A 72,089-nucleotide genomic window follows, 5' to 3' on the forward strand; every position below is an offset into this window, starting at 1 on the left:
GGGTAAGAGAGCTTGTCTGTATGATGAGTCCACTTGCTTAGTGATGTTCAGGTCCAGGGTTTTATTGAAAAAGCCCCAGGCTGTGGAGCTGTAACAGGTAGATTAAGTGAAGAAACCTCTGCTTGATTTCTGGTGCCTACTTAGTTTACAGTCAGCAATAAATATTAAAGATCATGCTGGCAGGTCACACAAATAGCCCGAGGCCATATCTACAGTGGGGATTTGTTCTTTTTGCCGTCATTGGTAACCATCCCGCGGAGCTGCTGCACCAACACTGTCCTCAGGCTCGACAGACAGGGCTGGAACATGAACAAAGGTAACTCCCACTGGCTGCGGGCAGAAAGAGCAAATCACTGCTTGTGTATAATGGGTCTGTCTGGGTCCGTGTGCTTAGAGACACAGAGGCAAATGACAATCCCCCCATACAAACAGGGACAGAGACCCAAACTGGATCTCTCTTCCTGTTGACATGGATTTACCTCTTGATTCACAATTTTCCTGGCAATTCCTCTGTACGCCTTTGAAACACTGAAAGCGCCTAATTCTGAAAGCAGGCTTGGTCCTGCTCCTAGTGAAATCATTAGAAATGTTGCCGCTAACATTGATAGGCGCAGGACCGGGCCTGTAGCTCACATGCATCACGTTTCCTGAAACATTAGCTAGACCATGAGTTGCAGAATGCCACGTGGTGTCCCTGCCAATCCCTGTCCCTCCAGGAGCTGTTTATGTGGAAAAGAAATCGGCCTTGCACTCCTGATGTGCTTTAGGTTACCAGTGGTTAAGGGACTTCACAGACTTTAATTGAATGGTCTATAAATAGTTATTATTTCTTGCACGTGGAATCAAAGGGTGATTTGGAAAGGATTTCGCTTTTGTTTTCAAGTTATACTTGCCTTCTTCCTGGCTTCTTTAAGAACATCACAGTGAAAAAGCTGAAGTTTTTATTGTGTTTTTAGATGATGATATTTGACAGCTCTTTGCCTTTTTTTATGCACAGGGGAGAATCTCCTGACCGTCTCACAGAATAAGCATTAGCTCCCACAATTTAACAGCTAAAGGCTCAACAGACCCACTGACTTCCTTCCTCCAAAGTACTACTGAAATAAAATAGATTTGAACAAGGGCACCAAAAGGTGAGGAAGCGAGAAATCTGCCTGCTACCCTGTCCGTTCCTAATCACGTTTGAAAGCACACCTCCCTTAAACAGTCTTTTCTTCTATCCCGTGTGAGCAAGTTAGGTGGAGTAAACATGTCTGTGCAGTGATAATACAAAGAGAGCCATGTATCATTTCATCCCGAGGGAAGGAGCATCTGGTGCATCACAGATTTCTCAGGAATTAGGTTGGGAGTCACAGCACTATGTTTTTTAATCTTATTTGACTTAAAACTGTGTTTTGTAATCAGTGTAATAGAAAGGCACCGCCAAGACACAGGGATTAGCTGTAGAGAAGAAAAACAACAGTACACATGGCTCTTTGATGTATTTCTATTTGAATGAGAAAGTGCCACTTTAACAGCTCAGGGAGCTGCATATAAAATCTCAGTTTAGCAATCACACTGTCCAGCACTTGAGCTTCTTGCAAAGCGTTGTGGAAGTGAGACAGAAGCAAATTCTGAGCAATTTAGAAGTGCAATATAGGATTCAGTATGTAATAAATCACAAAAAACATGGATCATATTGGGTGGCTACAGCTGTCGGTAATGTCAAGCATGTGAGTAGGAAGGAGCATTTAGTAATGAAAATGAAATGTTTAATAGAAGAGAGTTAATGAAAGAATGCCTGTTCTTTAATTAGAGAGAGTGGAAGGGAATCAGAGCAAATACTGCATATGACTTTAAACTTTCCTTTTGTGGGTTTTTTTGAATCCTGGCTTACGAACACAGGCAGAATGATCACGGAGACCTTCCGTCTGTGGAACATAAACTGGGATTTATCACCCTAGAGGAACTGCCACTGTAGAAATGCCTGTTTCAACATTGTTAAAAGCTGAACATATTTGGCAGTGGAGTAAAGCATTAGGAATTCTTTAAAACCCATCTTTTGATCCAAACTTGTGTTGTAAATAACACAGCAGCAGCTGCACAGGATTCTCCTCTTCCACCATCAACTTGGTAGACAGAGACTTTTCCTTCCGTAAGTATGTTTAAAACTTGCTGAGTTGATTCCACAAGGCTTATACACATCCATAAGAGCAAATAAAAGCATATATGATTTTTATCATTATTATTTTAGTGGATCTGCTCCTACACATAGTACACTAGCAAATCCTTCTTAAATAATACAAGTTTTTCAAGAAATTGAGTTACAGAATCAGGGCTACACAGAATGGTTCCTTTCTGCTGATAGTCAAGTTGCATGCCATCAGCATTCAGTGGAAAAAAGAAAGTGTTTAATTTGGAATTTTACAATTTAAGTTTTAAGGAAAGAACATGGCCCCAAACTCTCCATTTCGTGCCACATAAGCTCTGAGAAATCAGATGGTCTGTCTGAGAAAAGGGCTAATGAGGCTAATTTTGGAAAGCTGCTTTAGGCTACATCAGAAAGAAAGATCCAGAAGTTTAACTTAGGTGGAAAAACTAAGACTGTACTCCCTGTGGTATGAGCCAGTGAGCAGTTCAGCAGTTTTGTTTCTATCCACGCTCAGCCGCATCCCTTTCTTCCAGTGCTGAGCAACTCAATACCTGGCTCGTGACTCAGCCTACAAAGGTACACCACCGAGACGAACTCTTTGCTATGTCCTAAGGGATTGCCTTTTCCTTCCAGCAAAGGCAGAGCCTTCACTTTCCCCCACTATCTTAGCCTTCAATGGATAAAGCAGAGTTTCTTTGCTCACAAGAAGGAATTAAAACCCACATCATTGCTTACTAGGAGAGGACACTCACCACCCAGCTGTAGACTGCAATAGTGTGGGTGCATAGCAAACACCTCTCTCCTCATCACTTTCATACTCCAGTGGGCCTGTATCCATTAAAGATAATTGAGTAAAGTTACTTGCCAGTGTGAAGACAAGAACTTAGCTCTTATTCCAAAAATATGAAATAAACTGTTATTGGAGGAAGGAGCACAACCCAGGCTGGCCCCATTTTCTCAGGATCCCAGACTATTGACCATGCACTTGGAGAAGCTGCCTCCACTGAACATGAGAAGATAATTTTTTTTTCACCTAAGCTGTCTTCCACCTTTTCTTTCCCATGGTCGGGCAATGATCAAGTTACTTCATGGTCTGTTGAAACCTCTAGGAATGGACCGTTTCAGACATTAAACTTGCCCCCTCCCCTTTTCACAAGTGAACAGTTTTGCTTATAACTCAAATCTTTTTAACTATCAGGAACATCAAATTACCTCATAAAGCACGAGGGTTTGGGTGGAACTCCTGCAGGCACTCTCCTGGCAAGGCTGACTGCTTCCCATGCCCAGTAATAAGGACAGCCAGGTACAATAATATGCTGAAACCATACAGGAAATGTAATTGCTGCTAAGAAAGGTTTACCCTACGCCTGGCAGCAATCAGAGGTGAAATAGACCCTTTTTATTTCCGCAGAAATTCAAAGACTGCCTACACGGAGGGAATGCTGGGTCTCAGCAGAGAATTGATGGGAACTGTGAATCTAGAAAGATACATAAGGAGGAGGTTGGTTTTCTTCTTTTCTGAGACTCAGAGAACAGACTAATCGGCAAATATTTGGTATATTTAAGACAAAAAATAACAAGATGTCTTCTTTTTCCTTTGATCTGTCACAAAAACCTTGCCCTTCTTAAAGTTTGCCAACACACACACCATATTCTAATTCCGGCTTCTGTGATTTTACTCTGAACTCTCACTACTCAATAAAACCAACTTTCACCTGTTACATGACTGGGTTTTAGCACATGTACCTTGCTAGCTGCATCCAGAGTAACATTAAGGTAGTTGGGGTGGATGGCTTCATTAGTAGAAAAGGACTAAATATATATATATACATACACATACACATACACATACACATATATATATCTAAGCTGCTTCAGGTCCAGTCTGAGCATTTGAAAACTTACGTGGATCAAATGGGTATGTAACATCTAAATCTCAATAAACAAGCTCCATGTAAAAAAAAAAACCTTTTTTGTCAGGAGCAAAGGCTAGACATGGTGCATCTCCCATTCTGGCTGCCATCAGTGGACAGAGCTGAGGCACATGTTAAAGACGACCGGTCGATCCAGTCAGAGAAGCTAGTATTATTCTTCCAACAACATTGTTGTTGACAGACTGCCATTCAAGAGCACTATATGCAGCTGGACAGAAACATAAATGCAAGGAATATCCTACAACCTACTTAAAGGTGAGATCCCACAACACTTATCCCCTGACCTTTCTGATTCTCAGCTGGAGATCAGAGAGGTCACCCTTCCCATTTCCCTTTCTTTCAAGGTAAATTCAATGAAGCTATGACAGTTTTCACCTGATGGGGATTTGGCTGACTGAATATGAGACTAATGGCTTCAGAAAACACTTCAGCCTTGGCAGCGGTAGTAAATACTGTTTCATGTTAGTTATGTATACCTCACACACTTAGCTCTAACTTACTGTAAATAGAATGAAGAGTGCCTTGTTGCTGAATAATTTATTACACATTAAATATGGCCCAAGGCAATAGAGTTTTCAAGTTCCACAAAGGTCTTATATATTTCCTGCTGTTATAATTATGTAAAGGAAATACTGACAGTCTGAATTATGAAATATAGATTATCCATTCAGCAACAGTTCAAAGATATATTGTGTGAGAGGGTACTGAGCAAAGACAGGGGATTTCAAACAGTATGTGTACTCCTATGGCAGGTAGAGGATCCGTTTAAATACCTCCTTGTTGCGTAGCAAAGTTGCAGAACATGAAGAGACCTTCAGTTTCCCAAACAAGTGGGCATGGCTGACACTACTGACTCATATCCCCTTTAGAGCCACATTTTTTTTCTCTTTGCTTTGTTTCCTAGTCTCACTTTATCCTTCTTTTCATGTTTAATGAGACATAAAAATACCTTTACTTCACTAAGCGTCTTTCATGCAAGCAGCTCAAAGAATACCACATTAAGGCTCACAACACCTCTGTGAGGAAGGCAAGAGGTACCCAGACATTTTTTTCACCTACCTTAAGGTGTATGTGTCTCTGAAGTGGAGGCTAGTAACTCTTCTGAGAAGAAACGTACCTCAGGATTAGTCTTAAACAGCATATTACATTGGTCTAGTCCTGCGAGGTGCTGCACGACAGATCCTTAGTCAAGAAAAATATTCAATACTTGTGCTTAAATTAGAAGTGTAGATTTGCTGGAGCTAATAATTCTTAAAATGTCAGGTGATTAAAATTGTCGCTTCTACCCCTCAAAGAACCAAACATTTTAGGAAATCCGGATCAATGGATTTGGAAGACTCAGAGACACCTGAAGAAAATATCAGTTAATGTGTCCAGCTATGGACAAATTTTAAGAAGGATACTTTGCAATTCTCCAATGACTTCCATCAGAGTTCAATATGCATTATAAAATTCATGAAGCACATTATCTCTGTTTTACAAATGAGGAAGCTACGCACAAAGAGATGATGTGATTTCCAAAGGCTGACAGCAAGCTAGCATGGTACAAACAGGAACACCCTGCTGCCTTCCTGGCCCCTGAGTACACTGGGTTGTACCTCCTCTCATATTCTTTCTAGAGAGACTTATATACTCCTTTTTGGATCTAGGCAAAGATATCCATTGATCTTAATGTTGGAAACTCTGATCTGGGATTATTTTTTTTTTTTTAAAGAGCCATCAGGTGGGAGACAAAGATATTTTGAAAATTGAAAACATGCAGATTCAAACATGTATTTCTCTTGATTATTCAAGAGTGATTTTTTGCGCGTTCGTGTTTCTTTGCTTTTTAAAACAGATATTTAATGGAAGGCTTTCAGAAAAACCACACCTGTGGTAGGAAGTTTGCTAACTTTTCCAGATGCTCCCAAAACATTCCTGGCCAAGTGGAATTATGAAACTTTCCTATGATACTTTTGACTGATGTATCATGATATCTATAGAGACAATGCATCACAAGATTTCTGTATTTCAGAGGATGGAAAAAGAAATGGTTTGACAATCAATGACATGCCGACATTTTAACACGAAAACTACTTGTGCTGAGTGACATTCATTATCTGCATGCCAGATCAAATGCACTTTGTTCTATATATGGCATATATATACCCTTAGTCATGCAGTCATGGAACTTCACCCTCACTGTAACACTGTATAAAAGAAAAACAGGCTGAGAAAGCAATTCCAGCGGTTATACTGAGGGTAGGTTGGATTAAGCTCAACCGAATCAGGAGTTCACTGCAGTCACTGGGAGAGGACAACGAGAGAAGGCATTCTTGGCACCTGCAAAAAATAGCAAAACAAGTGTGATTTGACTAAACGGCAGATTTAGGTAAGGGGGGTTGATTTGCCCATATAGCCTCTCTGCTCTTCCTTGTACTTAAGCATTATGACTGAGTATTTAATTATATTGATCATGTACTATTTTTTTTTAATTTTGTAGAATCACTGCCTGATTTAGTGGGTGGTACTCAGTAAACAAGGCAGCTGTTCAATATTCCTTTTTATCCACTTTATTCACTGTGTGTGGTCTCATGCCTTATTTAGTTCGCACAATCCCAAATCGGCCCTGGGTCTGGAATTATTCACCAAATAGTATGTGATTATGCAATTAAAGACTGTATCAAAACACACAAAAGGGTAGAATTAGGATTGCACACAGTTGAATTTAAGTTAGTTGAATTCTCTGCATTTTGAGTGCTTGATTTTTCCACCTTAATAATCTTTTTTCAGTAGTTTTGTTTTTATTTTTGCTAACCTTCTGAGGAAAAGTCTGCGGTGGACCTTTGTAAGCCTCAGTTACTAGAACTGCAAAGTTGTGGCCTAAGTTGTGAATGGTTGGCTGTGTGGAGCTAAAAAGCCTAAATTCTCAGCGTATCCCCAGAAAAGCCTCAGGACTTTCTCTGCTGGGTCACTGCCTGACACGGCAGTATCATTCTTTTCTGTGCCATTCTCCTAACGGAGAATCCTGAGAAACAACCTCACCTTTGCCAGAGGAGTAAAAAAGGCTCATTGTAGGTCCTACCAAATATAACACTGAGGCTTATGCAAGGAAAGCCACAAGGGTCTGGAGAGAGATGACGCATCCCGTTCAACATGCCACAGCCAGATGGGGATACCTTGAGTATGATCCCTGATCACAAACTACAGACTGTGCTTGTGGGTTTCTTGGGACATCCCTTCTTCCTTGCTCAGCAAACAAAGAGTATAAGCGGGTCCTCTTTAATATTAGGCACAAAAGACCTATCCTGTCACCGATTTCATTTCCCCCGTGGTTTTCACACGTTTTCGCCTTATTCCCACATATAAGGGACCTCACTGTTAGCAAGGCTGTTTTTTCTTGCTGCTTTTTTTTCCCCCTTTATTTAATCCAAGTCTAATTATACCCAAGTATGTCTAATTATATCCCCTAATAGCAGGCTAAATAATTTCCAACCCTTCTTGGCTTTTACCCTGTTCAAATATTTAAAACCAGGGCCAGAATCTCCTCTCATTTCTACCAGGCTATGTCAGAGAGTAAAATTTAGCTGCAACCAATGGAGCTGCAGACTCAGGGTAGTGGCAATGTGGTGTGAGAAGAGGGCAGTGTCTCGTACTCCAGGATAATTCTGGAACACAATCACTTCAGTAATTCAGGTCTAAATTGATTCAATTTGGCAATTTTCCATAACCCAAATTTCTGAGGCCTTGTGGGGTCTGGGAGAGAGGAGGTGGAAGGAAGCAGGAGGATGAAGTCATCAAAGGCTAAACTGATTTTTTTGAATTTCGAGTGCAGAGGCTTTGGTAAATGAATGCACAGAGGGCTCCAAGCGCACACTTAGAAGCACCGAGTTGCGGGCACTACAAAGGGCTAACTGTTAATTAATTATTGTCACATATGTTGTGTGGACTTTTAAACCACAATAACTCTCACACTGGGTACAGCTGGAAACATTGCCCTTGTTCTTGCTTTACGTGACCCGGTGCAAGACACAGATGAACATTCATCTGACTTGTGTGCAGGAGCCTGTGTGCTGGCTGCTGCTCACGTATTTTTTTTTCCTCTTTATGTTGGCTGTCTTCCTACACGTATTGCAAAGTCCAGTGTCCTCCACTTAACCACCACTGCCTCCTCTTCCTCCTGTTCCACCTCAAGCTACGAATAAAGAAAGGCAGCTGGATTTTCTGCCACTTTACGCATTTCACAACTATGTAAATTCACTCCAAACCCACCCACCCGAGACAACACCTCGCCAGTGGCCTGGACCTGTTCCCACAGAAGGAAACCGAAGTAATCCCATTGACCAGTATCTACTACCAAAGATGCCATACCAAAATTGAAAAGGTAAACTAATACCGAAGGAACCTTTCTGTTGAATAGGAGCTGAAGTCCTTGTTTTGAAGTAAACACAGCACAACACCTGAAGTTCCTTTTTTCTTACCATTGCAGGGGAGGGTTATCCCACAAATTGAATAGGAAGTTACATCTTTGGAATAGGGCGTTAAGGAAAAAAATCTATAAAAACAATTTGTCAATATTGAATGATCTCTAGATCTATCATAGGAGTTCCTATGGAGGTTTCATAAAGATTGGTCTTCAAGCATGAACATAACAGACTTGTTGAACAAGATATTATAAAAATATATGAATAATACAGCATTTCCACTTTTGTCTTTGACTCAAACAGAAATGCCCAAGAATATACAGGTAAATTAGTACATGCATAAATTTAAACTAATTTTCAAACACAGCTTTTAAAGAATTGCGGGCCTTGTATCTTTCCTTTTTAAAGTGCTTTTGTAAGAGGGATTTGTAAGAGGCATGTCTTTTTATATATATATATTTGCGTTTCTAAATGACTGTTCTCTGCAAACTTGGAGTTGACTGTTCTCTCACAGAGAGTTCCACAAATAACTTCCTTCTTTGAAATTAGCTGTTCAAATCTCACAGTCTTCTAGGGGAATGAGGCTGCAGACTTGACACTAACAAACTTTATTCTTCAAAAAGGCTTTTTTCTTCATTCTCCTCGCCCCCAGTTTCTGAAAACAATGCACTTTTGGAAAATACGGTAACGTAAATATGTAAATATATAGAAATACACAACTATGTTATCTGCATGTCATGGAATTCGCCACACAAGGAAAAAAATCCAATGCATTTTTTAAAATCAGTTGCATTTACTTTAAGACTATAAAGAAAGACTGCATTCTCACCCTAAGCATGTTGTTATTTCTTTACATCATGACAACTCAAAGCCCACTGACACACTGACAGTCCTAACATGGTTAGATGTCTTTTATGTTAACCTCACCTCTGATTTTCAAATGCTGTAAGCATTGGTTTTGCAGTACTTGTTATTTGCTTGCATTTGTGTTTCTCCATGTATACTGAAGTTTCATCCAGCATTATGGAGATCTTATCTAGGAATTTCTATACAATCCCATTATTCTCTTTCACTACTTAACATGCACCTAACATATACTTTTCAAGCATGAAGTCTGGAGTGATTCTTTGCTTGAAGGTTTGCTCATGGTTCTACAACAATTCCAAAGTCTGCAAATGCTAAAACAGATGCTTTAGTCATTGAGTGAAACCTCTGCAAGTCTGCAAACTAAGTTAGTGACAGCTGATGAACTCCTGATATAACCGGTAGGTTTATATATGGATCATGATAAATCTTCCAACAAAAGAATACAGTGTTCCAAAACTTTGGACCCTGCATTAACTTTGCACTATTTTATTTTCCAAAAAACTTCTTGTATTCGTTCTGCTCATAATTTTTATGGTTGGCATGGTAACTGCCTAAAAATGTGCTAGAGGCATTACAGCTCTAAGCTTTTCTTGTAGCCTATGATGCTTAATCAAAAAGTTTGCAATACATCCCAGTACTGTAAGTGGTAAAGCTAAAAATATTGCTCTCTTCAGAGCATAAACAACTGCAACACGCTTTCAATAAGAGTTTGTGCTTACAATGAAACAGAAAAACACCAACACTTATCCCTTTATCCGTTTCTGCACTTTAGCAGCATGCAGCAATCCTGGAAGTCTTGAATGTCTGGTATCAAGCACGTTGGTCCCTTACGGCACTATATACTTTTAAGATTGAGGTAAGTATGTAGGTTGAAAGAGTTTGCTCTCTTTAATATGTATCAAAGACGCTATTTAAAGCCATGATACTGCAAACGCATACACATGGGAGGATTTGCTCAAAAGGGAATAGTACCACTGGGCTCACGGGGATGACTTACAGTAGTGCTAACCTCTGTGTTCAACTGGCTACAGAATTTAGGCACAGCCTTATAAATAATACAGGTGGCCAAATATTTTCTTAACAAATTACTGGTATTGTAAACATTCAATATTTCTGTGAAGACACAGATGCAGACTTAAAGAGGGAAGATGGAGACTGTGAAACCATCACAACACTTGATGCAGCAACATTTAATGCCAATGAAGGGTTTAACCGCTCATAGCTGTCCTGCAGATAAATCCGCACCTGTCTAAAGAATGGTACTGAAATCGGGGCTAACATAAGAACAAATTGTATGAACACGGAGCATTCCTTGCTAGGGTGCAATTCCTTGTATTGACAAGATGTACCAAGCGGTTCTCGCCTTTGCTCCAACGCACAGGGCAAACATCTCCTCGTAGGGGCAAATGACAGCCCTCGCGTGGCTTGTTTATGCCTGTAACGTGGGTGAGAATTTTACCTATGGGGAATAGGTACTATTTGGTACTACTTTTGGTGCTGTTCTATATAGGTTTGTAAAACCAGGGATCTTCTTTCTAGAAGATTACGATAGTCCGTGTTTATGCACCCTGAACTGGCACTCACGCGCTCAGTGTGAGGCCAGAGGAACCCTGCTGCTTTAGCAAACGGGCGCCTATAGCAGGTGTGTGCCTGGTTTCTAAGGCTATGGCCCAGCTGTGCATTCCCTAGCACGCAGCAAAAGTGATGCAGCTATTTGCAAGGTGTGTTCTCTCTCCTACGATGCTGGTCTTTCTGCTCTCTCTCCTTTTTCTGAAGATATTCAAACAGGGATACTATGCCTGCGCCCATGTACGAGGCATGACTAGCAGCGCGTTTGTAGCCGCAGCGGTAATGGTGGTGACAGCAACCGATGCTGACTCTGAAGCTGTTGCCTAGACTTGCTGGAAAATCCTACGTGTAAAGCCTTACCGTCTTAATATCTGGCAGTCTCAGTATCTTGATGGGAGTCAGAGGTGCTCGGAGCTTCTGGGGATCAGGTTTCTCACTGAGGTGCCATGTATGACTTGGGTCATCTGTATTTTTAAACCTTGCTTTGAAAGGTTTGCCTCATCACTCACTGTTGCACTCTAATGAGAGCAAGAAAGGCTTTTTGACTGTCATGTACAGCTCTAATGAGGGTATATGTAAGCCTGTAATTTTTTTTTCTGGTCTCAAGCAACCAACAATTTAATTGCAACAGAGGAAGGTTGTTTTTATGGTCCCAACTTTTTGGATGCAGTTACAGTTTCCTTCTCTGTACATCACCGACTTCTTGCAATACCTTTGACAAGCCAGCAGTAGAAAAAGGGCCAGATCCACAAGAGTAAACAAGTTCCATCTTCCACAAGCTGAAGTAAAGATACATATATGAGAGTGATGGTCTTGTAGAATATAAACACAGAAGCACTCAAAACCTCCAGTGTGTTTAATATGTTTACTTTTATTAAGGAAACACCAAGTGCTTGTTTTCAAGAGAAACCTTCATTCAAACATATAAGAGGTAGTGATTGTACTGGTGTGAGTACAGTCTGTTTATACAGGATTGTAGGAATAGGCTTTTAACCAGCATCTTTTTCATTTTTTAAAAAATCTAATTTTCTTTTAAGAACAATCTTAAGGTAATACTAAGTATTGCACTTTCATGAAAAAGCATAATTCTGCTCTTCTTAAAGCTATAAAGCTGCTTAAAAATATTATTATTTATTATTTCATAACTTTTTTTACTTTTTAATCTAGTTTTCTAAGGAAGAGGGGCCAAAGTAACCATGATGCACTTACCTGCCCATCAGTCTCACCATCTTTCTCTCTGCCTGGCTTCAAAAATAGGTTTTGAAACTTTTAGATAATTTCAGGGAGCCAGAAGTTTCCAGGTTATGATATTGCTAAAAGTGTTTTGAAAATATGGAACTAGGTAGGACAGAGATATGATGTCAGCTGTCCCCAATGGGTGCGAGGATGCAATGGGAGTTCACTTCTGATTATACACATCAGAGCATCCACACAACAAACACCGTGCTCTTTAATGTTTTTATAAACTATATAGACAAAGGAGTTGAAGCTGGATTGAGTAAGTTTGCCGATGATACTAAACTGAGAGGAGCTGTGGACTCCCTCGAAGGCAGAGAGGCCTTACAGATGGACTGGATAGGCTAGAGAGCTGGGCAATCACCAAACTTATGAAATTTAACAGGAACAAGCGCCAGATTCTCCAGCTGGGACGGGGTAATCCTGGTTATACATACAAACTGGGGGATGAGAGTCTGGAAAGCAGCCCCCCGGAAAGAGATCTGGGGGTTTGGGTTGATGGCAAGTTGAACATGAGTCAACAGTGTGCCCTGGCAGCCAAAAGGGCCAACTGTGCCCTGGGGTGCATCAAGCACTGCATAGCTAGCCGGTCAAGGGAGGTGACTGTCCCACTCAAGTGCAGCCCCAGCTTGACTACTGTGTGCAGTTTTGTGCACCTCAATACTAGAAGGACATCAAACTGTTAAAGTGTCCAGAGCAAAGTGACCAAGATGGTAAAAGCTCTCGAGGGTAAGACTTATGAGGACACTTGGCTTGTTCGGCCTAGAGAAGAGAAGGCTGAGGGGTGACCTCGCAGCAGTCTACACCTTCCTCAAGGAGGGCAGGAGAGGGGCAGGTGCTGGTCTCCTCTCTCTGGTGACCAGTGATAGAACACGAGGAAATGAAATAAAGCTGCATGAGGGTAAGTTCAGATTGAACATTAGGAAATGGTTCTTCACTGAGTGGGTGGTCGGTCACTGGAACAGGTCCCCCGGGGAAGTGATCACAGCACCAACCCTGCCAGAGTTCAAGGAGTGTCTGGAAACCGCTCTTAGTCAAGTGCTTTAGCTCTAGGTAGTCCTGCGAAGAGCAGGGAGTTGGACTAGATGATCCTCATGGGTCCCCTCCAACTCAATATATTCTATGATTCTATGATTTTAAAACAGAAGTGTCCCAACCATTAAAAAAATTTCACGGCAAGTTTGTGCCTTAATTGACACTGGAGAATCTATTTCTCAGTTATGGTGTCTTACCAGTGTGGTTTCACTGAGTTGTTGCAAGGGCTAAGCTGGTGATGCAACTTTAGTAGAACTCAACTAAAAATTTTACCCCCGTTTCCTGTTTATTTTCAGAAAATATTCCATAATTTTGTAAAGATGTTAATTTTAGGTCCGTTTTGATTGTCTGCAACTTTGTCTATGATACATAGACATGTCCTGTGACATTGTTGCAGGGATTTGGGGCTCTCCTGCAACTGCATGTGCTAGCAAATGCCCAATTTTTTCAATATTCGCCCAGCTCTAAGGGGACATAGGCACTGCTTCATCTTTGAGCTCCATCCAGATGAAGGACATGGCTGAACTGAAACTTCATTTGATGGTTCTGTGATCACCATCACTTGTGACACCATTCAGTAGAAACTATAAAAAAGGTGCATAAAACATCCTTTACGAATAGGTTTTCTAAAACCCAAGAGAATATCTATGGAGACATTTCCATGATGCTGAGCTTCTGCTCCTACCTGGAAAGACAGTATTTCAGTTTGGAGAGAAGTGGGGACCAGATAGGAGTTGTGTTTTTCCAGATCTTGTCCAAATCACTTCAAAACCCCGAGTATAAAGTGAGGTACTTTTGACTCTTAAGATGAAGGAAGTTTCACCTTAATTGCTGGTCAAATCTTCCCAGGAAACAATTACAATTATGTCAAGCCAATATTAGAAATAGTAAATGTTACAGAAAAGTAAAGAAACCTAGAAGTGGGAACTTATTCTTAGGCTTTATATTGTTTTTAGATATTTTACCATTCCTCACTCTGTGCAGTTACTATTTCATGAAAATGAGACATACTTTGCAGTTGAATTGCTCTTTAAGCAGAGGAAGTTCCCAGTAGCTGCGTGTCTAACACAGAGGTTGAATTGAAGGTGGTGGCTCCTCCAACTCAAATGATACAAGACAGTGACTCCCAGGACAAAATGAAAGGCAGTGACCTTCTTCCCTGGATTTCCCTCGACTCTAAGGGACTAACCCAGTCCTGAATAACGAGAGTCTTGGGATAACAGCACTTTAAAACCACTGCCTTTCATTTACGTACACTTAAAACACACCTAAAATAAAACAAAAACCTCAGGATTTGCTAAAGATCTAATTATTATGCTAGTGAATACCTATTTTCCATTTTACATATAATTTTATAGAAGTAATATGTGGAATACTTTGTCAAGGAGATTGCAGGGGTTATTTTAACTTCTTCCTTACTTTGCAACTCTTGCGTGGCAATATTCAACTCAGTTTGTTTGGCCTCTTCAACGGTTAAGACTTTGAGGAGCATGACTTTCTGTTAAATGCTACCAGTGCCACATTAGCCAGGAAAACCTCTCTCCTCCGATGGCTCTGGTTTCTGCAAGAGAATCTGAGATACAAACAGCCCCAGACCCTGCAGACACGTAACCAGGTCTACCCTTAACAACATCAATGTGAAGTTACATATGTGAGCAAAATATGTGGATATGGGCCAGGGTAACATCGAGGGACGTCTGCCAGATCCTAATTGAGCAATAAGACAGGGTGTAGACTCTGATCCCATGCTTTGGTATGTTGCTAGGCAAAGGGCAACAGCCCTGCACTATCACTCAACAAGGTGTGCTGTCATTGCACAACAACTCCGTACTGTGTGCCGGGATGATTATAGAGTGCTATTTTCAGTCTATAGAAGATATTTTATTTATGTATATTTTATTCTGCCGACATGCAGAGGAACTAGCTGCTTGGTAAATTGTCGTGTTATAGTAAGTGCACAGTCTATTTTTAGCTACACAATAACGTGAAAGGTGCTGTTGTTTATGGGCCACTATAGGTGTGCATGGTCTTACATACAAAGCGCTGGATGGAAGGCTTAAAAAAACCAAAGCCTTGTTCCTGCAACGAGTCATGGGCATGCAGAATCCTACCTACGTGTGACACAGGAGAAAGGAGTACCTCCAACACTGAAAGTATATCTACAGTAAAAAATTCCCAATCCATTTTGTGAGGAAATCCAGGATATATGAAAAGCTAACACTACTCCTTGAAAAACAATTTCTCATAGGAAGTAGAATGAAATTGTTTTTGCCTTCACAGTTATCTTGTTTGTTTTGCTAATCCTCACAAAGATTAATAAAGGAATGATGAGACAACAGCAAACTGTAAGCACAGGAAGCGACTATTGCCTAAAGCATCTGGATATGATTATGTAAACACGATGTAATAAGAAAGCTGAGACATTTAACTTTCGAAATCTCTTTTATTCTCTCCTAAAAAAAACACCCTCTCAGAATATTTACCTTATTCCCCAAGTATCCTGTGAGTTGTTAAAGCACTGCAATTTTCACTGCAAGTACCTTGCTACTATTGATCAATCTGCCCCAGATCTGATCTTTTATCCAAACTTTTCTTGGCATGTATTCTGGTATCTGACCCTTTAATTTCAGAGAGAGAGGTAATTATAATTTGAAGGGGATGTTTTGTATCTAACTGCTATATGTACTATTTTCTTCCTGCCTGCTGGTAAACACAATCAATAGTTTGAACATTTATTACACAGTATGGTTTCTTTTTCTCTGTCACTGAAACAGTGACCTCTTCTTTAAGAGCAAGAAATTGAACGTTATTCACAGTAAGCCAGGCTAGTCACCCCAGCTGACAACTGTGCTACTCACTAAAATTCCCAAGGCATAAACCTTTTAAGAATACTGTTCTATCATATATAAATGTTAATGATTTTAATATTCATTCTACTAGTTTTTACCTTTTTCCACCCTCAGCAATTCCATTTGGTACCAAGTGTTAGGTGTACAGATTAATTTTTTTAGCCCTTTTGTTAAAAGGACTCTAGTTTTATTAACAAATCACCTTAAATCTGTACTTTGAATAAAATATATACTAAACTCGTCTTGATCTCTTTGTGGTTCTCCCTCCATAGATAATCCCTACAGAGCTTGTCTGCATGAGGCTCCTGGGAGATTCTGTGATACTACTATCTGGCAACTTATGCAAATACACCTGATATAACGTCTAAATTTGATCCTTTTCTCCACTCAAGTGATTGGGGTAAATAGAGGCAATAGGAAGAGTCTTGCATGTCCTAAGATTGGCCCACAAAACCCAACATGCTGAAGGAAGCTGTCCAGAGCAATCCACCAGGAACCCTCACCTGTCCTCACCCTGTGGCATGTAGTCACCGGAGCTAGGGGTACATCAGGCACGTCTGCGTGACTCAGCAAGCCTTACATCTTTCAGGCTTTAATTCAGACGGGTTCTTAGACAGCCATAGAAATGGTGCTACTTGTTATGGTTTCTATAGCAATCTACTGGTTTGGATGCATACTCAGGAAGGGACAGGGACAGGGGGGTGGGGCTGCGTTCAGACTCAAAAGCTTCATAGGTCAGGACAGTGCCATGCCTAGGTCATACACAGCACAGGCTCTCCCTCAACCTTCTCTTGAAGCCAAGACATGGGGAAACCCCAAATGCAAGAGACATTGAGAACGATGCAGAGGAAGACCAACGGCTCAGTAACTTGGGCACTTCATTAAAGCACAAGAAATATGCTCCTGTTCTGTCATTTTATACCCATCTAATAGTGTAGAATGACTGGAGAGTCCAGAAGGGAGAAGGAGCTGGACTGGTTCCTGTCTGGCACTTCTACAGCATCCCCTGTAATGCACAGAAAATCCTGCTTAGCTCTTGGCAGAACACGGTCATTGCAGGGGCCTCTTCAGTGAACTGAACTTAGGTCTCATCTCTACTAAGTATATGGAAAAGGAGAATATTTTGGTGGTAAGAGGCTAATGATTTGGCCAGGTAGGTTTGTTTCACAGGGACACCAAAAACATTTCTCTGGCGGTAGGACAAAAAAAACCCTCTTTCCTCTAGCTTTTGCTGTTTAAGCACAGGGCTGAAAAAGCTTACCAATGACACACATGAGGACAAACATAGACTCCGTTTTCCTTTTTTCTTTTTCCAAAACACCGTTTTAGCTGAAGCTTTCCAAAAGGAAACACATAAAAAGAGGTTGAGACAGATGTCTGGCAGGGCTATTTTCAATTCAGTTGGTCGGAGTTTGATAAGGTTATAAACAACAAAAAACAACGTTCCTCTTGACTAACACAGTTAGTCAACCTTAACAACAGACAGTCAACTAACTTTGCTCATAATTGTAATAAGGTACTACTGAATGCCAGACTATTACAGTTTTGCCCATAATATTAAGTTATAATAGATAATTAGAGGTATCAAGATGGGCAGCTGTTTCTCTGAATTAATATTGTCCTTTCTTTTTTTTTTCCTTTAGATAAGACACCAAAAATGTTAAAAATGAGTAGTCATTCATTATATAAAGCAGCAGCTGAGCAGTAGGTGGAGGAATAGTTGTTTGTTCCTACTCCTAAGCAAACACACATACAGTTTCATTTTTTTAAATTCATTTCATTTTGATTGCAAAAAAGTGATCTCTGATGACACAGAGATTCGACTGGTAAATCTTCTTTGCAGTTTCCCATTTAATCTCTGAAAGTTGATGTAGCTCATTCCAATTGCCCACAGCATCAGCTTTATTCTCTTGAAAGAACTTGCTCTCTTTTTAGTTTTCCCTTAATGTTTTGAGCCCTTACCAGAAATGGTAATCTTCTTAAGGTGTTGGCAGGAGCCGTAACATTCACCAAAAATAAAGCTTGTGTCTAACCAAATATCCTATTATCAGGACCACCCAAGAGATCCAGGTTTTTCACAGACGTAGTATATTCCTTTATATGATTTTCTAGGATTAGAAAGAAAGAATTTGGGGCATTGATTAGTCAGGTTAAAAAAAAGTTATGAAGATCATTCTACCTAAATAAAGGTATGGACTACCTAAATGAAAGGCTGAGGGACGTGGGTCTTTTTAGTCTGGAGAAAAGAAGACTGACGGGGGATCATATCAATGATTACAAATACGTAAAGGGAGGGTGCCAGGGGGATGGGAAGAGTCTTTTTTCAGTGGTCCCTGGTGATAGGACAAGAGGTAACGGGCACAAACTTGAACATAGGAAGTTCCATCTAAACATGAGGAGGGACTTCTTTCCTTTGAGGCTGGCAGAGCACTGGCACAGGCTGCCCAGAGAAGTGGTGGAGTCTCCCACTCTGGAGCCATTCAAAACCCGCCTGGACGTCGTCCTGTGCAACCTGCTGTAGGTGGCCCTGCTCTGGCAGGGGGGTTGGACTAGATGATCTCCAGGGGTCCCTTCCAACCCTGACCATTTTGTGATTCTGTGAAATAACATGGTCTTTTAGTTGTTTTGGAGCAAATACCTTCAGATCTATTTGTTTATTAAAGCCAGTCCGTTCATCGCGGTTATGTGATTTCATGCAGCCATTCTGGTGCTGGGTCCCATAGCTTGTGTTGAAGAACGTCCCTTGGTAATTTATGACCACCCTTTGCCCAAACTCCCCTCTCCTCCATGTTGGCACTAGGCCCTATGTGAGATGGAAACCCCACGGGAGCCGTGAGGTGCTACTGCACCTCTCGATTATCAACTTTCCCCCAACCATGGCTGTGTGGGCTGAAGCCTTGATTACTGCCACACGCTGCCCGGGCTGAGCCACGATGATCCCCGTGATGGGACGGGGAGAGCAGAGCGTTCTCCAGGAACTGGTCCGGGGATGGCTGGTCTGTCCTGTAGCGAGAGCCCAAAAATCAGGTGTGAGCTTCAGCTTTGCTGGTTATTTCTTTTTTTTTTTTTTTCAAGGATGCGAAAGCCCAGAACGGGGATGGCTCTGGAAACTCTGAAGCATTTTGCTTGTTTCAGCACAAGTTGGGAGTTGCCACAGTAGCACCTATTGAAAAAACAGTGGTTTGCATCACAAGAGCAGGATGAGACATAGTGATACTTGAGCTAAGTCACCGCCGCTTCCCAGCACAGTTCAAGGTGATGAGTAGTCCCAGAGCAGCTGGCAACCCGCTATAGGAAAGATCACTTCTTTCACTGTCTCGTACAGTAGTGATTATAATCTGCCAGATCAATCTTTCCTTTCCTGGAGCTGAAATCTCTATGACTGACAGAAGATCATATTTGGAGGCTCCACAGTTCTGAAATTGGCTTATTCTGGAAATCCGCCAGTGTCACAGCCTGGCAAAGTAGAGGGATCGGAATTACACTTGGCTATTCAGTCAGTCTTGCGAACTGTTGCATCACCGCTGCAGGATGTTACAAGCTTTTGGGTTTAAGGGACAGCTCTTTACTTTAGTCTTAGGATCGTTTCCATTAATTTCTACATGCCTAAAACCTGGAAAAAAATATACCCTTCTCAAGACCATTGCACTTGGAAAACAGGAAATTTCCCTGTTCGATATTCCTTTGTCCATCCTAACTGAGGAAGCCAGGAAAATAAGTAATGTGAAATGCCTGTAAGTAGAAGACTGGGGACCCACACTGAAAGAGTAGATGACAACAGTTATTCATTCATGTCTTGTGAGACAGAAATAAAATGACTTTACGTTCATTTCCTCCCCCCACCTCCACCCTTTTCTAAGGTTAACAAAAAGGATTCCTGTAGTACACAAGTTATTTTAAGATCTTGAACAACTTACAGATCTAACATCTTTTTCCATGTGTATAAATAACCCCACCTGTTGCTGTATCATATATATGTGATCATTAAAATAGATGCAAGTAAAAAATAGTAGTATACTACATTTCAATCTAAAAATGATTCTAGGAACAAAGCACAGATACGAGACACAGGCTTTTGCTATTTCAAAAAGATAAAGGGGATCCTCCAGTCTGAGGTGGATTTTCCAGTGTCAAAACCCTATTACACACTTATCAGCATTTTAAAAGTTGCTGAAAATTGAAGAAATAGAAATTTTCCTTGGCCAAGCGGTTGAAGTTCACAGACAAGGTTGTGTCAGTGCGCATAGTAGGGGTTGCCAAAATGGTGCCACAGATGCATCAAGTTTGTCTCAGCTTCACAAATTCACGTGCCTCCTTTTACTGTTGCCTCTGAAACAACTACAGTTCTCCGGGAGTTAATGGCATGCTTTTCCCCCTTTTTCAATAGAGAGCTGAGACACAAACTGAAAAAGCTCGAAGATATTTTGTGATAAAGTAGGCACAAGACACGAGAAGACACAATATCTGCTCCAAACTGTTCGCAGGCTGATCCTAACTATACTCCGAGAGTGTTGCATGGTGGAGCCGCCATACTTCAGACATGAAAGAGATCTGAGACCAAACTTCCTGCAAATTGTTCCCAGTAAACTAAAAAGCCATGGTGCGAAGGTGGTTATTTTTACAGTGATATTTTGGCTTCTTTGTTTGGTGGTCATATCACATTTTCAGCACCTAGAAATCCTCCGCTTATGACTGTCTGAATGAAATGTTGTTACTGACGTAACAATTATCTCCTCACCCTGTAGCTTTCAAGTTATGACTTAACGTTGAGAAAGCTGTGGGCTAAGTGAGTGAAATAACTTCAGTACCTTCAAAGGATGTGGTTAGAATAGTCTGTAGGGGTGGGAAGAGAGTTTTCCTTTGCAGTTGGGAGAGCGGCAACAACTGAGTGGCTTTTCAATTGCTTCTGTACTGCAGCTCAAGGCTTTTAGCCCCTGTTTGCTGCACCCACACACGATCTGGTGCAGTCACTTAAAAAGCATATAGCAACCTCTCAGCTCAAGGAGTCCTTTTAAAGAAAGCTTCACTCACCCAGGGGGCCAGCAATCTGTAGAGGCTGCTTTTTCTATCCTTGAGATAGAGTATCACATTGGCTCTGCTGCACTGGGACCACCCTATGCCCATGGTGGAGAAATAGGATTTGCTTTTCATTAGTTCTGTTACTATAAAAAATTCCTGTAGGATATTCTGCAGCTAGAGCACTGAATCATTTCTGAAACTTCCTATTCAAATATTTGTTTTATATGGCAATGGTATTAGTAATGTGCAAGTTTTATGCACTGCTATTTCCTCCCACACCCATTGAAAACTAACAAGAGCCAGCCTGTCAAAATAAGCATGTGAATTATAGATCAGCTGTAACATGCTTCAAATAGCCAGTGTTCCAGCCTAGGTGATACCATATAACTCTGCTTTCCCTGTGAATGTAAAATTGCACAGTCTACAATTCACCAAAAAAAAAAAAAAGCCTACAAACCGAAGCGTGGATTTACCCCATCTCATTGGAGACACTTAAATTGGGTGCTTAAGAATGGAGAATTTTCTCCTGTGGTTGATGGGAAGAGAGAGAAAACTTCCTTTTAGCTCACCTAGCGTTTAACTTGTCCTTAAGTAGGGCCATTGCTGGCTACTGATGGAGCCCAAGGTGCCTCTGATTTCAACTTAGGTGCCTCAGTTACATACTTCATTTTCAAGGAGAAGAAAAAGAGCCACGGCTATCTCTGAAGCTCCAAAAAGCTTGTAGGAAGGCTGAGCTCTCTCTTTCCAGTCTGTCCCCTTTCCACGGACTGCATCCGCATGTTGCCTTGCAGGTTGCCTCCAGCACTACCCTGCGGTGCCAGCTGCTCCCAGTACCGAACACCTCGTACCTATATTGTCCCGGAGGTTATAGACAAAACCATCGGGAAACGGGAGCAAGTAATGTGTCTGCAATGTTTGCTCATGTGGGGTAATAAAAATGAAAGCTGACTCTGAGGAGCTGCAGAGGGGCCTTATGCTACACAACGAGCGGGTAATAAAATGGCAGAGGAAATCCGATGCTGATAAATGCGAAGCAGTTCAGAAGGGGGAAAAAATAACCTTAAATGCATGACCCGTTGGTCATAATGGGCTCTGATCTGGTCTTAATCACTGAGGGGACAGAAAAATCTTGGAATCATGACACGCAGCCATAGTCACAGGCTATCACATTCAGCATAGCAATTAGTAGTGGTCAGAAAAGCAAGTCAGTATCAACAACGATTAGGAAGAAATACGGAACAAACCAGAAGCCAACAGTGTGTCACTATAAATCCATATTGCTGCTGTATCCTGAATATTGAGTGGGATTCTGGCTTCCCATCCCAAAGGGTATAGCAGAAGCAGAAAAGGAACAGTGAAATGAGATCTTTTATAAAAGGAATTATTAAATAGATTGAGATTCTTCAGCTGGGAAAGGAGATGGAATATAATACAGGGTTTATAAAATCATGAATGGCAGGGAGAAAGTAAGTACAGAATTACTGTTGCTGTCTCCTCTAACGCAGTAACGAGGGGGTATCAAATGAAATTAGGAGGCTTGAATGACACAAGTTCAAACAAAGAGTTACTTTTTCATATATACAATTAAGTTATGGAATGCCTGGCCACAGGATGCTGCGGTTGCTAAGAGCACATGAGGGCTCAAAAGCAAATCAGAAGAATTCACTGAAGGAAAATCCACTGACGGATATCAAATAGACAGACCCTGTTGCTGGTGCAGTGGGAAAATGGGCCGCAAATCACAGGGCGAGGGGCCCGAGAGACTGCTATGAGGCTGTGTCATTATGCGCTTGCACTGTTGTCCTCTCCCCCGAACATTCGCTATTGTCCCGCGTCGGAAAGAAGATGCCGCGCTAAATGGACCACTGGCCTGATTTTGTCTGGCCATTACCATGTTTTCAGCGTACCTACAAAACTCCTATGCTTGAAGATGAGAAAAGATCATTCGAAGTAATATAATATACCTTTTTGTCTGGTTGATGTCATCAGTTAAGCAAATGGAGGGTAAAAAAATGCTCATGGAAATCCAAACAGGAAGCACTTTGCAAACAAAGAGGCACAGGCTGGTGCCTGCAGAGCTGCTTCTCTTCATGCTCCATGGGACCTGAAAGAGACCTCTGCTACCTGCAGCCAGAGCACAGATGCAGAAGGACAATGAAGTGATTCGATCTTTTTTTGCTTTTCTTTTTTTTTTTTTTTTTTGCCTTTCCTCCAGATTACGGCAGATGTGATGCTTATCGTTTGAAAGTTAAATACGCACCTGGGTAGCGGCAGCACAGTGCTGAGCCAGAATCATGACAGACAGTAACTCTCCCTGGCTAATGCGTTCTGATGAAACCCAGGCCAGTACTCAAGGAAAACTTGCCGGTTTTAGTGCTCTCACGGACTTCAGCCTTCAGTGCCAGCAGCGTGGTAACACTTACAGTATAGCATGAAGCAAGGCTTTGTTTCAAACAACCCAGAAGCGGCTCAACTAACCAGCCCTACCTCTGGGTGTAGGGTGACCTTCCCGATTAGCCTTTTAAAAGCCTTTCGCTATATATGGCACTTTCAGTCTTGGCAAGATAAATCTGAAGGGAGAGCAAAGGGATGTCTCATGATGCAAGTACTAAAGCATTCTTGGATTTTCAAGAAAAAATACACAAAACAACTTCCTGACTCAAAAAGAGCTGTATCTGGCATGGGAAACTTCTACATTAGACCTCATCCTGACAGGGAAATATTAATCACAAAATTCAGAGTTTGCTTAGGTGGAAGTGATAATGACTTGGTTTTATGTTTTATGTGCTTTTAAAATGCATTTTACATGTTTTACATGTAAGCAGGATAAAGTCCTGACTGGTAAAATTTATACTTATTGCCTTAAAAGATCCTACTCCACAAAGCTGAAAAAAAATGGAGATATGTATCAGCCAGCCTGGAGGAGAAAATTTAAACCAACAAAAATGTGAGTAATAATTTACAGCAGCTCAAAAAACTTTCATTAGATCTTCAAAATGCCACAATTAAGACAGACGTGAACACTGGCTAAAACCAACACGCTTCTGAGGAAGGACTGGGAAAAAGTTAACATTTTGCCAATACTTCTGCAGACAAAATAGGGCAACCAGGTAATTATAGGCCTGTCAGTTTGACGTCTATTCCAGGCAGAGTGATGGAGTTGCTGATAGGAAAGTCAATTAATAAAGTATTAAAACAGTGCAATTTAATTAATGGCAATCAGCACAGATTAATGGAAGAAAGATCTTATCAAATTAATGTGCTATTTTTATAAGACTACAAATTTGGTGGATAAAAGCAATTGTGGTAATACTGTATACTTTGACTTTGAGTGCATTTGCCATACAGTATCCCAAGAGATTCTGCCAGAAATCAGAAGCAATATGACGAACCCAGCTGGCCAACCGACGTGTTTTAAAACTGGCTAGCACTGGATCTAACAGCCTAATGTAACGTGGCCCTATCAGAGACTGGGTTCTGCAGGACCGCTTATCAGCCCCGTGCTTATTAATAACGCTATTGGCAATTCAGGAGAAAGCAGAGCCGTTGCTAATAATATTTTTCAATGAACCAAAATTTGGAAGAGAGCAGAAGTGGGCAATGCCTTTTCAGCATTGCTTGAGGAGTGACTGCAAAAGAAGTAACAGGTGTTTCACGTGTAATCCAACATAAAGGATCTATTTAAGAACAAACATCTCAGGCCTGACTCAGGTAAGAACCGTTCTCCTCTGGGGAGCTGAGACTGAAAAATGGACTGGGGGTCCTGGCAGACAACCAGCTGAGCACCAGAGCCCTCTGAAAACACGTTGCCAAAAGGGCCAACGCGATCTTTGTCCTGTGTGCGGAGGACAGCGTCAACGGGGAGTAAAGAGTTTGTATTACTTCTGCATTTGGCATTGCTAAAAGCCGTTGGAATAATGTCAGTGCTGATGTCAGCAACTCAAGAAGGATGTTGGCAAATTGGAGGTAGGTCAGAGAAGAACCATGAGAACATGAATGAAAGAAAAGGCTGTAAAATGGAGCGACTCCACAGGGTAAGTCTATCTAGATTTAGTGTGTCAGAGTAAAAGCTAAGGAATAACTTCATTATGGTTTGTAAGTGCTTTCATGTGGAACAGACACTGTGTAATAGGGGAGTTTTCACTCTGGTAGAAAAATATACAAGGAAATCCAATGGAAAGCTGAGATCTGTGATTTCAGTTATATTAAGGATAGGGAACTATTGCAATCATTTACCATTCACTGTGAGAGAGGAGCACCTCTTTTTTGTCCAGCCCTTCTCAAGTCCTGCTCTTGTTCAACAGGAATCAATTCCAGGTAAGCTAATGACCCATATTGAAGAGTTGGAAATGGTCATAAAGGGTTTATGCCCTTAACATCTGTGAATGCAACTGTGTAAACTATATCAACATACATTTTTAAGTAAATAAAATAAAGATGTTTCTAAGTGAAGAACAGAATTCAAATTTAGCTAATGGGAGTTTCTTGTGTACATCAAGAGGTGCTTTGTGAATGATGGGGGTGGTGTTTCTTCCTAGCTCTGCTTTGGGAACCTGCTTATTTTTCAGTGTTAACCAAAAAGCTGGCAACAGAAGACTGCAATGAGGTTTTGGAGAACAACTCCAGGAAGCGCATCCAGTTGTCATGTTTCCATCTCACATTCGCCTCCACCAGCATCATGCTGATGGGTGCAAGTGAGGTAGCAGAACCTGCCTAAGAGGGATCTGGTTCAGGTTATGTACTTGTCTGGAAAATAACTTCCCAAGGCAACTTACTCCTAAAGCGAAAAATGGATGTTACACCTCCCTAAAAGAAAAGAGAACTTAATTGCAACTGGCTTGAGTGTGTTCAATCCCAAAAGGTTAGGAATAACTGGTCATAATATTTCATAGCTTCTCTTGCATATAAGAGTTTTCATGGAATGTGCAAACATAGCACTTCTCTCCCTGATCTTACACCCATGGGTGTGCTCTACTGTCCTGGCCCATTACAAAAGAAATAAGCCCACCCTTTTTCTTCTCTTAGCAATACTAGTGTAACTTAAAACGTAGGAAATATAAAAGACATGCCACTTATATCTGACCAGTGAGGGAGTGCTTTTCTTCAGGTAATTTCATAAAGCTAAAAGATGAGGCTGTTCAGGAGAGAATTCCACCACTAAGATTTATTTCAGTTAGTGAGGGATAACATTGATACAGATATACATAACACAGCCACTTTTTAGCTGCTGGGAATGGTGCCATCTGCAAATAATGAGTTAGTGGTAACAGAGAAATGTAAGTTCTGACTAGGGCAGCCCACGGCCCACAGCCTTGACAGTCTGATTTGGAGGGCAGCGTTGTGATTCGGAAGGTCAGTTTGCTTCGCTCGTACTATCTGAAACCAATCAGCAATGCACCTGACATATAGATGAAGATTTCTAAACAACTAGGAATGGTTAGGCTGGGAATACACCGTGGTCATAGCCACAGCTAAAACTCGGGTATGTGATACCATTGCTTTGAAAAATCTATTACCGGGATTCGGAACCAGAGACAAAGACTCTTGAGCTAAGGACTGCTTTGCTTCCTAGGCAGAACACTCTCCCATACGCAGAGATTTGTCCTGCAGACAACTAAGAGGCTTCTTAGGTCCCAGATGAAAGATAAACCTCACAGCGCTTCAGCTAACAGCTTTTTTTCTTTGCAGTTTTTGTACAATATAACATGAAGGCAGCTTGCAGAAATGTTGGACCTGCTCCTCTCTACCTCATTTACCTGGCTTCTGTACATAAATTACTTTGCGGAGTGAGGTGTTTTTTTTTTTTTTTATTGCACCGTAGTCAGTTATAAATCTTGCACTGAGTTGTTCAATAACACCTTTTTTTTTATTGTTTGAGTGCAGAATGAAGCCTAAGGCTTGATTCTGACTACAGATACGGCACATAGGTATTTATCCTTACATACTTTGTTGTATCCTTATTCCACACACATGTAAGCCCCACACGTGCAGTTCATGCAAATGGGTACACCAAAAGTCAAAATCACACCTTTTTTTAAAGAGCCGATGATTGTCTCCATGTCTTCGAATTGCCCTTTTCGATGCACAGAAAAAAGACTTGTCCCTGTACTGTCCCGTGATTTATCATTTTTCTTAGCCTTCCTTACCAACATCCTAAAATTCTAGTATACATGATTAGGAAAAATAGAAAAACATATCCAAGTTGGCATGGGGATCCAGCCTTGACAACTGGTGGCGAGGTACTTGCAAGCATATTTTGAGCTAGCTACTTGGATTAATTTTGCTGGAGCGAGACTGTCTTCTCAATACGACAGTTCTCAACACTTAATAGTTGTTTAACGTTCCCAGTAGGCTCAGCCCTGCACTTTGTAAATCAGTAAAAAATAAAATGAAGGTCTTTATTTTACCACTTCAAAAATTATTATCCTTTTTGTTCTGGCTTGTGTTTGTATGCCTATAATATATTTTCTGTAAAGGGACAAGGAGCAGACTGACCTGGAAAAGGAAGTCTTTTTTATGTAGAACTGTCTTTGATCACTCACAAGACTTGTGCTCTGATCTAAGCTCATTGACATCAATGGAAGAAAGACTGCTATTGGCCTCGGGGGGGGGGAGGGTTGGCTCCTGTCCACACAGAGTCCATATATGCAAAAGCAGATGCTAAAAGATAAAACAAATTGAAAGTCAGAGCTACAGAAAAGATATTTTTCTTTGCACAAGGTTAGATTTATAACGCACTTTTCACTTAATGTTTTTTTCTTAGTCCCTGACACAGAAAACTCCAATTTCTACATCTATTGTTGCTGTTTACCTGAAGATAAACCTTGGATGCAGAAAAGGGGAGAGCTTGGTGCATACTTTCCATAGGATGAAAATGGAAGGCCTCCTCCATAGACTCTCCTGGGACACTGAAGAATAAGAAAAGGGAAAATAAGGTTCCAGGGAAACCACCCCCCCAGCTGCATTTCCCACACGAAGAGCCATTCCAGAGAGGGAACTCAGCACTATAGTAATGGACGTGGTCATCAAAGAAGTAGATAATTGCAGAGTGTGTTTAAAAGATAAAGAAACTTCTAATGGGATTGTGTCCCTTGGTGACAGTTTCCAGACGAGGTAGATCAGCACAATGAAGCCCAGAGATGAAAAGTCAGTCAGTGAACAGTCCTAAAAGGAATCCTCCCCAGCTCACTTGGGGGAGAGAAGGCAACCTTCGTTCTGACATGTATCAGTAGCTTCAGAAAGGTCATGGGGAGATCATGACAGTTTTGTCGTATGCCATTCTGCTGGCTACTTCTTTGGTACCGCTGATTCAGTAACTGGTTTATGTTACATATTCGGAACATTTCTCTCATTCAATTGAATGGGAAAATGTAATGAAACAATATTTGCCACTACCAAAACAGTTTATTTCAAACAAGAATCTCCAAGTACCATGAACATGACATTTAGGTTTGGACCAGACAACAGCATCACTTTAGCCCAGACATTCTCGCCAGTGCGTTTCAAGTCAAACATCTCTTTCTCTTTTGGTTAATGCCTCCTACATAAGCAGCACAGCTATGCAAGACAGGCAGCAGTTAGACAAAACTTCACTGCTGACTTGGTCTTCAGACTTTGATCTGACTTTTAGGACCTGATTCTCTTACACATCTCACATGCTGTATGCTGGCCTTGCTCTACAATTTCAGCTGACTGACATAGACTTAGACCGATAAAAACAGGCACAGGATTGTGTACGCCTATTGTCTCTATGAGGCATATAAAGATTTGCTCATTCAGAGCTTATTCCTTTAATATTGGACCAAAATGGCAATATTTTCATCGACATATCTGAGAGCAGAAGCAATGTTTACAAAGTGTTAGGTTTGGGGAAAGATGCCATAGAAAAGGAAAGTAAAATTACTAAAATATACTGGAAGAGCAAAATTTATCCCATGGATAGATGTGTCATCCCATGGATTGAACTCTGTCATTGCCACTACATGTATCCTTTTATGCCTCTTAGGGTAGAATTAAATCCAGAAACCAAAATTCATAACCTTTTCCTTCCAAACTTGAGTATTTATGGCAAGTGTATCCCATTCCACCCTGAATCGCTTCTTCAGATTCTATTAAAAATCAGGAGTTTCCAACTAGAGGCTTAGAATGAGCTAGATTTTTCACCCCTTTCTCCTTTCACTCCTTTTTTTCGTTGGGCTTGGAGGCTCTGGGTCACCTCTCCAGGGTTGACTGTGGCTCCAGCTGATGCTGGGTAACTAAGAAAGTTAAACAGAAAACATTGGTCTGGAGAACAAAGGTTGATGCAAGACCTTAGGTCTCTCATGCTTTGTCATAGTCAGAAGGAGTATGCAGGGGGAGAGGAAAGGAGAAATTGTGTAAAAAGCCATCTACTAAGAAAAGAATGTTTGATTTGGATCACAGGATGTGAGACTGGAGAATGTATTGCATAACTTTATGGCTTGTCCTTATTTGCAATGATTCAGTATCCGGCACTGCTCATCCCATTTCTAAAAATGGTATTGAAAAGTTACCGAATATTCAGAGGTGATGGGAATAACTGAGGAATGGAAGTAAAACACCTTTTCATTTTACAGCAGATAGCAAAGACCGGATCTGCAGGTCATCCTACAGGTTGTTGCAGATCACTGGTTCTGTGTCCTTCCTTACCACCTAAGTTACATTCACCGGGTGAAATCCCTTCCATTGCCAGGGGCTCATCTTCTCCATCCCAAACTTGAGATCATGACAATCCTTTCTCCGTGGTATTTATCTTCTAACTGCATAACATGGGATGTACAGCTCCTAGCGCGGAGAACAAGAGGTGAAGCAGGTGCAGCACTGTGGATGGACTTCTCACCACAGCCATTTCTGAAGACTCCCCTGTCAAGACTAGCCCCTGATGGAAGAATCCCTACAGCTTCTTCAGAGCCCTGTTCAGGGATATTTCTCTCTACCCCAAAGCAGGCACCTCCAGGACAGCCTTCCCTGTCTGGGTTATTTCATTACGAGCACGCTCATTTCTATTTCTCCCTACCCCTTGAAAACAAGCATCATCCAAACCCACAAGTCGTCACCCCAAAACAATGCTTTTCCCACTTCTGGCCCTCCTTTGTGCCCATGTGGGAAAAGGGGAGCCAAGCCACAGCCAGCCCCTGGGCATCGCCCTGCAGAGGCTTCAGCTCCGGGGCTGAGCCCTGCTCACCCTGTCTGTCCTCTGTTACTGTTGGTTTATGTTGCTTTGGGGTTTGTTTGGGGGGGTGGTTAATTTTTTGGTTGTGGGGGGTTTTTTTGGTTTTGTTTTTTTTTTTTTTTTTTTTTTATGGGGGGGTGTCGTTGTTTTAAATGGATTCACAACCAACACCCGGTCAAAATCTAGGGGGCAAACGTCAGACTCGTTAGGAGTTCAAGGAGCTGCTCATCAAAATTTAATATACATCCAAATTCCTGTTATTTAAACAATAAAAGGGGAGCGGGTGAAAAAAAAAAAACCAAACCAACCCTGGCAGACCGCAGTGATGTTGGGCGGGGACAGACCGACCTCATTCATGGCTTTCTCTGTGCAGGACGAAAGGGCTTACGTTTTCCCTCTGCTCCCCCCCCCCCCCCCCGCATCGTTTAATTTTGGGATGGATTGAGGCAAGCCTGGAGTCGGGACAACTCCTCCCACCCGACTGCACCGGGAAGCAACCGCTTTTGCTCCCGTAAGTACGCGGAGACCCACGCTGCCCGGAAAAAAAAAAAAAAATAATAAAAAAATCAGAGAAAACCAAAAAGACCGATTTCTTCATTGAGAAAAAAAGCGCCCGCCCGCCTTGAGCCCCGGCGCCAGCGCATGTAATAACGCACCCGGCATCCGCGCCCGGACACTTCTTTTAAGGGCGGTTATTCCCTCCTTATTATTATTATTATTATTTATTAATTTGCTGTTATATTAAAATGAATTAGTTAACATCTCACCCCCAACCGCAAGGGCAATCCCCCGACCGGCAGGACTCGCTGAGGCAGCGGGGAAGGAGGCAGGGGAGGGGGGAGCCGCGGCCAGCATCATACTGGTGCGCACTGGTGCGCACTGGTGCGCGGGGCCCCGGCTGGCGCAGGCTGCCCCCGGAGACACCCCCCCCACACACACACCCCCGCCGCCTTCTCCCCCGGCACAGCTCGGCAGGGCTGCGGAAGGACATCTCACCTTGTTTACCCCGCGACCGGCTGGCGGCGGGGGATGGCGGGGGGGCAGGCGGGGCGGGGCGGGGCGGGCGGGCGGCCGGGGCGGGGCGCGGCGCGGTGGGCGGCGGGGCCGGGCCGAGCCGGGCCGGGCCGGGGCGGGCGGCGGCGGCGGCGGCGGGGCAGTCAGCCTGCGCGCTGGGCACCGTGCGGGCGTGCGGCGGCCGGCAGCGAGGCACGGAGGCAGCCAGCGTCCCCGCCACGTAAGTAGCTATTAATAACGCCCGGGGGGAAGACGGTGCCTTGGCTGAAAGGGGATCGGCGCGGCCATCCCTTTCCTCCCCCTTGTCCTAACCCCCCCTCCCCCCCCCCAAAAAAAAAAAGGGAAAAGAAAAAAACCAAACCACCAAATCAAAAAAAACCCCACTCAAACAAAATCTGCTCCCTGCAATTTTTATTTTTATTTTTTAAACGATAGCCAATTTATTCCCTACCCCCGGCCTTTCGCTTATTGCCCCTCCAGTAAGAAGTCAGCCCCCTTTCTCCCCCGTGCTGCTTTTTTTTTTGTTTTTCTTTTCTTTGTGCCTCAAGTACATTAAACCGCCGCGAAGGCGGCGACACCCCGAACGAAAACCCCGCGGTGCGGTGCGGTGCGGTGTGTGTGGAGGAGGGGGGGGAACGCGAACGTGTTCCTCTGCTTTTCCTCGCCCGTGGTTGCACTTTTTGTTCTTGTCGAGGCGGCCGCCGCAAACGGCAGCACTTTCCCTCTCGCCCGGCGCGGAGCGCTGCGCGCTGCCCCGCGTTCCGCGTTCCCCGGCGCGGCCGCCGCCGCCGCCGCCGCCCCCCACCCGCCGGGCCGGCTCCGCCGAGCCTCCCGCCGCGCCGAGCGCTCTTTTGTCGGCCCGGCCGACAAGTTAAATGCTCCCTCGCTATTTCGCGGGGCATTTTCGGAGCGCCGCGGGCGCCAGCGGCGAGGCTCACACGCCATCTACAGCCCGGCCGCGGCAGCGCGGCTCTGCCTCCCCGTAGGGGAGAGACAGAGAGAGAGAGAGAAAGGACGGTCCCCGCTGCGCGCAGCGCGTTACCTAACCTTTTGTTTGCGCCCGCGCTGCGCGCCCTGCGGGAGCGGCGGCCGCCGAGGCCCGGCCGCGCCGCTCCGCGCCCTGCGCAGCCGCCGCCCCCCCCTCCCCCTCCCCATCCCATCCCATCTCACGGGGCTCCGCTGCCCCGCCGCCGCGCTGTTTCCGCGCCGCTCCGCTCCGCGGCCGGCCGCCAGCGGGAACAAAGGGCGGCGGGCTGAGCGCTCTCTCCCTGTGCCCAGGACGCGGCGCTGAGGCTGGTCGCCCGCCGCCGCGCTCCCGCCCCCCCGCTTCCCCCCCCCCCCCCCCGCCACACAAAGGCAGCCGCAGCTGGACGGGCGAGGGACCGCGCTCCACGCCAGGGCTCCGGTGCATCGTCTCGGCTGGTCTTCTCCATACTCATGAACATACAAAGGTCAACCCCTATCACGATAGCACGATATGGGAGACCGCGGAATAAAACCCAGGATTTCGAGGAGCTCTCGTCCATACGGTCCATCGAGCCAAGCCAGAGTTTTAGCCCGAATCTAGGCTCGCCGAGCCCGCCGGAGACCCCGAACTTGTCGCATTGCGTTTCTTGCATCGGGAAATACTTATTGTTGGAGCCTCTCGAGGGAGACCACGTTTTCCGAGCCGTACATCTGCACAGTGGCGAGGAGCTGGTTTGCAAGGTAATCCCTCTCCTCCTTGTTCTCCCCCTGGGCTAGCCTGCTGTCGCCTCTCGGCTTCCCGTGGCTCGCAGGAGGGCCGAGCGCGGTCGTGGAGCTCAATTATTAAACAGCGGAGAAACAAAAGGCAGGGAGACGGGATTAAAGGCGCATCCTGTAACTTTTCCCTCTCTCCAGACAATGGCCACGTTATAGCGGTGGCCCGCAGCCAGTTCTGCCTCTTACCCGGGGGATATTGTTCTGGAAAGAGCCGTCCTTTAAGTAGGTCTTAACGTGAGTTCAGCTCAGGAGAAAGCCTCATCTTCCCCACTCTCACTTTTCAAAATGGAGTAGGGAATCCCCAGCTAATTTTAAGGTGTTGGGACCTGCCGGCTCCCTCGAATTTTCCTGTCCCTTGTTTTGTGAGTTGGGGTACAGGAGGGGATGGAGAAGAGGGAGGCGTGTGGGGGGAGAGATTGCCATCAGCTTTGTCTTAAAAGTGATTTAAAAAAAAAAAAAAAATCCACGCGGCGTTAATCAGCCTGAGCTCCCTCACCGGGGATGTTGTTTGCAAACAGCATCCTCCCCCATTGCACAACTGAGCAGGAATAAGACCTGCACACCTACGGTTTTTAGAAGAGCAGACAAAATAGCTATCCCACTTAGTAGCCTGCCTGCCTGCCTTTCCCTGCCTCCTCCCAGTTTGCTCCTGCTGTTCAAAGGTGAGCTGTGGGAAAAAGAAACCCACATGCTTGCGCGGCTGTGGAGGGATGTTTTTTTTTTCTCTTTTCGGGCTGAGGGAATATTTTCCTTTGTTCCTAAATTGTGATTCTCATTGTCTGTGGTGACCCGGACTTAGCCCAGCGAACCGAGGCAATACCCAGGAGTAGTTTTTATAACTACGTAGCAAAATGCAACCTTGCAACGCGTGCTGCAGTGTTTGTATTGTTCCCGAAATATGGAATCGTGCCACTTGGCTGTCTTGGGCAAATTTCTAGTGTCGAACTAACTGCAGAAAGGAAAAGTAGGCATATATAGCTTATTTGTATTCCAGGGATTAATGATAGTATTGCTGACTGTTTCATACTTTCTCATACTTGATTCATGAGAAGTTACGGACTAGGCTGTAGCAGAGAAGAGAAAATAATTGCTCCTGTTTGCTATTTGTCAAGATTGGAGTTCAGAGGATGATTTAAATATGCTTACTGATGGAGTTATAAAACCTGACGTTAAGGCAACCTAGGACTTTGTGTGATTATTTAGGGGGGGGGAAAAGGGCCCGTGACTTTGCAAAGGACTGCTGTTGCATGGTGAACTGAATGCTTTGTTACTGAACTGAAAGAGCACATGAGAATTTCTAGAATGAAAGCCCTGCTCGGTGCAGTAGTACAGTGCTGCACTCTAGGACGTTGGCATCTTTTCATGGAATAAACAGATCCCACAAAGCTGCTGCTCTGCGTGAAATTACAGGTGAACTTGCATGGCAAGCGGTGAAGCGGGGGCTATGCGCTTCTTTGTTTCCTGTTTGGTTTGCAGGATTAAGGCACTGTTTTGATAACAGTACGAACAGCGTAACTGCAGCTCACAAAGACTGGACTTTATTTATATTTTCCCCCTTCCCTTTAAGCTGTATGTTTTTTGAGCTGATCCTGACATTTGAATAGTATGGGTTTTTCCATATGCACTACTTCTAGCTGTGCTCCAAAAATACCATCTTAGCCTGAATTGCTACTTTGTGAATACGCAGTTGTCAGTCCTGAACGCGTCTTAATTTAATGTGTGCTTTAAAATGCCTGCAGTATCGTGACTACTATTTGTCAAGTAGCCTTCCGGCTAAGAGACCTGCTATCTGGTATCTTATTGAAGATGCTCTTAGAGATTGCTTGCAGAAACATTGGTTTGGGTAACAGACACATACTGATGATTCTCAAGATTCATTTGGCTGCACCCACTGACTGTACAGATGCCGTTATTTGCTTCAAGGCTCTGTGGCATCCAAACAATGGTAACTTCTCACTTCCAATTCCCAGCAAGAACTAAATCAAACTGCAGCTTATTGGACATTTGCTGAATTGAGGCCAGGGATCTTAAAAGCTGGGATACAAAGAAGCCCTTTATAAAAGGTATTCTTGGCTGTAGCAGTATGATAGCGCTTCCCATCTCCCCCCTTTCAAACGTAGTCCTGGTACATATCCAGACCTACTTATTTAACATAGTCTGAGAACCGCAAAACGTGCCTAATTTATATCAGGATAATCTGGTTAGGAGAGAATTCTGGAAAGGCTTTTTTTTCACATGAGGGTTTGAGCTACACGAATGTTCCTGCTTAAATTTTATTTTGTCGCAGCCGCTTTGTCGAAGGGCCATTCACTTACAATGTAGTAGTTACGAGTTTTCAGATCCAAACGTCAATGAATTCTCCTCTGGCATGAATTACACACCGGGGATTTTAGTAACACCCCCCTTCCCCCCCCCCTCCCCCCAGCCTCTGGTTCTGCTTCCCTGGCGCCCCGTGTCACCGGAATGCCTCAGTGCTAATCTACCCCCTGTAAAATGTGTCGGATCTGTTTGGCAGTCTGCCTTTAAGGTTGTTTGTGCCTGTGCCGGAGTATAGCAGCACAGGTACGGGGTGGGGAGAAAGGGGTTTGTGACGAGGGGATGCCCCAGTTTCTTGGGGTTTGGGTTCTTTTCTGCGGAAGGAGTTTGTTAGGATTGTGCTCTGAAGCATTAAATGAGTCAGGTTTTGAAGCCTCAGGTAAATTTTTATTGAACCGTATCTCTCGCGCTCAGTTCTGAAAGCTTTTAAAGCTTCAGAGAAAGCAGGGAGATTTGCTTCTTGGAGAGGATACAAATACCCGCTGTTGGAATACGAATACTAGAACACAAAAAGAAGAAATACCATTGCAGTTTAAACCAGTTGGTTTAGAGACCTATACCAGTTCTTCATTTTTATGTTCAGTTAGAATGGCACACAGCTACCTTAAATTCTTTTTACCCAAGTAACAAACCACCCCCAGAGTAAGTTACATATTAATAGAATTTTTATGTTGGTGGAAATGCTAGTCCCTTGCTTTGTAGTACCTCTGGAGCAGGTATGATTAAAAATAAAAATCGTTCCTCTCAATACTTTGCTCATATTCTGCTTTAGCACGCTGGCTTCTGTTATTCTCAATGAAGTCTTTCTTCTTCTTGTAATGTGGGCATTTCTCAATTGACTCAAATACTGATTCATTCGTCATCACTAGATTATAGTAACTTTTTATATTTGGGTTTCCCAGCAGCCTTTTTAATTCTTACAGCTCATTCATAAGATCAGCGATAACATACTTACTAGTAAAGGGACACTTTGCTTTTAATGGAGCACTTGATTGAAATGCAGAGAGTTCAGGGGGGTTTTGTCTTTGCCTTTTGAAGGATGTTTGTCTGCACTCCAACAGGCAGGGCTATTTCCCCGCTTGTCCTTCTGATCTTATAAACAGCCATTGTCAAACTGAGACTTTGAAAGTGAAAGTGACTTTGCTGTTTGTCAGAGATGAAAGGCAGGCAGGAAGTAAATATGACTAGTGCTAGCTGATATTTTAAATCTGAAAATCCTTAAACCTTTCATGGGTTAATAAAATCACGAGAGAGGGGCACGTGGAGCAGGGTGCATTTAATGTGACGGCTTCTCCCAGTACAAAGCTATTGGCCATATTCTCTATGAGTTTGTTTGGGTGGAAAACAGAAGATAAACACGTTTCCTTCTGAGTGCAGCCCTTATACGTCGCTAGTCTTCGCAGCTTAATTCGGATTACATTCTAAATGTGATCGGCTATTAGCTAATGAAACGATCCTCGCTACGAGACTGGCCTTTCCTGTCAAGGTTGCGTGTATCTTCTCTGTGGGGCTGGAGAGTCTGTTTTGTCTTGTCCTCGGTGCTGTGAGCTTGTGACATCCTGTTTACATCAGCGCAGCTTCAGCAGCAGCATAAATTGTACTTAGAGATGGTTCTGTGAACGGAATTAGATGTACCGTAACTCCCCCGTCCTTCGTGTCGCTAACCCTGGCTTTACTGTCATTGTTCCTGCAGGTGTTTGATATTGGCTGCTACCAGGAGTTATTAGCACCATGTTTTTGTCTGCCTGCGCATAAAAATATCAACCAAATTACTGAAATAATTCTTGGGGAGACAAAAGCGTATGTGTTCTTTGAAAGGAGCTATGGGGACATGCATTCGTTTGTTCGTACCTGCAAGAAGCTTAAAGAAGAGGAGGCAGCCAAACTCTTCTATCAAATAGCTTCCGCTGTTGCACACTGCCATGATGGTGGACTGGTACTGCGAGATCTCAAGCTGCGAAAGTTTATTTTCAAGGACGAGGAAAGGTAAGAGTCTCCCTTACTTTTTACAGGTGGGGGCGCCTGAGGTCGGATACTCAGAGTTACGGGGTGCTGTGCCCTTCGTTGTCACCGTACCGTTCGTTTGTGGTACGCAAGGTGTTACGCTTTCTTTGCTTTCCTCTGCAACCTGATCATGGGATGGATGTGCCGTTTTGCCTTCTGGCTTAGGCTTTGGAGTAAAGTAAGTATAGAGTGTCCTTTGCATCTGTGCCTGGCCTCTGCGTCTCAACCCAGAGGAGCACCCTCATTTCTGAGGAGGGGACATCTCCTGGAGGAAGGCTCTGCATAGATGACTGGTGTAAGAGCTTCGCTGTCATAAATGCTGCTTGGGTTCCAAGAGGAAAGGAGCAAAAGATCCAGTCTGTTAAAGAGGGTTGGGGACTGCAATGGCTCCTTCCGGTGTTGAGGCATGAAGAGGACAACCAGCCACGTGGTTATTGCTGACATAGGTTGGAGGGAAGGGCCATCAGTGCTTTGAAGGACTGCTTTGGGGGACAGCTTCTCGCTTCCCCTGCTGGAAGGGTCTGGAGGCTGCTTCTGAGAGTGTTGTGCGGTCACTAATCATGCTGAGACTAAAACCGCCTCGCTGTGTGGGTGCCCGTTTTCAGTATCAGAGCCGTTGTGGTACTTGGGGAACTACCTTTTTTTTTTTTCTTTTTTTTTTTTTCTTTTTTTTTTGATATCTCCGCCCTGCACACCCTCCTCTCTCAATAATGGGGTAGTAAATTATTTGGGGAAGGAGTATGGGAATACAGGGGAAGAAATAATGCTGGGTGCTGTAGGTATATTTTTGGAGTGCTATTTCTGATGCTGACCCATAGCAATACTGTTTGTACCTGTGGAAACTTCGTATCTCTTTCCCTGTGGTTACCAGTTTTCATTGTGTTACATCATGTATTCGCTCCCAACTTCCACATAAAGTACCAGAGTAACGACCGCTGTCGGATTAATGTCAGGCTTTCACAGAGGGATTAAATTGGAAGATGACCATTACGAAAACCATGAAACTAAATGGGGGCAGAGCCTGCCTTTGTGCTTCTTCATGTCCTGGTAGGGGATGGGGAGGTATTTTTCCCTTTTAGTGAAATCCTATAAACTGTTTGAAAGCTTGTTCAAACTGTTGCAGAGTGAAATAGATGTTCTGGAGAGCTTTGTTAAAAATATCCAGTGCATATCAATCCCATTTGGGGCTATTTGGGGAAGTTATAAGCAACAGCCGAGGCACGTAAGTTTTCTACAGGCTCTGTAAGTCCATGATCTGAGAACTAGAAAGAAACTAATACACAATTGAGTCATGAAAAAGAAGTTCATGGCCTTAAAATAAAGATTATAACCATCTATCCTGTGCAAATTTTCTCTACTTAAATTTTATCACAAGCTGAGTTTTGCACAATAAACTTCTTCTTTTAATCTCTTTACAAACTGAAAAATAAAAGACATGTTTTCATTTCTCAATTCAGGCAATTCTCTGCAAAGTGAATAGCTATTCTCTATTTTTCCACTACAGCCCCGATATATACGATTACCCTTTCCTCCTCTTCAAATAAAAAGGCCTAAAATGAAACTAGCTTCATGTCCATTCAGAGAGAAATGCAAAGCGGATAGATGTAAACCGCACTTTCACAACTTTTACTCTGAGTTTAATAATTAAAAACCATTATAGCACCTTTGATGCAGATAAGAAGGACACGCGTACAAAATGGTTGAGGGAGGGATTGTTTTCTGTTGTAGCTGATAACGTCCTAATGTTAGAATGAATTTTTTTTTTCTTTTTTTTTTTTTTTTTTTCCCCTGGAGGGATATGTGTAAACTTGTGGTTTTGTATGAAGGAGGGGACTTGGAGAAGCCCTAAGGCTCAGCCTCGCTCTCTGCTCTGGGCGAAGGCCGCGTGAGCTCAGAGCAGTGCGGTGGGCGCCGGCGCGGTGAATACTTTTGAACTCCTACCCTGCCGCTTACTAGGAACTGAATGTAACACGAGGCACGGGGCCAAATCCTTTAGCCACCCAAGAAGAGTGGTGCGTACTAGAATAGCAGTGTTTGCTTTTATGAGTGTTTTTAACGTAACTGTAGTCTGCAAAATGGCACAGTTGCGCCCTTTTGAACAGCGTCTTCTAATTATACAATAATTCACTTTAAAGGTCAAATGCGACTTGCTGGTGATTTTTAAGATAATCATAATGCGGTTTTCTTCTGGATGTAATGTCGATTTGTAAATAAACAGAGATGACATAGCCTGAGAGAGAAATACACCCAAACAGCGACTGTCTTTTTTCACATGCTCCGATCATCAGACTGTAATCAGTCACCACTTTCAATCTGCTGCTATATTTAGGCTGAAAAATCTTTCTGGTCCTTCTGGGTTCACGGCGGTGTTTGTGCGTTGCTTGCACCCTTCCGAGCTCGCCTTTCCCTGAGGTTACCCCTGTGCAGAGCCTTTCCGAAGCTGCCGGCGGCGCCCAGTGCCTGGGAGACGGGTGCTGCACAACCTGTTGCTCTTTGATACCCGTAATGAACCGAGGAGGCAAAAAAAAAAAAAAAAAAGAGGTGAAAATGATGGTTTGAGAAACGCGCGTGAACTCCGCTGCTGCGTGTCGCCTGTTCTTCAGTGGAGCTCTTTCTCAGTAGTTCTTTTCCTATTTCTTCAAGTCTGTTTTTCTGCAGTTCACCTTTAGTACCTACTGCTTGGAAACTTTCTCTTCTTAAAGACTCTCACAGCTTTTATTTTGGTAGAAGGAAAGATGGGAAATCCAGCACGCAGGCAACACATGAATGGAAAACTCGCCGCTTTTTTTTTTTTTTAGGGAGATGCTTGTCTGCTCTTAGCTGAGAGCTGCCGGACTGGAGGAGCCAGAGAGAATGTGAAGGATATATGGAAGCAGTTCCGTTCCTTTAAAAAAGAAAATCAATTAAAGCGTGTCTTAGTACATACTCCTTCCATTGATCCTAATGATAGGAAGTTCAATCTGAAATCAGAGCTCCTGGAGTTTTGTGGACTGGTACATAGTTGCATTGCAACTCTTTCCACCTCATTCCCATTATCTAAATTACAGCTGGAATTTGCAAAGATTCAGGCTTCTGATCTAGCAGCATCATGAGTGCTGTTTGCTCCTCCTGATGGCCCCGCTAAGAATGCATGTTATTTGGATGTTGCAAATTGCAGTGCCTTGTGGTGTCTGTAATGAGCCGGGAAGTAGAAAGGTGGAAAAAAGTGATGTTGGAAGCCCGTAGCGGCGAGCATTTTGTAGGGGTCCTAATTTTACTAGTCACGTTCCCCTGATGTGCTAAATCAAAGGTAGACTATGATGGCACATTAGGTCTTACTACTGCACGTGTGTAAGTACATCAGCACTTAAAATGAAATCCAAAATGCCACGCTGTGGAAACAAACAAAACTAATTGCCCTGTGTTTCAGGGTACTCCATCTATAGCTTCTTTTAATCCCGAACTGCAGAAATTTTGAAGATATGGAAAATTGCATTCCATGAAAATGATGTGTGCCGTTGCCAAGCACCTTGGATCTTCTATGGTGGTTTTTTTGTTTTGTATAAAAGAAGGCTGGGGGGTTGTGTTTTTGGGGGGAGGTGTGTGTGTGGTTCCATTTGTAAACTAGAGGTGAAATAGCCAGTTTTGCAGTCTTGAAATTTCAGTTAAGCTCCTTAAACCGGCAGCTGGTCTTGATGAAGCAGGACTTCTAAGACATTACAGCATGGCTGGAAATGTTTTGTAAGACTGGGTTAGCAAGCAGCAGCACATCCATTAAATGAGGGCAGTGACTTTCACAGCACCGAAAATATGGACAACAGCACTGACTTGCCGTGCTGGGTCTCACCGGACTTTCTAAAGTAACTATAAGATTCTTCAATATTTTAAAAATTGGGTCCTTAACACTTCTAAATAAAACTTGAATCCAAACCGGTAGAGATGAGCTAAGGTAAAACACATGGGTTTGCATATTTTCTGCTTCCGTGCATGTTGGTCGCTTTTTCTTGTCCTGGATACTAAGTCAGGTCAATGTTGGTGTTTGTGGGGCTCTTGCTTTTAATTAGTTTTGCGGTGTCCATGTGGTGGTATTTACAGTTTTCCTTGTACAGCCAGTCCTTGTAGTCGGCCCTTGGGCAGAGTGACTGTGCCCTTCTCCTAGCTGGTGTCCCGTAATGATGTTGCAGAATGGGTAGAGCGGTTTGGGTTGTGCTAAGAATAGCGCTCTACACTGTATATTGCCAATAAAGCAGTTCATCAGTCTGAGATATAGCAGATGCTTTGAGAAGGATCCACCTCAAAGATCTCAGAGTTAAATCAAGCATTTCTGTGTTGGTTGTTCCAATGGTTTTCTTAACACGAGAACGTTTCTGCTGTCAGGGAATTCCTAATTTCTTTAGTGCGTTTTTAAGCCTTTAATTATATTAAAATATTAGCTGTCGTAATATTTGAAGCTTAAAGACCTTGTGCATTCATCATACTTGTTGAAGGGAAAATTAAAATAATTTTGGTATTTAGATATTGTAATTTTCCTGTATTCTTCAAGTAAATATGAGAAATGGTAGGCAGGTGGGATTCAATAAAAATAAACAGATTTTGACACTTTTTGCTCTGTGCCGGGGAATGCAGCCAGTACAATACAGTAATTTAGAAAGCCTGTGTTAGCATAGCATATTTGTTTGGTGTTCTTAGATTATTTTTTTTTTCTTTTTTCCCTCTAGAATTTCTCAGCTTTGAGTGGATGATGCTTTAAGGTGACCTAGTTATGCTGTTTGCAATCCTAGGGATACAAACATGATCCCACGAAAAAATACAGAATCCATATACCGATTTTTTCCAAGTAGACCTTTCATTTTCTTATAGTTAGTAGTAAGTTTTTCCCCCAGCGTTAGTCCAGTTATAATGCGGTAAAATGCTTTTTCCCTGTGGTGTTTTACTTACCATTCATTCAGTAGAGGACAGGTAAGTTAGTGCTTTCCCTAAGTCCTAGAAAGAAAGTCTTAAAGTGAAAGAAAATGAAACAAAACAGGAGTGCTCTTTAAACACCAGAAGATTTAGAAATAAAACCAGTCTTCATCTGTTTTGTTGTTTAAGCACTTCACGTTACCCTGAATGGGGCCACAGGACCAGAGAATCATAGGTCAGATTTCAACCCAGATATTATTGTTCTTTTGCGTCTTCCTAGAATATGGGGAGGAAGGCGAATTTCTTCACAGGCAGCAAATCTCTGCTGTCAGACTTCGGATAGAGGATGAAGCAGTTGCACAACTGTTTTCTGCAGAGGGGTTTGTGCTCCCTTTTGCCTTCATGTGGTTTAGTTACCAAGCCTCTGTTTTGTCCCGGCGTTCCTGGGAGGAACGCACTTTGGATTTGTTGGGTATGCAGTATGCTGCCCAGTGGGGCGCAGGAAGCTATCTGCAGATGTCGAACATCACGCCAGCCCTGTGAAGTGCTTAAATCTCCCAAGGGCATACATAGTCATAGAGGTTAAGTGCTGTGCCTAAGGTCATAAATGAAAGGAAAACCTAGGGAAAAATTGGTTGCCAGCTGGTCCTGGAATGAGGATAGGAGCTCCAATGGACCTTGAGTCAGGTCAAGGCCCTTCAGTGAGACCATGAGTGGTGAGAGGCTTTGCTGTAGCACCCAACTCTGGTTTTGCCCTTGGACTGCACTATATTTAGGTATTTGGCTCCTAGCTGGACATGTATCTTTTCTTCTTCACTCTTCCTTCAGTCTTGCCCATTTGCAGCTTCATGCACTTGTTCTGCTGACGGGTGGTGTGGAGGTCTGCTTGGGAGCCCGTCTTTATGCTGGGCTGGACTGCTGCAGGTTGTCCCCATGTCCTGTCTGGCCTACCCAGCCACGCTGCCTGACTTTGAGAGGTGCTGCTGGCTGAATGCTGTGTTATATATTGGCCGCAATGCTGATGCGGTTGGCTTGGTTGGGTGCCCATCACAAGATGCCCATCATGGGATTGATCTCTATGATGACAGGTGCTTTGCAGTCACTAGAAGTAGATGGCTCTTGAGACCTCTTGCATTAAAAGTTCAACAGCTGGTTGTTTTGAAGACTTGAAAAGCTCCATCATTGACTCCGTGTTGACTTTGAGCCGACACTGAGGACATCTGCGCTGGGGACGAGGAGAAGAGGCAGGGAGCCCAGCTAGTAGCAGTTGCAGTGGACTGTCATGGTGAAATTCTTCTGCTGCCTTTTCTTCCAATTGTCCTTATTATCACACTGTGAGATGATTTCAGGCTTGGGAGGGAGAGGAAAGGCGGAGATTGTAAAGAGGAGCCAACCTGAGGCGTATTTAGTCTTAAGCACCTGCTTTTTGGTAGATGTATATTGCTTGGAGACAAGTTTTACAGCCATCTAAGCAAAAGGTTTCCAGCTGGGTTGTGAAATCATGGGCCTGCTTTGTCTTAGAGGTGCTGAACACCCACTGCAGGCTCAGAAAGTGTAGGGCTTTTTTCACAATGTGCAGTTACGTTAACAAAACACAGTTTTGGTCTCCTTTCCCTGTGGAGCTTCACCATGCAGTGTATGAAAAGACCTAGAAGAGATGGTGAACACAGCATACAGTTGACAGCGGAGCCTTTTAAAACTCTGATCTCCAATGTGATCTAAGAAGATAAAAGCGAGGTGAAGTAGGTGCCGTGGGCCAGATGCTTATCTAATAATGAGCTCCTCGAAGTATTGCAACCCAGCCCCTCCGTGGAAGGGTCTGCATTGGGTTTCAAAGGCTGCACCCCAACACGCACATCACTCCCAACCTACCTACATTTTGGGGAACTAAATATATTGCATACAGGACAGGCTGTTCCCAGCCAGTCCTATTTGAGTGTTGTAAAGCTGAGGTCTTTGAGGCCTCAGCCCTTCCTGGAGGTGTGCAAGGAGGTGGTCTCAGAGCGTTTATTTTTTCAAGTGGAAGTCTGTAGAAAGAAATCAGCTTCAAGCAAGTTAAAAGCCCTGATTTGCCGGGTCCTGCCTGGCAGCGCGGGGGTGCAGAGCGGGGCTGAGTGGGCTGGTCGCATCCCTCCGGAGGAAGGGTGGGGGATATGTACTTTTTAGAGGCTTCCTCATTCTGCGGAAGTACCAGTGAAGGAATCTTCCCTTAGGAACAAGGTTCATTCTGTGAACCTGTACTGCCTGCAAGTCCCAGTTGTCTTTCGAAACATATCCTTGAGCCTGTTTCATTATGCAAGAGACTGTTTGTCTGACAGCCTTTGTGCAGGTTTTGGTTTGGGTTTTCCACCCCCCCCCCCCCCCCCCCCGAAGTTGCGTAGGATGTTGTGTGGTGAACTCCTGGACTGTGCGCTGTTACGCACTGGAAGGGATCTTGCGGTAAAAGGAGCAGGATTTAAATTGATGGCATAACATTTCCCCTCTGATCCTGTGTGCCTTGCCGCCCCCGGAGGAGATCGGGTAGTTCTGAGTTCAGAACGTGTCTCTGCACCGAGCTGCAAATCATCTGCGCGGGGTTTCGTTAGCCGCCTTCCCCATCGCGCTGTCTCCGTGACGGCAGCCAGCTTCTGCATTATTTAGGAGAGATTCCCTTAGTTAAAAAAAATCAATTAGCAGAAGATAACTGTTTCCAGTGTTGAGCTTCCCTTTTATTTATTTTTTTTCCCCTCCTTGTGACTCTAATGGCCTGATTGCATTCATGCTCGTCTCGTCTTTATGATGGGGTGCTACCAACGGACCTTGATTAAATGACCTGTAAATTATTGGCCACATAGGAGCAATCCCTGATCTACCGGGCAGTTGATGGCTTGAGTGCCTCTACCTAGGGAGAGGCTTTGCTGGCCTCAGTTGGAGTGATGTTGAAATATGAGGTAGCATCGCGTGGGTGCCTTCATTTCTCGTGTGTAGGCTAATTTAGGCGGGAAGATTGTGAGGCACCTCTTCCCTTCAGAAGTTGCCATTTTATATTTACCTGCAGTCATGTTAATAAAATGGCAATTCAGACGGCCACGATGGTTGTTTTCCGATCTCTGGGGGCATGTGGCTGCTTTATAGAATCTGTAAATCTGGATCATCTGATTTTGACCCAGCCTGAATAGCAAGTGGTTGGTGTACCTGGAGTGTCTGAAGCAGGACGGCTCCTCCTGTCTTCTCCCAAAGCAGCTGATCAGGCTGTCATCCGGGGGATGATGCCGGACTGAAATTGTGGGTCTGGTCTGCAGTTAGTGTTCCCCAAATGGTAACAGTGGCTGAGCTGTGTTTCAGCTGTTATTTCCCATACAGACGGCCTCGGGGGCAGACTAGAAGCAACAGCTTTCATTGACTCAGGCATGGACTCCTTTACTGGACTGTTGATTCACTGCAGTGGAGATATTTTCCTCTGAAACACTCAGACTTTCAGTCAGTATTTCTGCTTTAAATGTTCCAATTTTTTTTTTTTTTTTTTTTTTTTTTCTCTCCTGCCTTATGAGCTTAGAGCCCTCTGAATAATTCCACCGATTTTGGTATGGAAATTGTGTTTGCTTTTGGAGAGTGAGTGTGAATGCTGGGTTCTTACAGCCCTGGCTTCGGTGTCAAAAGGCAGGGTAGTCGTTTGCCAGGAGCCCCGAAGCTCTGCGGGGAGGAATTAATACGAATCACTGGAAAAAAAAGTGTAGGACGTGCAACAAAACCGTCTGCCAGAGATGGGTACTAACTCAGGAGGTTGCATTGAAGAATCTTCTGGAAGACGTTTAATTGATTAGGTTTTGTTACATTACTGAAGAGCAAAGTCTGAATGCAGTCAAGTAATGAATGGCATATTGATAAGAAATTCAGAGTGGTATTGTTTTTCATGGGTTTCCCTGACGGTTTCTATGGGGACAAAGACGCATTTCCCGTCTGAGTGCTGCTGCTGCCCTCTGATTGCACTTCTGTGGTTTCATTCACCAGTAATGGGAAAGCATTCATAGGCAGAATAGCTTCCCCTTTTTAAATAGCCATGATTCAGGGTTGTTTTTTTTTTTTTTTTTTAATGCATTAGACTAATGCAGTGTTTTATCAATGATCTGATAGATGCATAATGCTCTTTTTCCAAGTCCTTATTCAGGGTCTGCATTAAAACTTGAAATTATGTACTGTAATTACGTAAGCCTTGACAAAAGTCTTTGTTGCCCTACAGTACGTCTACAAAGTGATTCTCATCCGGCTTTGGCAGTAGCTTACATTTGAACTTTGGGGATTAATTTTGTTGCAACCATTTGAATAGTCAAACTCGAATGCTGATGCTTTTGGAAAACTTTTTTTTTTCTCCTGTGGGGGTCCTTCAGTTGACTTATGCGAGTTAATTATTTAGGGAATGAAAGGTTTTTAGAATGTGACTTCTTTTTTTTTAAAAAAAAAAGATAATTATTTTTGTTTGGCCTTTTTCTGCTCTGTAACAGGAGGCGCTTCAAAGCTGATTGTGATTCCACATCTCAGTGTTTGGTTTTGAGTCAGTCCCTTGCCTGCCAAGTGTCGAATTTGGGGTTGTCCGGTTACTCTGCAATCGGACGCGCTCCCCACCCCTTGCCGTGGAGGTTCTTTATTCTCAGAAACTACTTGCAGTTTTGAGGGTCTGTTTGTTGTTGTTGGCTTTTATTCTTTTTCCTGGATATTTCATTTCAGTGCTTCCTTTGAGAGAGAGTGCGTGGGGGAGAGAGACGTGTCTTCTCATCCACGGTGTCTCTGCATTTCTGTGTATTTCGACTCCCCTCTTTCCTGTTCCCCCCCTGCAAAAAAAAAAAAAAAGGCAAAAAAAAAAAAAAAAAGCTCTCTGGCTTTTGCAGAAAACAGAGCTCTTTTAGGCAATGCTTGAAATGTGGAGACAGGGAAGGCCAGCCAGAGCCTGAAGCTGCTTCTTGCAGAGACGGGGTGCTGTGCGCTGGGAAATAGCAGCTCCTGAGCCGGGCTGCTCCTTTTTGATTGCCTGAAAAAAACATGAAATGACTGTAAAAAAGGGAGGGAGACTCGCCGTTTACACCCGCGTGTTGCCCGCTTGTAGCCTGATTACAGACTGTGTTCTGTCTGCGAGGCTGAGGTGTGTAAACTCACCCGTCGCTGGTGCAAACGGGCTGGAGTGGGTGTCCCCAGCCCCGGCGCTGGGTGAGGATGGAAAACCCGCCTCGTCACCTTCTGCAAAGACACCCGCCCGGCCTTACAAAGGGAAATGGGGACATGTGAGCTGCTTCTGCTGGTAATTGGGAAGGGGGGGAAGTCAGTCGCACTGAGGCTGTGTACCTGGCACTACGTGCCCCAGAGATGCGGCTCCCGCCGTCCGCGGGGGAAGCGTGGACCTACGCGGAGTGGGGCGTCCAGTGCCCTACCAGCACCGCCTGGTTGCGGAGCGGCCATTTCACCGCCCCTACCTTATACGTGAGGGTGTTGCCGGTGGGAGGGCTTGGGGGGCTGGCGAGGAGGGAGGAGGGCTGAAGGCTGCGTTTTTTGGTTGATTTGGGACCTTTTGTTTCCTCAAAGCCTGTCAGCTCAGCAGGATGAAAAACCTGGTTGGAGAGCGTTTGCTTCATTTGGCCACAGCTTAGGGAGGAGCAGGCAGATAAGGGCCAGCTGTTGTTCCATTTGCTTGCTCAAACAAAACCCGCCGTAGCATGCGCGGAGGGCCGCGGGCTGCAGCACCTTGCCATAAAAGCGAAGCCGGGATACGGCTTCTCTGTGCCGCTTCTGTTTTATTATCAGGAAAAGATTTCTCCTGTTGGAGAAAGACACGAGGGTTTTTCGACGCACCTTTCTGGTTTTGCAGAAAACGAGAGATTAGGGAATCCCAGTAATTTTCTGTAATATAAAAGCTTCTCGGCGAACTGTTCCTCTAAATTCTGTGGCAACTCGCAGAGGTGTAAAATAGGATGGGAGAGTAAACAGCATTTCGCCGTGCTGTTGACACTGGGATGGCAGGAGAGTGTGTATGTGTGTGTGTGTGTGTGGGGGGTGAATTCCCTGCTGTAAGTTGTGCATAAATAGCACGCTCTGCCCCGCTCCCCGTGCGTGCGTGTGTGTTCCGCTCCTGTTAGCAGGAGCGAGGCCGTGCTTTCCTGTCTGGCAGTTCAGTGCCTTAACGTGCGTTTGCGTGGCTGGCCTCACCGTTTTATTGCTACATGTAATTTTCTGTGGAAAAACTGAGGTGGGCAATGCAAATGGAACCTCAACTCGTGTCCCTGCCTTCCCTTTCATTTCCTCCTCTCTGTTCTCTGCCCTCCTCGGCGTCTTTTCTTTCTCTGGGCATTTCTCCTCTCTGCTCTTCCTGGGCTGTGCAGGTGCGGGAACGTGTCCAAGCTGAGCGTCGTGAAAGGATTCTTCTCTCCTCAGCCTCCGGTTTCGGACCCTCTGAGCTGCGTATGGAGGGAAATTGCTGTGGTCTTGATAACTGTAGTTAAGTTTCTCCTTGCAGCCAGCTTCCTGCGTGAAGTATGGCTGCTGTAAAGTATTGTTTGGCTGCTAATGAGGGGGTTGTCCGTGCCCAGGAGAAGTGCCGTTGGGCTGGCAATGGGTAATTAATCAGGAAGCAGGTGTGTTGCGCAAACCCCATCAGCATCCCTGCTGGAGGAGAAAACACTGGCCTGTTTGAGGAGAGAAGGAGGTGCCTTGACACCCTGGGTTTGGGAGCCAGGTATTCTCCGTTCTGTGTTTATGACTTCCTGAATCGGGGAACCGTGCCAAAGGGGCTTTCACCTCTGCTAGTAAACGTCTGTAGCTGTTGAAAAGGTCCAAGTGTCATTATGAGAGTTTATGGCACGGTTGCCTCTGGAGTACTCCACGGAGTAAAATGCTCCTCTGTTGGTTCAAAGAAGATAGTGCTGAGCTGCCCTGCAACCCAGGCTAAGCCAAAGCTGGCCCAGCTGTCTTTTGCAACTCAAGCCCGAGCAATGTCGTCTTCAGTAAACATTTAGGAAACAGGGCTCTCCTTGTCCGTTTTAATGCCTGTTAAATGATGTGCTTCAGTCAAGAGATGCGAGTTCTGCTTTCTGGGGTGAAGTTCAGTCCCTGCCTGTGGATGTCTGTGGTATGGGAACACGGCCATGACACAGGGCTACGAGTGATCATATGGACCGGTGAGGTTGAGGGATGAGGACAGTAACACCCGAAGTTGAGTTATGATCCCAAGTTGTTGAAAGGAAAACCTGCGCTGCTGCTGGGTCGCTCTTCCATCCAGATGCACTGGGCAAGTCCTGTTGGGTTGCACTGATTCTGCTTTCAAAGCCAACCATTGCTGGCAAACAGTCCAAAGCGTAATTGGTAATCCTTTTGGATGCCCTTAACAGGGAGAGATTTTTAAATATAGCTACAGATGCTAGCAGTGAGAATTAAAAGGAAAGAAAAGTTATGTTCATCTAGTGCTGTGACAAGCAAGTTTGGCTTTTTTTTTTTTTTTCCCGCTCCTGTGTGATACCCATAAGGGAAGAAAATTCTCTTGCAGAAATAATTACTGCAGCACAATGACAAGTTCACAGTGCTTTGCAGGTGGAAGGAGTTTGCAATCTAGATAAGGCATCCCTGTCACCTCTCTGCAGGCTCTTTGCTAGCCTCTCCATTCATTCCAACATGAGGAGCTCCTCTGGTTCGGCTGGGTAGATAAGCTTGCCGTTAATCTTGGCATTCAGCTCACCTGCTCTCCCTTTGCCCAAAGGTCTATTTAGGAAGACTGAAATCTGTTAAACTTGCTCTTCCTTAATGCTGGGACAAAGAAAAATCTTGGTTGGTCAAAGGGATTGGTCAGGGTCAGAGGGGCGATTCTGTTCCTGTTGAACCCTGCAGAATTACAGGTGCAGGTAACTGCTTGCAAGGGTGAAGGTGTCAAAATAACCTTGTCTAGTTAGGACTAGACTTACATTCGGACATGAGTCTTACACAGGTACGTTAGAGTGCAGCCGACAGAAATCATCTTGAGGCTTCTGTCTCTGTTTGGAAATCACGTCTACGTAAAATTTACCAAGAGCATGAATATGGCAATTACTTTCATCTTTTTAAGACCTTACTAATGAGTTTACTGGACATTACTGTGTTTGAAACCTTGTGTGTGCGGCAGTATTCCCTGTAAGTCTCAATATTTCTAAACAGTATAGAGGAGACAGTATCAACTATCTGTAGCAAGTGCTGTGAGTGGGATTTTAAACTGATGTGCTTCTGTGGTTGTTGAATTTTGTATAGTATTACTGCTGTAACCATGTAATTGTAACAGCCCAGAATTTGTGTTTTGATGTTTGCTTACCTTGATGGTTTTGGGTTTTTTTGCCTGCAGGACTAGAGTGAAATTGGAAAGCCTAGAAGACGCCTATATTTTAAGAGGAAATGATGACTCTCTCTCTGATAAGCATGGATGCCCAGCCTATGTGAGTCCAGAGATCTTGAACACAAATGGCAGCTACTCTGGCAAAGCAGCGGACGTATGGAGTCTAGGTGTCATGCTTTATACCATGCTAGTTGGACGCTATCCTTTCCATGACATTGAGCCTAGTTCCCTCTTCAGCAAGATCCGTCGTGGGCAGTTTAACATTCCAGAAACTCTATCCCCCAAGGCAAAATGCCTCATACGTAGCATACTGCGTCGGGAGCCATCGGAAAGGCTGACTTCACAGGAAATTCTGGACCATCCGTGGTTTTCTACAGATTTTAATGTATCGAATTCAGGATATGGTGCTAAGGAAGTATCAGATCAGCTGGTGCCTGACGTCAACATGGAAGAAGACTTGGACCCATTCTTTAACTGAGCACAAAGACTGGTGTTCAGAAGGTACACAACCTGGAGATGGACACATGAAGGAGCCCTTCCTGACCGTGTTAAATCACATCCCGCATCAGCCTAGCTTGGTAGCAAAAGACACTCAGAGGTCCTCGGATTGAGAAGGAACCTCCACAAGGAGCTAATATAACAAATGTAGCATGGGGACAGATTGGGGGGGGCGGGGGGAGCTTGCTATCAGGTTAGATTGATTTGGAGGAGAAAAGGCAGCATGGAGCAATTGTAGCTTCTCACCTTTTTGGAGCCAAGGAGACTGCACATGCCAATTCCGGTGCAGCTGTATCACTCCTATTTCTGTTCCATTCAAAATAGTGGTAACTCACGACAAATAGAAACTTTTTTGCCTCAGCTCACATCTTGGCATCGCACTGTTAGATATTTAACTTCAGCCATTATTCAGGGAAAGTACAATTGGCTAACATGTTTTTTTTAATCGGATGTCTAATAATTAATGGGATTAATTTAAGAAAAAAATTAGGTGCACAAAGACGGACATGAAAAGTGGGTGCTAAAAACAAACAAAAAATTTCAGTTCATGTCTCTTGATAGCTATTTTCAACTCATTTCTTCTAAATAAACTACTTAATATTCTTGTCAGGAAATGACATTTTAATGCTTTGTTCCCTTAAGGGGAAGTAACTGTCATTTAACAAGCTGTTCTGTTTTGTGTCAAATGGTTTGTTGCAGGAAGCTATTATAACTCAAACTTCCAGATGCATTACTGCTATAATAGGGGAAAAAAAAGAAGAAAACTATATAATTTTTTTTTTGAAGATATGAGATACTGGCTTCCATATCTGCCATGCTGCACGTATATGACTAGAGAGGGCAGAAAGCCCTTAGTCGTGTCTTTGTCTGAGAACCGATCTCTTCTTTAACTGACTGGCCCACGTGTAAATAGAGGGCTCTTTATTATTGAAGAAGAGTATTGTGGGTGTTTTGTTTTTTTTTTTTCTTTGAATTCCTCTCAACTTGGGAAAAGAATTGTTTGGGTTTGATTTTTGTTTATGTCCAGAATAAGAAATAAGAGGGTATTAATAAGCTGAACATTTATATTACAGATATTCCTCTTGAAACATACACAGTAATATGCACCTTTTGTATTGTCAAGACTTATTCTATTTATTGAAGAAAATGTCACAGTAGTGATGTATTAAGCCAGTACTTCAATTACGGGTTGACTTGGGATGACATGTTACATGCTGTAGTTAACACACTTCTTTTCTGTTCAGGTATTTCTGTCCCTAAACAACTTTTTATTTAGCTTTTTTTTTTTTTTCTAGATAGCTTTATTTGATTTAGACTGGCAAATGTTTTTATTACTGCTTTTATATTGCTGTATGATATTGAAATCTCTTGGCATAAATATTTGTGTTTCCAGTACCTCAGTTGTTCTGATATTACTGCCTGTATACGTTTTGTGAAGTGGTCATGTTTTTTGGGTAGGTACATGTGGACTCTGTAGTATGTAAATGTTACTTGAATTTGTGCTTAATTATAGTATGTGGCATGTGCGTACAGCTACTTGGCATTTGACGTATGGATGCTATTTGCCTGCCTTGCAGGAAAGTTATGGTCCCACTCTCAAGAGGATGTTTCACAGTTCTTTATCAAGAGACAAAGCTAGCTGCAGCTGACCTGCCTTGGTTCTATTTTGGTAACTAAGAATATAAAGGAGTAATGTTTTTACACTCTGAAGATGGTGCTGTGTCAAGAAGGACTTTTTTTTTATTTTATAAGTACCTTATAGGAGGAAAGATTGGTGATGTGCATGGTGGGGTTTTACTGCCTCTGGTGCTTTGTCATGTATTTGGTTTAATGTTTTTGTCCTAATCTCTTCAATAAATAAAATTGTGCATATTTAACTAAACTTCAGTGGTGAACAATGTTGTTACTGAATGTCTGAGGTGCTGCAGGAGTTTGCCCCGTTAGGATCATTGAGCGGGTATTTTTTGTGCTGCTAACAAGCTCTTGCCAGACCCGTGAGCTGAGAAAGCTTAGCACTTGTATTTACAAGGTAACGCTGTAAGCCTTTTCATCAAAAATTATACCGTTTGCTATGAATGAAACTGGCTTTTATTTTCTTTATTTTCTTTTGGCTTGTCCCTACCACTTACCAAGCCCATTTACCTTTTTCAAGTAGGGTATTGAAATGCAGTAAGAACTATATGTCTTTTGGTGATGAAGAGAGGTACCAAAATGGAGCAAGCTGGCACACGCACTTTCCAAAGTCCTAGAGAAATGTGCATCTTGCACTTGCCCCTCAATTCCAAAAAGGATGGAGCTGAGAGAGCACTTCCTAATTTACTGTCTTATTTAAGGCTGGATCCTGTTTCTGTCATTCATCTTGGGTAATAGTTAATGGATGCACGTGGTGAGATCACACAGGTGCATGTGGAGTAATAAGGTGCTTTGTGAACCTGAGGCGGGACAGATGAATCCTGGTCCATTAAGAAAAGACCATTTGCCGGAGGCTTTGATTTGAACCAGGCTGCACTCTGTTTTCAGCAGTTCTATGGTTTGAAAGAGCTGTAGGTAGCCAATGGCCACCCCTAAAGAAACATCCCACTGCCCTGAACCCCTCCACTGCAAAATGAGAGTATTGCACCGAAACTGCTAGCACAGGCTAACTGTACACGATTCCATCCTAGGTAATTCTTGGCGTGTGTTGAATATTTCGCTTGGTAGGTTGGGAATTAAAGTCGTTGATTGTAGCACCAACCAGAAATGTCATTAACATGTTGAAACACTTGAAGATCAGTTTTTGAATGATCTGTGTGCCTGCAGCCAAAGTTTAAATTACTTGAAACTCTTTCAAATCGAACTCCCACAATAAATGTGCTTTATAGAAAAAAAGCAGATTGTAATCAGTCATAGAGAGAAGGGGAGGGGGGACCGCTGAAGGTTTCACTCTCCTCCACTAAAACTTATGTGAACGGCTTCTGTTATGTTTGGGTGGAAGTAGTTAGACCTTATTTTACAGCAACCTGCATGTTTGCTTTTTCACTGCCAGTAATCGTACGAAAAACACGGCTGACTAATGATTGCTCGTTTGCAGTGAATTTTTTTATTCGAGGCAAAAGCTTTCTTGGTGTTACTGCAGAGGAATCCTTTGGCAGCTGAAGTCAGCTTTATAAAATGCTGAAGCGGTGCCTTGTTTTCAGAGCTTCCTTGTCCCTAAAGTGAAACCTGAGAGAGGGATTTGGGATTCAAACAGCTGATTTCTGGCTCTTTTTTTATTCCTGCTCTGTCAGCGCTGTTAGTGGAGTACAGGTATAGCACTGCTTGCTGCAGAGAGGCTTCAACGGTTTTCTAAGTGCTGCTCGACCCTCAATTTGGGTAGCATCTCCAGAGGGATGCAAGATTTTGGTAAGCAGAGACTGCGGGATGGGCTCAGCTGCCTCCCGATCCTGGCGAAAGGGATGATATTCTCACAACGGTGCAGGGTTAAAAGCCATGTCTACAAAAAAAATCATTTCACAGAACGAGACCCTATGGTAGACTTTGGGAGAAAAAGCCTCTCGGCCCCTCTGTCTCTTCTACCCTCCCCCACCCCCCCCGAATTAAAATTAAAAAAAAAAAAAAAAAAGATTTTTAAAATTTTGTTATTTACCATGACATTTACTTTGTCAATGCAGCACTGTGTGTAATTTCAAGCTACAGGCTTTTCTTCAGGACTGCACAAACAAGTGACAATTATTCCTTTGGCACCATGATGTCATATAACATGATCCCTTAGCCTTACTGAGGTGTGCATGTGTTATGGGGATAAACAAGTCAATTAAAAATGCATTCTCTTAGAGATAAACCTTGGTAAACCTATGTTTCTGAAAAAAAAAAAAAAAGAAAAAAAAAAAGCCCAACCCAAGCCCCTAAAGCCCCAAACCACACTTTCCTGGCAGTCAGAGAGGAGGGTATGAAATGTGATGCCAAGGAAAAATTATTGGGAAGGGGAAAAAATAATGCTTCTCATCCTGAAATGATTATGTTGAAATTTGGAAATGTATGAGTGAGCTCTGTGACTAATAGCATAATGAATACCAAAAGAATTAGTAACGATCAGTTCTTTATTCTTAAAGTTTTGTCTAAGGTTTCTGTGAAAAAACTTGCTAATTTAATAAGTGACAGTATAGCTAACAACTTAACTAGCTTGTAACTTTCCTATTCATTCAGTAGAAGCAAATGTTGAAAATTGGTAACACGATGAGACAAATTGAAATCAAAGTGTAAGTAAAGCGGAGTATAAATGACCTCTAATGTGGTGTAATTCCACTGGAACATGAAGAACGACTGAGAAAAACTTATTTTAAGAAAAGGAAAAAAAAAATATAAATCAGGCCAGTTCTGGCAGTGACTTTTGCTTTCCCCAATGTCCTTGATAGTTATATTCTCGGTACCAGTTTTTGTGCCTCTGTTTCTGCTTTTTTGACTTCTGAATTAAACCAATTTAGGCTATTTACTTGAAATTTTGATCCTCCCTGGAGGCCTCTGCACAAGTTCGAAACTCTAGGCCATATTTAGCTTGGAAAGTTTAAAATATATTGGTGAGTGTATGTAAATGTGAGGAAAAATGTATTTACGGTGATGGGAGCGTAAATCCTGAGAAATTCATTTGATATTATTTGCGCTGGTGTAAATGAGTGGAATTAATTTCTTAAGGGCCTAAATGAGCCTGACTTGCGTGCCGAGAGGTGTCATTTAGTCTAGTTATTATTCAATTTAAATTCGTTTGGAGTCCTCACGAAAAATGGCTCGGCACAGGAGTCGATCCCATTGTTCTGGCTCTCCTGCCTCCTTCGCACAACATCCATAGCCTGCAGGGGAAAAAGAAAATAATCTTGGTGTGGCGGCTTGTGAAAAGTAATAGGTTAGCTCCTGCATTTATTTCTGCTCAAGAGATTAAAGTGTAGTTGCAAAGCTGGTGCTGACATCATTCCAAGCACACAAAAAGCTGACGTTAGTTATACAGCGTATTGCAAGGTGTTTATCTTCATCTGATTAGGTGAGCCAAACGTGTCCTGCCGAGCCAGCACACAAAGAAGGAAACGGTGCGGCTGTCCGCGCTTCCCCCTCGCCCTCTGACCCCGGAGTCGGTCCTGGAAAGGCTGAAACATTTCATGCCCGATGAGGCCTCTGTAAAAACCTGCGGAGCTGCCCTCGGGCTTGACTCTTCCCCGTCCTGGTCTGCAGCTGGCAGGGCAAAGCGCGCGGCTTGCCTGAGGTGGGCCCTGGGGCCGCCCCTCCTCCCAGGGGAGTCCAGGTCCGAACATTGGGCCTGCACCAAGCCCAGCGAAGTGACCAAGTGAAAAGGTGCGTCGGGCCTCCGCGGTGCCACCACTGAGCTTCTCTTCTGCGTGCTCATCTACGTGAGCATAAGCGGTCAGTGAGGAAGGCAGGAGAGATGCTGCCAGCCGGTGAGTAGCAGGGTGGGAGGCTGCTGCCCCTGCCTGCCGCCCTGCCTGCCGTTCTGTGTGCTGCCCTGCCTGCTGCTTGCCTGCTGCCCTGCCTGCTGTCCTGCTGCCCTGCCTGCCGCCCTGCCTGCCGCCCTGCCTGCTGCCCTGCCTGCTGCCTGCCTGCCGCCCTGCCTGCTGTCTTGCTGCCCCTGCCTGCCGCCCTGCCTGCTGCCCTGCCTGTTGCCCCTGCCTTCTGCCCTGCTTGCTGCCCTGCCACCCTGCCACCCTGCCTGCTGCCCCTGCCTGCTGCCCTGCCTGCTGTCCCTGCCTGCTGCCCTGCCGCCCTGCCACCCTGCCTGCTGCCCCTGCCTGCTGCCCTGCCTGCTGTCCCTGCTTGCTGCCCTGCCTGCTGCCCTGACGCCCTGCCACCCTGCCTGCTGCCCCTGCTTGCTGCCCTGCCTGCCGCTCTGTCTGCTGCCCTGCCTGGTGCCCCTGCCTTCTGCCCTGGCTGCTGCCCCTGGCTCCTGCCCTGACTGCTGCCCTGCCTGCCGCTCTGCCTGCTGCCTGCCTGCTGCCTGCCTGCTGCCCTGCCTGCCGCTCTGCCTGCTGCCCTGCCTGCTGCCCCTGCCTGCTGCCCTGCCTGCTGTCCCTGCCTGCTGCCCCTGCCTTCTGCCCTGCTTGCTGCCCTGCCGCCCTGCCACCCTGCCTGCTGCCCCTGCCTGCTGCCCTGCCTGCTGCCCTGCCGCCCTGCCACCCTGCCTGCTGCCCTGCCTGCTGCCCTGCCGCCCTGCCACCCTGCCTGCTGCCCCTGCTTGCTGCCCTGCCTGCTGCCCCTGCTTGCTGCCCTGCCTGCCGCTCTGTCTGCTGCCCTGCCTGGTGCCCCTGCCTTCTGCCCTGGCTGCTGCCCCTGGCTCCTGCCCTGACTGCTGCCCTGCCTGCCGCTCTGCCTGCTGCCTGCCTGCTGCCCTGCCTGCTGCCCTGCCTGCCGCTCTGCCTGCTGCCCTGCCTGTTGCCCCTGCCTGCTGCCCTGGCTGCTGCTCCTGCCTGCTGCCCTGCCTGCTGTCCTGCTGCCTGCCTGCTGCTCCTGCCTGCTGCCCCTGTCTGCTGCCCTGCCTGCTGCCCTGCTGCCCTGCCACCCTGCCTGCCGCCCTGCCTGCTGCCCTGCCTGCTGCCCGCAGCGTGCAGGCAGCACCTGGTGCTGCCGCAAGTGTCAGAGTTACGCTTCCTTCGCTTTTCCCATCTGCAGGAGCGTGCTGGAGATGGGGAGGGCAGCACCAGAAAACAGATACCTTCCTCTCTTCGGTTGTGACCGAATGTAGCCCTGAAAACAGACACTTCCAGCTGTAACTGTAAATACCTGCATGAAAAGGACACATAGGAATAGTGTGCTCCATGGGTCAAGCCAAGTTCTTCAAGGGATGTGGCAGAGGTGGACAGGTGCCTGATTTCTGCTTCTACTGAGTCCTGACTCAACAGTGTGTTGCTCTATACAAAGATATCATTAAGTATACACTTATTTTCTATGCTCACCCTTAAAAGGACAATTTCAGTGTTTGCTCCGAGTACCTGGCTTGGATATTTACATCAACTTCCACAAGAGGAGTCTCATTGCTCTGTAAGGACCACTGATCCCAACTAGTGACCACTCATCGGATGCAATTCAGTCTTTATTTCAGTCACCTTTTTTTTTTTTTTTTTTTATTCCAAGTTAGTTCATTGTTGAGTTCAACCTCTTTAAGGTTAAAATTTGTTCTAATTCAGTCACTGGAAATAAGGCTAAAATTTAGGTAGGCATGCATTTTAGTCAGAATTAGAATATCATTGAAAAAGAGTTCCATTTCATGCAGTTACAGTTTAATTTTAAAAGCTGAATGTAAGCCTGCTAGAAGAGGGGAGTTCATGCTTGCTGGTCACCAATGGACATTTTATTACTTTGTATTTTGTTGTATTCTACTCCCTCCTATGTGTAATCACCATAACTGCAGATTATTTGTAATTTCTAAGTGTACATAATTGCTAATTAAGAGTGTTAGTTTTCATATTAGCAAGAAATGTGCCTGATCCATGTGAACAGCCTTTAGAGCAGCTGTAAGATGGAGTGTATCTGGGGATAAAAATTGAAGCTCTTCTCAGTACCGACTTTCTGACAGGGCTCCATCTGCATTAGGGTAAAAAGATTTTACTACATACAAACTTTTTAATAGAATAAACCTTGCTTCAAAAATTACATAACATGCCTACTCTCCTTGGTAGCTCAAATCAAGGCCAATCAAATCAACATGCTCAAGATGAGTAAGTACATGCATATTTTACCAGTTGTTACTTTCCACAAACTCTATAATTCAGTCAAAGGAACATATCTTGGAAGGGCAATAGCATGATTGCAATAGAGACTTTATGGCAGAGAAAGAAAAAATGTGTGGATTTTTTTTTTTCTTTTCAACATGATAAGAAATGTCGACAAATCTGTTCTCTACTGTGTAGACTATTGAGTCTTTGCTCTGTCTGAGGAGCTGCTAACACAAATAACCAGTGATCTCATGTAACCTCAGGACAGCAGTGTGATTTGTCAGAAAGTTAGCGATGTGCTCTCTTTAATTTAAAAAAGGAACATCAGGCAGCATGAAATGCATGATTCAGAGAAATCCACTGACATTTTGCTATTGACTGCAGCTGATAAAATGGAGTAGTCAAAATCATCTGATTTCATCCCTACTGGTTGGTCAGGCTATGAGTATAACTCATATTTTACTGCAGGATGAAATTTTTCCAGGATAAATTTAGCTGTGTGTAGGAAGCCAGGACAATGTCAAGGTTGCATTTATGTCCTCAGAGTACAGGAGATGCAGGGTGACTGTGCCCTTCCTCTCTTTTTTTTCTTTCAGAGTTGTCTGTCCGCGTCAGTAAGTGTAAGGAATATAATGCTCTTTGCCCCTTGTGTAGGAGAAATGCTGCTGACCTGCTCCAGAATGAACATGGTGACCTGTCAAGGGCCAAGTGGTGTTTTGAGTTCTGCCTATTTGCTAGTTGAGCAAGGGGAACCCTGTACCTTATTTTTTCCATCAAGTAAACTGGGATTGTACAATTGATTTTTGCAAAATGCCTTGACATCTATTGGTAATATATCCCCATGATTTAACAAATATATCCATCTGCTCCTTCTTCTACAGCTCTTTTTCAGCAAAAGATCACCATTTTCTGTAGTTGGTAATACTTATAGAAATTAAGTTTTTAGGTTTTGGATTGTCTTGCCTACAAATAAGTCACGAAGATAACAGGTGTAGGGTATTTTATGCAAGCAATCATAGACTTTTGGTAATCTGGTTTCCCAAATTGCAGAACAAAGACTGAAATCTCTCGGTCATTGTGTTTAAACAGTTTTATGTTCTGACTTTTTCAACTCTGCCAATACACTTTCCTTTTGTTTAGGACAACTGGAATTGTAAGTGACACTTTCTACCTTGGGGTTTGTGCACTCAGAGTGCATTCAGAGGCCACCATGGTGAGCACAATGTAAAAGTAAGGGAGAAATGCATGTTTTATATCCAAAGCCTATCTATCTCGGCAGCACCAGACTTTTCTAAAGGATAGAAGGCTTCTCATCTTCTTTCTAATGATAGGTGGGATTTAGAGACTCTGAATATTGCTGCTCTCATCCATAAGTAATTCTTCTAATATTGTAGCTGTTGGATGCCAATTGTTCGGTGAAGTGGAAAAAAAAGTGTCTAAACCACATCTTTCAATATTTCTTTGCAACTTCTTGACACCTCAATTTACTGTGAGTTCCAGTTAGCTGAATCAATAACAGATATAATCCCTAGAGACCTAGGAAATACCTTCCTTCAGGAGGTTAGTAGATAGGCTGTAGGCTTCTTTGTCTGGGGTGGAATCATCGCGCTTTTGCTGCAGAACTAGACCAAAGACTGTGATATTTAGGGCAATTTCAAAGCTTGTACCGAGATTGTTTTCACAACAAAAGGTTACCCTGTCAGAGCACAGCAGGGGAGGCTGACCGCACTTCTGGAGTCACTATAGACAAGCCCAAGCTTTGTTCTGCCTCTCACCTCTTAAATCAAGCTCCTTGCAGAGGGGCAGAGAAACCCACTGCCAGCTTTACACGTACAGCGAGGACAAGGACAAGATTCAGACCATCTAATGCTATCGAAGCTGGGAGTTACGGCTTACACAAGTGGAATTTAGGGGTGGGATTTATCCGGCTAAATGTTGACAACTATATTTCTCTCCACTGACTATAAAAGGAGCTCAGTGTGACTAGCTCAGGCATAGATGTCTAAAGTTAGATGGGATTAATCCTCCCTGCTTGCCAGAGACCCAGTTCATTTGCATACACAGAAATGTCTTGTTCCTTTTGAGATACACCAGGTATCCAAGGCATCTACACAAGGCCTGCAAATGTGACACAGGAGCTATGGAAGAAGGAACTCTTGTGAAGAGACAGCTGGAGATGCGGTGGGGTGCCCTCAAGCATCTCAGATGGCGGTGGGTGGGCACGTCTATCTGGGCATCCATGTAGGTCCAGAAGACCTTAACTTTCAAAACCCTAAGGTTCAGAACACTATTCTCTCATTAGCTTGAGAATTTCCTAGGTGTCGGCACTTGGGTGCCTTTAAAAATGTAAATATATGTGGAATTTATGTGGAAAAATGCTCTCCTTCCCTTTTCAGAAATGGCCGCTGTGAACCAAGCTTGCAAATGTTGTTGGCCCAGAAGGGTTTCAGGCCAAAGGAAGCCTGACCCTTACATGAGATGTGAGTAAGTGCCCAGCCCCGGGCACTTTTACATCAAGCAGTTGCTGGACAAAACCCAGAAAGAAACCCAACTGCAGAGACAGCACAAATCATCATAATAAAAAATAGTAATGGTGAATGTTGATTTCTCAAGATATACTGGGAGACTGAATAAAAGATGAAGAACAAGTGCGTTTATTTACTTTTTATAGCGTGTCACTATTTTATTTTCCTCCTGTTACACCTCCATATAGGATGTGCGACTAGTGAAATCAAAAACTACAACCTGCTACATAGAGAAACTAAATGCTTTAGAAAAGCATTTCTCGTTTCTTTCCTTTAGTGTCCACCAGAGGATGTGCTCTCTGGCTCCAGAAGCAGCTGGTGTAACTCAAATAGCTCTTTCAAGGTGCCTTGTGGTCCTTTCTGTTGTGGACATGGGACCTCAACCTGTTTGCTCTTAGACTTTCTCCCCCCACAACTTCACCCAAAACAAGTGGCTTTTTATTTCAGAGAGAGATCTGCGTGTTGTCAGAGAGGAAGATTCAAATCGGGCACAGCACAATAAACACACCACTTGCAAATCTCTCTGGTTTTAGGCAGTAGGAAAATGCGTTCCTAGCATTTGCTAATACTTCTCCAGACAAGTGTGTTCATTAAACAATGTTAATGTTTTTCTTCTCTTAAAAGCCAAGCTATGGTATGAGGCAGCCTTGTGTTTAGCAGTTGCTCACTGAGTAAAAATCCTATGGCAACCAATAAATGGAAGCCAAAAAATGTTGCAATATTATTTTAGAGGACTCATCTGCTTATTTTTACAGTTAGCCTTGCATAACCTTCTGCATTTTTGGACTCTGCCTTATGTAGAATATTTCTTAAAGTTTCCATTTATTTCAATTGTACACTGCACATTAGGAAAAAGTCACTTACAAATGAGTCACAAATACTTTCCCTTCGCAATGTTATTCTGCCCTTCTATAACCTATTTATGTACTGCCCTTACATAATATTTATTTGGTGTCACTGTTTTGCCGAGGATCTAAAGCTAATTTTTCAGTCTGCAAGGCAAAGATGAACATACTGTCATGACGGTACCTTGAAATGTGTCTGCTTCCTGGGATATAAACATGTGGACGCCAGAAATGATAAGTATGGCTCCCGGCTGATGACCAGAGCTGAGTTTGCAGCTTGAGCCATCCCATATCTATCGCAAAAGTGGGGGGGGGTTGGGACCAGTCTTTTTTTCTTTTTTTCTTTCAATGTTTTTGTAGAAACGCATGTTTATAAACAATGAAAAAAAGGCTAATGGTAGATTTAAAATGACATATTAAAAAAAAAACAAAAACATTTAGTATTGGTGCAGCTCAGGCATTTGGTGTGTGCCCATCTCTGTATTACCCTGCCACAACTAACAGTTATCAGCAGAGCTTCAAAGATGGCATCTGTAAGATTCGGCCTTGAGACAGGTATGATCGCTGAGCAATGATGTATTTTGCTCTCTCCTCCCACAAAAATAGCAACAAAATCCTGGCACTCTGTCCATCTTCTGCGGATGGTCTTCCAGTACACGAATTGCTTCAAGCGAGCGCTCCATAGATTGGCTGGTACGTGCCTGATGTTGCAACCCCATCACCCATGACGAATGGCACATGTAACTGTTGCAAAACTGTATTCTGAATAAATAAAGGCTTGGAACTTTTTGTCTGTCTTTCTTTGGCAAACAGGATCTTATGTAAAAGTGGAGACGGATGAGTTCGCATGCCTGCGTGCCTGCGTAAGAGTGTGCGTGCACACGCCTAAGTGAACAATCCTAAATGAGAGAGGGGGTGGGGACGGTACCCTTCTGCTTCTCACATATCTCTGCACCGAGCTGGATAAGGAGCTGAAATAGGAAGTAGTGACGTATTCCCCAGTTGCTTCAGAGCATCACAGCTTGTTTCTTCAGCAAGAAGAGCTGGGGAAAGGTTTGGCGCTTCTGTAGGCTGGAGGTTTGCAAGCTGCTGCGGCTGCTGCTCGAGAGGCAGGCTGGTGGGAGGGGGCAGGACCCTTCCCTTCGCCTTCTCAGAAAATCCTTGCCTGTGCAAATATACAATATTTGTAATTGGAAATTTGTGTTACCTCGTGCGTATACATAAAAATAGCAGGGGAAGCAACCAGTTCAGGCCTTGGATTCCTCAAATACCTTGGGTGGGTTTCAGCCCCCTGAGCTTCTGTTTCTGCAGGAGGGATGTCTCAGTCCCTGTACAGTTTGTGGGGACCTGATCAGCGCGGCCTGTGGAGCCTAGAGAGCGGTTAATCTCATCCCAAAGTAGACACCGATATTTGATCATATGGGCGGCACCCTATGCCCACTGCCTGGGAACTCTTTTGATTTTTTATTTTTTTTTTTTTAAATAGGAACCAAAACATCCAGCTCAAATACAGATGGCAACCTTGTAGTCACCAGAAAACAGGAGAGCTGCATCCTACTGACACAGTCTAAAAAAATCAATGTAATACATTCCATTCCTTTGTTTTCCACAGGCCTTGAATAAGAACATTAAGCATAGAAAATAAAACAAGTATGTGTACAAACAGGCATTTTTGTATGTACAATTGATTTTTAGATAATAATGTAGAGTATAACTATTCATATGCTAATCCTATTAAAATGTGTATTTAGATTGCAAGTTCTTTGGGACAAGGACCATTTTCTTGCTCTATGTTTGTATATAGCAGCATAATAAATTCTGGATATGCCTAGAACTGGGGGGCCTTCTGACTACTGAAGTAAAACTAATATATTAGAATGGTTGAATTGTTTTAGAATCAAGTACAATATGTCCTGTCTTATGAGATCAGCAGCTTCCCATTCTTCAGACAAGGCATCTGCTCTGTTCTAATTGAATTCTTAGGGTTTTTTTTTTTTGTGCAAAGGGAACAAATTTTATGTATGAACATTAGCTGCAACTGACCTAATATTGCAAAACCCATTTCTCACAGAACCTAAGCAGGTTTTAACCCAGCTTTTGAAAGGAAAGCAAAATATAATAATCTACTTCAGCAACTGTACTCAGAAGATAATCTATTAAGGGTAAATGAAAACAATGGAATAATTTTCTTTTTATGGTCTTGCTCTGAAAAAAGGTCACATAAAAATCGCATAAACTGAGTTATCGTTTGTCATTCTAGATGCTCCCAGTATGCCTTGGAATATCAGTCCGAGAGAAACCATCCAGTATATTTTCTGATGTTTTTTTTTTTTTTAAGCAATAGTATTTTTAGTTATATACAACACTATATTATGATACATATTATATTACTATATTTAAGAGCAAACAATCACCTTTTTCAGATTTATGAGAAAAGAGAAATAGCAGAAGATTTTTGAAAAGTTTAAATTTACTGGTTTGATAAACACAGTTTACTGGTTTATAAAACCAAACAAGGCGTGACAGTGTCAACAGCAATCCTTCCTGATCCACACTGATGTTTTGTGGAGTTTTGTTGGGTTTATTGCTGCTGTTCATTTTGTGAATATATTTATTTATGCTCTGTCCTGACTATTGGTGGAAATACTGCCAGGAACAAGGCTTTTGTCATGGTAGTCACGGTCATGAAGCTCTGGCTGCAAGATGCTTGTGGCACCCTAAGGAGCTGCCCACATTGATTCATCTCTGACATTTGGACCCAACTTCAAAGACTCCAAAGCAAGAATTCTCCAAGGGTGTCCTGTGGGCTGCAGGCAGCCTGGAAAGCCCCCACCTGGAGTCTCAAAGCATGTTCTCACCTGTAGCCAGCACCGGCAGACCCAGGTGGGCATCAGACTGGAGCTGCTACGGAGGTGTCCACAGCTGCGCTGCGACTGCAGTAGCGGTCAGGGTGGGCAGGACCATGTAGTTTAGGAAAAACCTGAAAGGCAGTGCTGTAGCACAGCTCAGTTTTGCTACACACACCTCACCCGACCTTTAGACAGTCCCATGTGAAAAAAAGTGTTGTGAGGGCAAACTGAGTATCTTCACAAGGTGAAGGTATGTGGTCCTCTGGTTTATAAACACCGTATGGTGTTTCTTGCAATAGGAAATGCTGTTGTAAAGCGATATTGTTGCAAACTGCTTGTACTTACCACTTGCTGGAGGTTAATGCAATACACATTTACGGATCTATTAATTATGGGAGGTTAATTATAACAAACCCCCCTTCCTTCTGGGGATTGTTTCACTTCATATTTCTGCTTGAAGTGAACAGTCCTCATGAAGGAGAGGTTGTGAATTAAGGTAGGGAGAGTACAAGTTAATTTATTATATAAAAATAATTTAGCTTTTATTTTAATTCAAAATTTGAAATTAGACAGAGATGAATAAAGAGCACTCTCTTCTCCCCTCTCAAAGCTGGATGTGTTCCACGGTCCCTATTTTTTGTTGCTACTGTGCCACTTTTCCCACCTCCCATAGCAATGCACAATTCCCAGGCAGCAGTCAACACATACAAGGGTTTCACAGATTCACTCATGACATCTTTCCAGCTTGTATTGTGGTGCTGTCTCCTCTCATCTTTAAACAAAAGTTTTGCAGTTTTAGTATTTTTCGTAAGACCTCATCTTCTGCAGATTTTTTCTTCTGTCCCTGGTTTAAACTTTATGTGTCTTATGATTGTACCGTAAAGTTAAAATGACAGAAATGCATAAAGTATCTTCAGATGTGTTTTTTCTTTTTAAAGTTCACCATTTTTAAACAACCTGTGTCTGTTTTGGAGGCCTGACTTGTTTGTTATTTTTAGTGCTGAAGCTGAACTGAACTGTAAAAGCCAAGAAATGTTGTAATCACAACTCTCTAACTACTGTGTTGTAATCTTATTTCATTCAACTGCCGAGGGCTTATATGGCCACTGAAAGGAATGCAACCCTGGCTGGGTACTTTTCCTGAACAAAAATGTTAATTTGTTCTGTGCCATCACCATTTTTTGGGGTATCTATGTCCAAGGCCAACTTTCGTGGTCACTCCAGGTGAGAGACAGATGGACAGAACAGCTGACTAAACTTCCCTTTTATTTTCTACATCTCTCAGATATTATGTCCTTTAAGAACAGGGGCTTTTAAAAGTTTTGTGGTTTACTGATTTTAATAATATACGTTATTGCTTTGCAAGTCAGTATTCCTCTGCAAAATATCCCAAACACTAGAAATAAAAGATAATAAGAATGATGCACATTATCAGGGCAATTTGAAAATCACTTAGATGGACATTTCGCACTGGGAACCTTCAGGATTAATGGTGTTTCACTTCCTAGAACTTGTAATCCCGTTTCTGGCCCATGATATGTTGGGGATAGCCATCTTTCAAATTCCACACTTGTGTTTGGAAATAACTGTGCCTCATGCAGAGTTTTGCTATCATTTGGGCCACGGTACTGAACAATTAACCATATTATTTTTTTAATATTTAATTTAATGTTGTAAGCATTTTATATGATTGTTTATATATATAAATATGGTCTAATTATTAAAATATATGTATGCAAATATTATATATAATTACTAGTGTATGGTATACAAAATATATAAAAATGAATATATTAATATATGCATATAATTTGAAATTACTTATGTGTTTATATAAATGTGCTTATATATAGGCAAAACCAGAGTTCATTCTGTGGTCTCTTCTGTTCAGCTAAGTGAGGAACAAGTTGTTCTCATACTGCATGACACAGGGCTATTTCATCAGCCTGCTCCTGGTAGTTCCTTTCACATAAACAGGGCTAAGCAGAGTCACCAGTGACAAAGGAGCAGGTTGCAAATGCCTTATGGCACAGATTTTCCTTTCACACTGAGGAGCTTCCAGGGCAGAGCGACTCAGGTGACTGAAGGTATGAATGCCAACAGGAAAAAAGATAAAACTTTGGATGGAAGGAATAGAGCAAACAAATATGAAGAACTTCAGTCTCCATAGTCATCCAGCATTTTCCTGGTCTGAATCTACTCATTTTGCTGTTTTCCCTTCCCTTCCCTTCCCTTCCCTTCCCTTCCCTTCCCTTCCCTTCCCTTCCCTTCCCTTCCCTTCCCTTCCCTTCCCTTCCCTTCCCTTCCCTTCCCTTCCCTTCCCTTCCCTTCCCTTCCCTTCCCTTCCCTTCCCTTCCCTTCCCTTCCCTTCCCTTCCCTTCCCTTCCCTTCCCTTCCCTTCCCTTCCCTTCCCTTCCCTTCCCTTCCCTTCCCTTCCCTTCCCTTCCCTTCCCTTCCCTTCCCTTCCTTTCCCTTCCCTATCCCATTTCTACCTCACATTTGCTCCCTTTGTGCTTCCTGCTGTCCCGTGAAAGGTGCTGTGCTCTTGAATCATGAATTGAGGAAGACAGTGATCTGAAGAAGCAAATTATTGCTGCAGAAGAGCTACTATTGCACATTCTCCCCTTCAAAATCCACAGTCTGGAAGGGATATATCCACCCCCTTTTCTTCCTCACATGTTTGGAGATTCACACAGAATCTGAAAACAGAGGGCAATTTTTAATTTCCGTAATTGCCTCAAGGCAGTGAAGGTTTTATGCTATAGCACATCCAGTATCCCCAACTCTTATTACATTCAATCAAACTCGAATGCACTGTGGCAGAATTTTGTTTAGATTTTGTAAGATCTGGCCTTTTGAAATCAGCATAAATTATAATGTTCCAGTCAATAGTTTGTCCAGCAGACGGCAAGTCACTTGATTTTGCTTAAGTATGTCTCAATCTGTTAAACAATAAGTCTATTCTTTGCTGAAGTAGGACTGGTGAGTGTGCAGTAAGAATAAGCTCATTCTAACAGTTTTGCTTTGCTTTTCTGTTCTATATAGTGATAGTTTGTAAATACACTGGATTAAAGCATGTTTGGTAGCAACATGTGAACTAGGCTGATAGAAGAAGAATTGACCCAAACTGCTCAACCTCAATCTAATAAGATCAAAACATATCAGGAAACTTTTGCTTATTTGTTGGTTAGTTGTTGGGTTGTTTTTTTTTTTGTAGCTTATTGTTTCACAGCTGCTCAGTTTTTATTTCAAAGAACATCTGAAAGCAGGACTGTGAACTCACACAATCACAGAATGGTAGGGGTTAGAAGGGACCTCCGGAGATCATCTAGTCCAACCGCCCTGCCAAAGCAGGTTCACCTAGAGCAGGCTGGACAGTAATGCATCCAGGTGGGTTTTGGATATCTCCAGCGAAGGAGACTCCACAGCCTCTCTGGACAGCCTGTTCCAGTCACCCTCAAAGTAAAGAAATTCTTCCTCATGTTCAGATGGAATTTCCTGTGTTCCAGTTTGTGCCCGTTGCATCTTGTCCTGTCGCAGGGCACCACTGAAAAGAGTGTGGCCCCATCTTCTTGACACCCGCCCTTTAGATACTTACAAGCATTGATGAGATCCTCTCTCAGTCTTCTGTTCTCCATGCTAAACAGACCTAGGTCCCTCAGTCTTTCCTCATAAGAGAGATGTCCAGTCCCCTGATCATCTTTGTAGCCCTCCACTGGACTCTCTCCAGTAGTTCCTTGTCCTTCTTGAACTGGGGAGCCCAGAACTGGACACAGTACTTAAATGTGGCCTCACCAGGGCAGAGTAGAGGAGGAGGATGACTTCACTCGACCTGTTGGCCACACTCTTTTTAATACACCCCACGATACCATTGGCCCTCTTGGCCACAAAAGCACATTGCTGGCTCATGATCAACTTGTCCACCAGGACTCCCAGGTCTGTCTCTGCAGAGCTGCTTTCCAGCAGGTCAACCCCTAACCTGTTGTGGTGCATGGGGTTATTCCTCCCTAGGTGCAGGATGCTACACTTGCCCTTGTTGAACTTCATTAGGTTCCTCTCTGCCCAACTCTCCATCCTGTCCAGGTCTTGCTGTATGGCGGCACAGCCTTCTGGTGTGTCAGCCACTCCTTCCAGTTTTGTGTCATCAGCAAACTTGCTCAGGGTACACGCTGTCCCATCATCCAGGTTGTTGATTAATATGTTGAACAAGACTGGGCCCAGTACTGACCCCCGGGGAACACCACGAGTTACAGGCCTCCAGCTAAACTCTGTGCCACTGATCCCAACCCTCTGAGCTCTTCCATTCAGTCAGTTATCCATCCACCTCACTGTCCACTCATCTAACCCACACTTCCTAAGCTTATTTATGAGGATGTTATGGGAGACTGTCAAAAACCTTGCTGAAGTTGAGGTAGACAACATTCACTGCTCTCCCCTCATCCACACAGCCAGCCATGCCATCATAGAAGGCTATCAGATTGGTTAAGCATGATTTCCCCTTGGTGAATCCATGTTGACCACTCCCAACAACCTTCTTTTCCTCTACATACTTAGAGATGACATCCATGACAAGCTGTTCCATCACCTTTCCAGGGATGGAGGTGAGGCTGAGCGGCCTGTAGTTTCCTGGGTCCTCCTTGCCCTTTTTGAAGAATGGAGTGACATTAGCTTTTCTTGAGTCCTCAGGCACCTCTCCTGTTCTCCATGGCCTTTCAAAGATGATAGAGGGTGGCTTCACAGTAACACCTGCCAGCTCTCTCGACACTCATGGGTGCATCCCATCAGGGCCCATGGATTTGTGGGTGTCAAATTTGCCTAACTGATCTCTAATCCCATCCTCCTCAACCAAGGGAAAATCTTCCTTTCTTTGGACTCTCTCTCATACTTCCAGGTCTGGGATTCCTGAGGGCCGGCTTTAGCAGTAAAGACTGAAGCAAAGAAGTAACTCTGCAAAGTAAGGAAAGTAACTCCGCCTTCTCTGCATCCTCCATCACCAGGGCACCCACCTCATTCAGCAGCAGGCCCACATTTTCCCTTATATTCTCCTAGCATGACAGGGAATTCTTACGATGTTCTTCTACCTGTGCATGAGCTGGAAAGCTCACAAGAAAGATTGTCTTCATCTTTCCTGGTCAATATAGTTAAGTACTATCTTCTTTATGTGGTCATCTGAATAGGATGTTGCTAATTACTAACCATTGCCAGAAAAGGGATTAAATATGAAGCCGTACATATCCAAGATACTTTTCAGTTGGAGGCATGGGTTTGCTGATATTAACCTTTTGTTTCTTGATTTTCTCAGTCCTGTTTCTCTTCACGATACTGCAGACCAGATGCTATAAGAGAACATACACTTTAAAGGAGAAACTGTCTTTGGCACAAAGCTCCTTCTTAAACCAGCATCAGGATATCCCAGCTATTCCAGATTAAAATCAGGCTGAATCTTGTATTCTTAGGAGTATTCTCCATGACTTACAATTTTATGTTTTACATACCGTACTACGGCATTCACAACAATCAACTTATTAACATAAACCATAGGCATATGTTCTGCTTCTTACTCCTAGTTAAATCTAATCAGTTGCATGTTTTCTGAGAACTAAAGACTCTTTTGGTTGAATATCATGAGTGAATTAGCCAAATATTCGGCAACATTGAATATTCTCCCTAGGCTCTACGTGGATTTTTAAAAAGTTCTGTGGTGGAAAACTTGGACCTGCTGAAGGGAATAAAAATGCAGTCATCGACCTCACTGGGACCAGAATTTCATTTAGATGTTCTATAGGTCCACTGAATTACTTTTCTTTTCAATTCCTAAATGAAAATCTAAAGATTTTCAAAAACTTTGAAACTACTTACTGTTCATGAAAAGTAATGACCATCTGCTTTCTCAGAAATCGGTTCCTTATTGAGCAAAACAATTGGAACGAATCTTTTAGGTGTTTTTTTTTTTCAGGAAAAGTAAAAAAAAAAAAAAAAGACAGTGATAACTTTTTTGTCTTGTTGTCTTTCTATGTGGCTGTCCTATCTCATTCCCTTCTCATTCCTTTTAAATACAGTGGTATGCATACAGATGGATGTGTGTTTCAGTCCTCAAGATGCCATTCTCTTTAGTACTAGTGGATATTAGGATGAGATACTTCATATTCAGCTTAAGTCTTGCTTTCATTTACAGTCATCCCACGGTCTTTATTATGCCCATTTGGCAGAAGCTGAACCTCTGCAAAGCGGGACCTCGGGTCTGGAATTTCTGTGGTCTGTATCTGCGTAGTTTTTGTGGTTTTTTTTTTTTTTTAGAGGAGAAGAATGGATGAAAGAATGGTCCTGTTTTTCCCTCTCATTTCTAAAGGGAAATTAAATAACAGCTATGGCTCTACATTATAGCCTTCCTTTCTGCCTTGCTTTAATTTTAGCCATCTTTTGCTGGTTCCTGTTATACTTAGTTCCTGAACTCTCAGCACAATAAATGTTATTGTTCATGGGGAGAATGAGTTGTATAAATGTCAAGTCATCAACAATCAGCTGGCCAATTGCCTGAAGCCTTTTTTGTTTTCTTCATGGGACATAACTGCAAGTACTTATTCATACAAATGAGTCTTGCACACCTAAGGAGACCTATTGACAATAGTGGTGAATTGAATGAAAAAAAAAAAAGGGTTGTGCAACAATGGCTTTTAAACCTAGGACTGAAGTTCTAGTTGCAACAAATCTTTAGATGATGGTATAAGCTTTTGCTTCTGGCAATGTATACACCCCTATACCACTTTTACTTTTTAAAAAGAAGAAATCAAATTCAGGAGTAGAAAACTGTTATGAAAGTAATTTCAAAAGCAAGGAATGATGTGGTCAGGGTAAAGATAGAGACTCCTGAAATGTTTAGTTAAAATACAAAATTGGATCTGTGTCATGCTATTAGCATCTCACTGAATGTTGATTTTTTGGAAGAACATACCAATATAGAGAAATCATTATCTTACTTGATACACCAAACCTCAAGTTCAAGACCATGGAAGGCAGACATGAAAAAGCTGACAATATTCACACCATCTAAAGATGAGGAAGGAAACTGAAAACTAAAAATTAGTAATTAGAGACCGCATTAATGACAGGCAATATTATGCTTCTTGCAGTAGCAGGAACAGGCATTAGTATTTATTTGTTCAATAA

General features: G+C 43.5%; 1 protein-coding gene and 1 long non-coding RNA gene across 2 annotated transcripts in view; both read left to right on the forward strand.

The window, feature by feature from the left end:
- Nucleotides 1-32,599: 32,599 nt before the first annotated feature.
- Nucleotides 32,600-51,156, forward strand: TRIB2 (tribbles pseudokinase 2). Its single transcript, XM_082481620.1, has 3 exons — nt 32,600-32,954; nt 37,000-37,292; nt 50,521-51,156. Exons 1-3 carry the CDS (start codon nt 32,685-32,687, stop codon nt 50,987-50,989), a joined length of 1,032 nt encoding a protein of 343 aa, XP_082337746.1. The 5' UTR covers nt 32,600-32,684; the 3' UTR covers nt 50,990-51,156.
- A 15,902-nt stretch (nt 51,157-67,058) lies between these two features.
- LOC309670728 overlaps nt 67,059-72,089 on the forward strand; it is a 6,068-nt gene continuing 1,037 nt past the window's right edge. Inside the window, exon 1 of the long non-coding RNA XR_014269036.1 lies at nt 67,059-67,110. This is a non-coding gene — a long non-coding RNA (uncharacterized lncRNA). The remainder of the gene's footprint in view (nt 67,111-72,089) is intronic.

The sequence above is a fragment of the Vanellus vanellus genome, assembly GCF_965231255.1.
Source record: "Vanellus vanellus genome assembly, chromosome: 3".
Taxonomy (NCBI): domain Eukaryota; kingdom Metazoa; phylum Chordata; class Aves; order Charadriiformes; family Charadriidae; genus Vanellus; species Vanellus vanellus.

Coding starts and splice junctions, on each gene's coding strand:
- TRIB2 (XM_082481620.1), top strand. CDS start 32,685: ATGAACATACAAAGGTCAACCCCTATCACGATAGCACGATATGGGAGA. Junction 32,955..36,999: donor GCGAGGAGCTGGTTTGCAAG/GTAATCCCTCTC, acceptor TTGTTCCTGCAG/GTGTTTGATATTGGCTGCTA. Junction 37,293..50,520: donor ATTTTCAAGGACGAGGAAAG/GTAAGAGTCTCC, acceptor TTTTGCCTGCAG/GACTAGAGTGAAATTGGAAA.